Raw genomic sequence first — 72,089 nt, 5'->3', positions numbered from 1 at the left:
TATACTCGCTGGAGTTTAGAAGAATGAGAGGGGATCTCATCGAAACTTATAAAATTCTAACAGGACTAGACAGACTAGATGCAGGAAGGATGTTCCCGATGGCGGGGGGAGTCCAGAACCAGTGGTCACAGTCTATAGATAAGGGGTAAGCCATTTAGGACAGAGATGAGGAGGAATTTCTTCACCCAGAGAGTGGTGAACCTGTGGAATTCTCTACCACAAAAGGCAGTTGAGGCCAATTCATTAAATATATTCAAGAAGGAGTTAGATATATTTCTTAAGGCTAAAGGGATCAAGGGATATGGGGAGAAGGCAGGGACAGGGTACTGAGTTTGGATGATCAGCCATGATCTCATTGAATGGCGGAGCAGGCTCGAGGGGCCGAATGGCCTGCTCCTGCTCCTATCTTCTATGTTTCTATGTCTTATTGCTATTCTGACAGCAAAATCTGGCCCAATATTTTTTCATTCATTTATAGTTTTGTAGCATGTTTAACTTGCACGGTTTGTGTGAGTGACTTTTACATGATTGAAAAATACATACTTCATATTACTACAGTGATCCGTTATTTAACTAGTGAATTATTTTGTCAGCTCACACAGGATTTTGATGACAGACTGAATTCTATTACTGGATTCTGAGTTTGTTACCAGAAACTCATCAACATGTTTAAGAGTCTCCAAACTAAGCTACTGAGAAATCTACATTCATAGAAATACTGTTTGCATGTTATGGAGTGTGCATTCTACCTCCATAGGGATACACCCAAATTAACTAAATCCAGAGAATTTAAGTGCAGATTGATAAGTACACTCAAGTGTACAGAGGCGAGTTTAACTAACCAAGGCTGTGCAGTTTACCGTACTGGATACTCCACCCATTTGTCCAGCCGCTTACCACCTCATCCATTAGGGATTTGTTTGCAGTTATCTGGAGCTGAGTGGGAACAATCCCAGATGCAGTGATAGGTGTAGTCTTCTAGCTTCCATTAGTGAGTTTGACTGGCTCACTAATTATTAACAGGGCCCTGGAGTACTGTGAATGTGCCTGCCTCAGGTATCAGATTAATGAGTTCAGATTTGGATCGGAAATTCCATATGTCATCTTGGTGCTTACTTAACTCATAATGTCTCCACTTACTTATCTCTCAGCCCCAAAGCAGATTGTCACTAATTGGTCAATAATCTGCTGCTTATTATTTGGTAACCTCGAGTTGACTCCATGTGAAAACCTTTTATATGTGTATACTATATTTGGATATAGGTAGTAACCGTTTTTAGACAGTTTCTCCGGGGATTCCACGGATCTTCTTCCACTGAAGTTACGGCAGATAATCAGGAGAACCGCCACGGAAACTTAAACCTAAAGTTTCCACAGATGTATTAAAATGCAGAAAGGATATAGCACAAAATGTACGTGGCATAGCACAGTTGTTGTGCGGTCATTGTTAAAAGGACATAGCAATGAAGTCAATTAAATGTTTATAATAACACTTAGGACAAGATAGTGCTAAAAGACAGAAGCGTCTGCCTCAAAAGGATCTTCCTCAGCCTTCTTATTTGGTTTATTGTCATGGGATATAAAATACCAGTTCTGTATAATTTTTTTCACCTAAATATGCTCTAACTATATGTGAAAGGATGGCACTAAAATAGATGGCTTGATAAATTGGGTTGCTTTGCGCCTCCCGCTAGCGCTCCGGGAGGCGCAAAGCAACCCAATTTATCAAAGGGGGCGCGACCCAATTTCCCCCCCTAAAATACTGGAGTGGTGTAATCCAATTTGAGACCACGTCAACTTTAAAAATGGGTTAGGTAGATGGTTGAAGGAAAGCGGATAAAGGGACATGGAAACAGGGTGGGCACAGGATTAGGACTACTGCTCACTTGGACGAAAAACACCAACATGGATTGTTTGGGATGAATAGTTTGTTTCTGTGTTGCAATTTCTATGCACGTCTATGTAATGAGCTGCTGAATTCAAGTGCTTTGGTGCAGGGAAGCAGCAAATGGTAGCCATGGAATTTTCCCACATGGAAAGTATCTGAGTTATGAAGAACAGGAAAAATTTAGCTCTTCAACTTGAGAAATGACGACAGAGAGGACCATGTGGAAATATATAACATTTTAAATAGTATAGATAAGATAAATCTGGAATACTACTTCTAGGTAAACTTTAATAGTAGAACAGGGTGGGCTTAAATTCAAAGTGGTGAAAAGCAAATTTAGAACTGATATCTGTCACTTTAATTCACCGCTCCATTCCCACTCAGACCTCACCGTGCTCGGCCTCTTGCATTGTTCTACGGAAGCTCAGCGTAAGCTTGAGGAACAGCGCCTCATCTTTCAATTAGGCACTCTACAGCCCTCTGGACTCAACATAGTTCAACAATTTCAGATCGTAACCTCGGCCCCTATCACATATATATATATTTTCTTCTTTTTTTTTATCCACACTTTTTGTTTGGCCCCTTTTTTTCTTCCCTCCCACATGGCAGCTGTCCTTCATTCTGCCAGCGCAATTCACACCTCATCTAGAGCCATCCTTTGTTCCTTAACCTGTCCCATTACCACCTCCTCTTGCCTTGAATATCTCTTAATGTCTCTCAATGTCTCTTAATCTCTCCTGCTTTCTATCCTAGCACTGACCTTCCCTTTTGTTCTTTCATCCCCTCCCCCCTTTTCCCAGCCCCTAAACTTGCTTTCCATTTCCTGCTTTTTTCCAGTTCTGACGAAAGGTCTTCGACCTGAAACGTTAACTCTGTTTCTCTCTCCACGGATGCTGCCTGGCCTGCTGAGTTTTTCCAGCGTTTTCTGTTGTTATTCAGGAAGGTTTTCTTCACACAACGACAGATCAACACATAGAATGGGTACAGTAGTGAAGGCAAAACCTTAACTTCACAGGCAGCTGGATATGATAGGGAGACTAGGTTTTTCCAGAAGAACGAGCTACAATCTGCCACGTTGCCTTCCTTATCTATATTTATATTATGAAAGACAGAAAATTAAGTGAGTCATTACCATTCATTGCCACGCACCTTGTTGAAACTCATTCAGAGCATCATTGGGAGAGGCCTGAACTCACCCATTCACCATCTCATGTGAGGAAGAATAATGGGTCTCTTGCTCTTGAACAGAAATAAAGAAAATAAATGTATTTATGATGAATTTAGTTTCTGTAGCTATTAAACTTTCAACTAGATGCTTGGGTGTAGGGGTTGATTGGTGTTTAATTTTTAAACTGCTACAGTGGTTTAATGGGAATCCCTGCTGTAGTTACGTTTAATTATTATTTACCTTTAACTACGATGCTGAGAAGTAACTCTAAGGTCTAATTAAGAGATTAACTAGGTTTATTTAAGTATTTGATCTTCAAGTACTGACTTTATCGGAGCACTGGGAGTTCATTTACTATGTAATACACGTATGGGCCCTCCTAATCCTTTAAAATGTAACTGCTTGACACAGCAAGGTTTCTTTCATGTCCTTATTATTCCATGCCTGGAGTAATAAAAATGTTTATTATATTAATGTTAGACTTCAAATTCTTTTTTATCTTTTTATGGTAATGTGTTGGCTTGTGTTATCTTTCAGGCAGATAAGCACTTCTCTGGAGAGATGGGGTTTGTGCTGCACCATTTCTTTTATTTTTTTACTTTTTAACATAAATTGATCAGTACGTCACATGATGGGGAAACACTGTTAATAGAAAAGAGGGACAGTTCTTGCCTCCATGTGAAATTTGTATTACAAGTCATCCATTTTCTTTTATTGCTTCTTTCTTTTTTGCTGTTTGGGAGCACAGGATGAGATTTTTTTGAGGATTAGGTTTCTTTTAGAACCATGGTAATGGGATTGGCCAGTCAGGTGAAAGAATCCCATTTACTAGATGTTTTGGATTTTGATAGTGCTTGCTCACTGAAATTTATTGGCCCGGAATTTGCGGTTGGAATGATGGCGAACTGGCAGCGTTCGCCGTCATTCCACCTTTGAAACTGACCGTAACTTCAGGATTTGGCACATGCGCATACGGAAATCCTGAAGTTGCAGTCTATCAATGGCTGCGACTGTAATCTCCTTCAGCTCCCCCCCGAGATATCTGCACTCCTCTGATTCTGCCCTCTTGAGCATCCCTGATTATAATCGCTCAACCATCAGTGGCCGTGCCTTCAGCTGCCTAGGCCCAAGCTCTGGAATTCCCTCCCTAAACCTCTCCGCATCTTTACCTCTCTTTCCTCCTTGAAGATGCTCCTTAAAACCTACCTCTTTGACTAAGCTTTTGGTCATTTGCCCTAATTTCTTTTATGTGGCTCGGTGTCAAATCTTTGTCTTATAACACTCCTATGAAGTGCCTTGGGACATTTCACTATGTTAAAGGCGCTATATAAATACAAGTCTTGCTTGACCAACCTTATTGCATTTTTTGAAAAGGTAAGAGAGAGAGTAGACAATGGTGATGCAGTAGATGTAATTTATCTGGATTTTCAAAAGGCCTTCGATAAGGTACCCCATAATAGACTGATGAACAAGGTCAGAGAATGCAGAGTCAGGGGATAAGTAGCAGAATGGATTGCTAGCTGATTTCAGGACAGAAAGCAGAGAGTGGGAGTAAAGGGTAGCTATTCTCAGTGGCAGATGGTGGGTAGTGGTGTTCCACAAGGATCAGTGCTGGGACCACTGCTGTTCACAATTTGCATTAATGATTTAGACTTTGGAATCAAAAACATAATTTCTAAATTTGCAGATGACACCAAATTGCGGGGGGGAGGCGATAGTCAATACTGAGGAGAACTGCAACAAATTACAGGAGGACATTAATAAACTTGCAGAATGGGCATATAATTGGCAAATGAAGTTCAACACAGATAAGTGTGAGGTATTACATTTTGGTAGGAAGAATAGAGAGGTCACTTATCACTTGGAGGGTGCGAGTCTAGGTGGGGTAGAGGAACAAAGGGATCTCAAAGTACAAATACATAAATCACTAAAAGTTAGCAGGTTAGCAAGGCCATAAAAAAAAGCAAACCAAGCTCTAGGGTTTATTTCTAGAGGGATAGAATTGGAAAGTAGTGAAGTTATGCTAAACCTGTATCGAACCTTGGTTAGACCACACTTCAAGTACTGCATGCAGTTCTGGTCGCCATATTATAAAAAGGATATAGAGGCACTGGAGAGGGTGCAGAGAAGATTTACAAGAATGATACCAGAAATGCGAGGGTATACATATCAGGAAAGGATGAATAGGCTGGGTCTCTTTTCTCTTGAAAAAAGGCTGAGGGGTGACCTAATAGAGGTCTTTAAAATTATAAAAAATGTTGATAGAGTGGATACAGAGAGAATGTTTCCACTTGTGGGGAAGAGCATAACTAGAGGCCATCAATATAAGATAGTCACCAAGAAATCCAATAGGGAATTCATAAGAAACTTCTTTACCCAAAGAGTGGTGAGAATGTGGAACTCGCTACCACAGGGAGTGGTTGAAGTGAATAGTATAGATGCATTTAAGGGGAGGCTAGACAAGCATATGAGGGAAAAGGGAATAGAGGGTTACACTGATAGATTTAGATGAGGAAAGACGGGAGGAGGCTCGAGTGGAGCATAAACGTTGGACTGGTTGGGCCGAATGGCCTGTTTCTGTGCCGTATATCCTAAGTAATCCTATATAAGTTGTCGTTGTTGTTGACTTTTGTGTATTATTTTGTCTTTCTTATTCTGATTTTACTAAAATGTCCAGTCAATCTCTGGGATCTCAAGTTACTTCTGATTAAGACACTATCCAAAGGAGAGAAAGACCCGATACTCTGGAAATTATAATTTTATATTATTTAGTTTTTTGGATTCTAAATATGCTTTCAACTTCATTATTTATCTTTTAGAGAACCTCCTCTGTAGCATGTTTTTCATTTCCAAATATCTGAGCATGGTTCCATTTGCACTGTCAGTCCTCTGGTGTCTCACCAACTAGGCATTCAGCTGGGTCTCAGCCTAGCAATAACCATAAACAGACACTTTTTAAGGTAAGAAGTCACACAACACCAGGTTATAGTCCAACAGCTTTATTTGAAATCACAAGCTTTCGGAGCGCTGCTCCTTCGTCACTTCACCTGACGAAGGAGCAGCGCTCCAAAAGCTTGTGATTTCAAATAAAGCTGTTGGACTATAACCTGGTGTTGTGTGACTTCTTACATTTGTCCACCCCAGTCCAACTCCGGCATCTCCACTTTTTAAGGTAATTGAGCAATAATCAGGACTAAACTGTATTGTCTCCACCACCACCCCTGCTGAGCTGAGCTAACTCAACACAGGCCAGTGATCAAACCTGAAAGTACAGGATGTCCTTGATGGTGTCATTAAATACATATTTAAGGTGGAGATAGACAGATTTTTGCAAGATAAGGGAGTGAAGGAAGGGTTATGGGGAGCGGACAGGGAAGTGGCTTTGAGCCCAAGATCAGCCATGATCTTACTAAATGGCAAGTGGCCTATTCCTGTTCCTATTTCATATGTTATGTTCTTATGGTGACCAGGAGGTTCTCTCTCCTCCTCTGGCACCACTATTTGCTCCAACTCACCTGTGCTATGACTCAGCTGGTGCTACTTTATCCACTGATTTCACCACTGTCTCTTTTCAGTCTGGCACAGCAGCCATCACCCGCAGTACACAGCTGCAGGAGAGAGCGCGGGGATTGCAGCAGTGGCTGGCTTCCCCCACGTGTGCTGGGCATCATTGACTGCACATACATTGCCATTAGGGCACCACATCACCAGCGAGCAATAGAGCAACAGAAAAGGATACCGCTCCATTAGTGCAGTTACAGAAACAGGGTCATGCAAGTTTCTGTAAAATACCCAGGCAACTGTCACAACAAATTTATCCTGAGACATTCTACCATCCCCCCATTATTTGACCCTCCCAGGAACATGGCAGGATGACTTGTAGGAAAATCCGCATCGGAGCAATGGGAGGCTTTCAGAAGGGAGATTGAGATCATACAATGGCAACATGTTCCCGTAAAGGTCAAGAGTGGTTCCAAAAACCACAGGGAACCTTGGATGTCAGGGGATATACGAGAATGGATTAGGAAAAAAAGGAGGGCTTTTGGTAGATACAAAAGGCTAACGACGGAGGAAGCCCTAGAGGAGTACAAAAAGTGCAGGGGGATACTTAAAAAAGAAATTAGGAGATCAAGGAGGGGCCATGAAATAACACTGGCGAGCAAAATAAAGGAAAATCCTAAGATGTTTTATAAGTATATTAAGGGTAAGAGGATAACTAGGGAAAAAATAGGGCCCATTAGGGACAAAAGTGGCAATCTGTGTGTGGAGCCGGAAGATGTAGGAGGGGTTCTAAATGAATTTTTTGCATCTGTTTTCACTATGGAGAAGGACGATGTAGACATAGAAATAGGGCGGGGGGACTGTGATATGCTCGAACATATTAACATCGAGAGGGAGGAGGTATTGGCGGTTTTAGCTGGCCTAAAAATGGATAAATCCCCAGGCCCGGATGAAATGTATCCCAGGCTGCTGTGTGAGGCAAAGGAAGAGATTGCGGGGGCTCTAACACATATATTCAGGGCCTCTCTGGCCACAGGGGATGTGCCAGAGGACTGGAGAACCGCTAATGTAGTACCATTATTCAAGAAGGGTAGTAAGGAAAAACCGGGGAACTACAGGCCAGTGAGCCTAACATCAGTGGTAGGAAAATTATTGGAAAAAATTCTGAGGGACAAAATTTGTCTCCACTTGGAGAGGCAAGGATTAATCAGGGATAGTCAACATGGCTTTGTCAAGGGAAGATCATGTCTGACTAATTTGATTGAATTTTTTGAGGGGGTGACTAGGTGTGTGGATGAGGGTAACGCAGTGGATGTGGTATACATGGATTTCAGTAAGGCCTTCGATAAAGTCCCGCACAGGAGACTGGTCAAGAAGGTAAGAGCCCATGGAATCCAGGGTGCCTTGGCACATTGGATACAAAACTGGCTTAGTGGCAGAAGGCAGAGGGTGATGGTCGAAGGTTGTTTTTGTGACTGGAAGCCTGTGGCCAGTGGGGTACCACAGGGATCGGTGCTGGGTCCCTTGCTGTTTGTGGTCTACATTAATGACTTGGATATGAATGTAAAAGGTATGATCAGTAAGTTCGCGGATGATACAAAAATTGGTAGGGTGGTAAATAGCGAGGAGGGTAGCCTCAGTCTGCAGGACGATATAGATGGGTTGGTCAGATGGGCGGAACAGTGGCAAATGGAATTTAACCCGGAAAAGTGCGAGGTGATGCACTTTGGGGGGACTAACAAGGCAAGGGAATACACAATGAATGGAAAGACCCTAGGCAAGACGGAGGGTCAGAGGGGTCTGGGTGTGCAAGTACACAGATCCCTGAAGGCGGCGGAACAGGTGGATAAGGTGGTAAAAAAGGCATATGGGATACTTGCCTTCATTAGCCGAGGCATTGAATATAAGAGCAAGGAGGTTATGATGGAGCTGTATAAAACACTGGTTAGGCCACAGCTGGAATACTGTGTGCAGTTCTGGTCACCACACTACAGGAAGGATGTGATCGCGTTAGAGAGGGTGCAGAGGAGGTTCACCAGGATGTTACCAGGGCTGGAGCGCTTCAGCTATGAAGAGAGACTGGGCAGATTGGGTTTGTTTTCCTTGGAGCAGAGGAGGCTGAGGGGGGACATGATTGAGGTGTACAAAATTATGAGGGGCATAGATAGGATGGATGCTGAGGAGCTTTTCCCCTTAGTAGAGGGGTCAATAACTAGGGGGCATAGATTCAAGGTAAAGGGCGGGAGGTTTAGAGGGGATTTGAGAAAGAACTTTTTCACCCAGAGGGTGGTTGGAGTCTGGAACTCACTGCCTGAAAGGGTTGTGGAGGCAGAAACCCTCACAACATTTAAGAAGCATTTGGATGAGCACTTGAAATGTCATAGCATACAAGGCTACGGACCAAATGCTGGAATATGGGATTAGATTAGACAGGGCTTGATGGCCGGCGCGGACACGATGGGCCGAAGGGCCTCTATCCGTGCTGTATTACTCTATGACTCTATGACTCTATGACTGCTAGGGGACAAGGGATACCTGCTACAGGCGTGGCTCATAACCCCACCACTCCCGCGCAATACCGATATAATAGAAGCCGTGGACCACCAGAATCAAAATTGAGCACACTAAAGGGATGCTGAAGGTGAGGTTCAGGTGTCTCGACAGGTCTGAGGGAGGGTCCCTATAATATGCTTCACGAAGAGTCTCCTGCATAGTTATTGTGTGCTGCATTCTTTACAACTTTGCCGTACAAGAAGGCCTGTCTTTGGAGGAGCCAGAGGAGCATCAGCAGGCCCCACCGAACAAGAAAGATGAGGGGGAAGTGTGGGAAGCAACAGAAGAATGAGCACTACCTCAATGCCTTGCAGCAAGAGATGTGAGGGATCAGCCTATTGCTTAATGAATCTGGTGACCTGCTCACACAACTCCTAAATCAATGAAATACTGAGAATGCAAGTTTCTTGCACATGAGGCTCTTGCAGCTAAGAAGTACATTGAGGAAAGAGAAAATGGACAAGAGTTAGGATAGGAAATAGAAGCCGCACATTTGCAGGTGATAGTCTTGAAAAAAACAGCTCGACATTGTGCAGCTTGTTGCATCTTTGCTGAGGTGAAGGAAGGGTTGTAAATGATATGCAGACACCCTGCTCTGGTATGCTGCCAGCTTTGTCTTCCCTGATGGTGCTGTCTTTGCCTGGGACACTGATCTCCAGGATGTTCTGTTCTGCTTCAGTGAGGGCAATGATGTTAGTTCCTCCTCCCCAGGCTTGACTCTCTCCTTCGCACTGTTTGCTGTCTTGTCCTGCAGAAAGAGATGGTGACAGTTAGTGAGTGGCTGCTGAAAAGGTACATGGAGTTGTGTGGGGCTTCTGCATATAGTGGGCATGTTGAGAGGTGGAAAGACACAAGATGAACATGCTTAATGTAAAGAAAAGTGTGTGGAATGTGGAGTAAAGAATGAATGTGGAGTACAGAGGAGATTTACAAGGATGTTGCCGGGAGTAGAGAATCTTAGCTATGAGGAAAGACTTGATAGGCTGGGTCTGTTTTCCTTGGAACAGAGGAGGCTGAGGGGAGACCTTATTGAGGCGTATAAAATTATGAGGGGCATAGATAAAGTGGATAGAAAGGACCTATTTCCCTTAGCAGGGGGGTCAAAAACCAGGGGGCACAGATATAAAGTAATTGGTGGAAGGTTTAGAAGGGATTTGAGGGGAAATTTCTTCACTCAGAGGGTTGTGGGGGTCTGGAACTCACTGCCGAAAGGGTGGTAGAGGCAGGAACCCTAACCACATTAAAAAAGTACTTGGCTGTGCACTTGGGATGCTCTAACCTGCAGGGCTATGGACCAAGAGCTGGGAAGTGGGATTAGGCTGGATAGCTCTTTGTTGGCTGGCGCGGACACGATGGGCCGAAATGGCCTCCTTCCGTGCTGTAACTTTCTATGATTCTAGGAGTTTGTGGCGGTGCAACTGGTAGTATGAAAAGAAAATGGTGTCAGTATGTGGTATGACGAGGGGAAAGGAAGAGGAGAGTGTGCTTGTAATGAGAAAGAGATGTATTGCAGTTTTCCCTTGTGATTGAAGGGAGGGAATTGTTAAGAGTGGTGAGGGTGGGGGGGGGGGGGAAGAGTCTTGTGAGTTCCTATTGAGAGAAATGAATAAATTAAGAGTTGTTCTTACACTTGCTGTCATTGTGAGGACGTGGAACCTCATCCTACACTGATGCCAGGTCCTGGCAATGACGCAGGAGGCACTGGCCCTTTCAGCCAGCTCTGTCCATTCCTGTTTTATCCTCAGTTAAAACTTCCAGGGAGAAATTGTGGAACAGCCTTTCTGTTCATCCTTGCTGCCAGAACATGTTTTCCAAGCATTTGCTGCACTTTAAAAGCAGTTTGAACACAGCAAATGGAAGCAGCGAATGCAACCTCGCTTTAAGAGGTGCATCCCCACTTTAAGTATATTCGGGAGTCACGCTGGAAATTGTATGCAGTGGGGTGGGGGTGGGGTGGGTGGGGTGTGGTGGTGAGCTGTCTGATTCTGCAGGCAATCAGGGGGGGGGTAGCCTGCCCATGAGACCCTGTAGATCTCATGCTCAGCAGCCCGTGGGGACTTCCTCCCCACCTGCACCCCGCCCCCACCCAGTTAAAATTGGGCTCCCCTAGTTGTTGACTCCACTAATGGTTTAACGCAGAAGAGCACCATGTTGTGTAATACTAAGCCATACAGAGCAGCAGCTCCAAAGTTTGTTTCCTAATCGGTGGTAAATTTCCTGATCAGAGCCAAGACAATATTTGGGGTGCTACAGCTTTCCTCAGCAATCCTGGACAAAGAAGAAAATCAATTATGGTTGTTGAATCCGTGATTCTTAAAGTATGATGTTTTCCAATAACTAGACGGAGGCTGTAAATTAACAATCAGCAGGTGTTTACTGTAGGAGGGTAGTCTAAAGACAAACAGTACAGAGGCATGCTCAAGGCTTATATACAGGTGTGGTCACTGCCGGTACTACAGTATACAGGAGCTGTAAAAGTAGTTCTCTCTTAAAGGTACATACACTACAAATCCTCCCCTTTTAGATTAACAGTACCCATAACATTCAAATAACAGTTAACACTTTAACATGCACATTAAACTGAAATAGTCCATTTATAGATTCAGTCTTTGGGGCGGCTTCCTGATCCTTTCTGGATAGCGCCTTTCCTGAGGTTCTTGTTCTTGGTGCAGAGGCGATTCTGGCCCCCTTTCGTCGGTTAGTTCATCAGTTTCCGCTGCTACTGTTTCTGAGGTAGATGCTACCGGTATGTCGGGTTCATCCCCAGGTACGCGAGACATGGGGTTGACTCGTTCCTGTGACGCTAGGATCTTGTCGATGTGGCGTCTCACAATGTTCTCCCCGACATCCACTGTGTACATTAGGGGCCCCTGCCGTGTGCATATCATTCCGGGTTGCCATTTCTCTGTTCGGTAGTCGCGGGCCAAGACTGGTTGTCCTACATTGAAGCTCCTTGTCGGCTTCTCATTGATGTGCTGGAATTGCTTATCCTCAACATTCCTTCGCACATTTGGTCTGAGCAAATCCAGACGAGATCTCAACCTTCGGTTAAAGAACATCATGGCCGGGGTCTGGTTGGTAACTGCATGTGTCGCATTTCTGTAGGCTAACAGGAAATTGTCCACCTTATGCTGTAGTGGAATGTCATCACCGCACATGGCCCTTACTGCCTTTTTAAAAGTTTGTACGAACCTCTCAGCCAATCCATTTGTGGCTGGATGATACGGGGCGGATATGTAATGCCTTACCCCATTCCTTCTCATAAATTTCCGAAAAACTTCGGACACAAACTGTGGTCCGTTATCAGAGCAAATCTGCTCTGGCAAGCCGTTCCTGGCAAATATGGTCCGTAGGACTGCAATCATTTTCTCTGTAGTGGTGGAGGACATTTTGATCACCTCAGGCCATTTCGAGTGCGCATCCACTGCTATTAAGAACCATCGGCTGAAAATTCAGTAGCCTTAGCGCCTCATTTGAGGCGCTAGAGGGCCTTGCGCCGGAGTTATGGCCAGTAGTGAAATTCCCTGGGGCCCTAAATCGGCGTTGCTCCGGTAGCGTTGCGCCGGCACCGATGACGTCATCGGTGTGCGCAGCGTCCCGGTTGCCGTGGTAACCCGCCCGAACTCCGAAATTGAGTTGCGGCCGCCTCGCCCGTGGCAGCCCCAACCAGCGTTTTGTCAGAGGTGCCTTACTGCAGTTAGGGCCGGCGCATTAAAGGCCCCGCGGCGGCCGGCCGCTTTCCCGCCGGCCGCCTGCCCGCAGCTCCCTCCCCGGACTTCTCTCCCCCACCCCCCCGGAACAGATGCAAGCCCGGCACTTGTCCGAGGTGCCGGGCTCATTTTTAAGCAGATTTGCGCGGGCCGCGGCCGGGTGCAGGCAGCTCCTCCTTAACGGAAGGAGGAGGCCTGCACTTCCCCAGCCTGCCGCACCGCATCGGGTGCCGCAGCGCCGGAATTGCGGCGCGAAACGGCAGTTAGCGCCCTTTTCCAGGCGCTAAGACCCTTCAGTAGCGCCAGCAGCCGTTTGGGCGCGGCGCCACTGAATTTTTGGCGTGCGCAGGGGACTTAGCGCCGGCACTAACTTCCGGCGCTAAAGCCCTGGCTAAGCCAAAACCCAATTTCTAGGCCATTGAGTCCATGAATGGACCAGCAAAATCAATATGCACCCGTTGCCATGGAGAGGAGGGCCACTCCCATGGGTGTAGAGGGGCATGTGGTGGTGCATTTTGGACCTTCTGGCATCCTGAGCAGCTCTTTGTTAGGTCCTCGAATTGTTGATCGATCCCCGGCCACCACACATAAGCCCTAGCAAGGCTTTTCATTTTCACCCCTCCCAGATGGCCTTCGTGAAGCTCATTGAGCACTCTCTCTCTTAACTTGGGTGGAATTACCGCTTGGGATCCACACATCACTGTCCCCTGGCATACTGACAGCTGTTCTCTTCTGGATGAGAATGCTGGCAACAGTGAGTCGCCATGTGTTGGCCATCCCTTCACCGTCAAATCATATACCCGAGACAGTGTCGGATCATTTCGGGTCTCCTTCTCTATATCCGCGTTAGTTACTGGCAAGCATTCAATTATCGATGAATAAAATACTTCAATAGGGTCCACTGCTGGTGCTTCCTCCACAGTAGGCAGTGGCAGGCGTGATAGCCCATCAGCGTTTCCATGCTGTTTCGTGCCCTTATACTGTATTTCATATTGGTTCGCCCCTAGGAAAAGGGACCATCTTTGTAGCCGTTGTGCAGTCATCACCGGAACGCCCTTCTTTGGATTAAAGATGGAGACAAGTGGTTGGTGGTCAGTCAGCAAGGTGAACTTCTGCCCATGCAGATAGTGGTTAAATTTTTTGACTCCCCATACTAGGCTGAGGGCCTCCCTGTCAATCTGGGCGTAGTTGCGCTCGGCTGAGGTTAGTGACCGAGACGCAAAGGCTACTGGCCTCTCCAACCCGTCTGGGAATTTGTGCGAAAGCACCGCTCCAATACCATAGGGTGATGCATCACACGCCAACCGAATTGGTAGTGCTGGGTTGAAATGGGCCAACACCTCTTTTGATGTAATCAATTCTTTGCACTTCTGGAAAGCTCGTTTACATTCATCATTCCACTTCCATGGTACCCCCGTTTGCAGTAGGGTGTTCAGTGGGTGTAATACTGTAGACAAATTTGGTAAGAACTTGTGGTAGTAGTTCACCAGCCCGAGGAACGAGCTCAGTTGTGACACATTTTCCGGTGCTGGAGCCTTGACTACTGCCTCAATCTTTTCAGGGGACTTATGTAACCCCTCTTCATCAATAACGTGGCCACAATACGAGATCTGCTTCTGGAAAAACTCACACTTGTGGCGATTAGCTCGTAGCCCATATTCCTTTAATCTAGTGAGCACCTTCTCCAGGTTGGCGAGGTGATCACTGTCATTTTCGCCCGTGACCAGGATGTCGTCCAAATAACACTGGGTCCCTGGAATCCCTTGCAGGACTTGATCCATTGCCCTTTGCCAAATAGCCGGAGCCGATGCTACCCCGAACACCAGCTGGTTGTATTGGTAGAGACCTTTATGAGTGTTGATCGTGAGGTATTGTTTCGAGGCAGGTACGCCTGGGCCAGATCAATCTTAGTGAAGCGTTTACCTCCAGATAGTGAGGCGAAAATATCCTCAATCCGTGGAAGTGGATATTGTACCATGTGAAGGACTGGGTTCACTGTCACCTTAAAATCCCCACAGATGCGGACCTTCTTTGGTTCCCCAGGCGTATTACTCAACGACCTCTTCATTACAGGAATGATGGGTGTAGCCCACTCACTCCAGTCCACTTTGGACAGTACTCCTGAACGTTCCAACCCTTCCAGCTCTGCTTCGACGGCTGGTCGGATCGCATAAGGCACCGGTCTGGCCTTAAAAAACTTTGGGCTTGCATTTTCCTCTATTTTAATTGTCGCTGTTATGCCTTTTAGTGTTCCGAGTCCCTCCTGGAACACTTCTTGTGCGTCAGTTAGCATTTTTGACAGTCGTCCAGGTGTGACGTTGTCATCCTTTTTGGCCTCAACCTTCAGTGCCTATATGGAATGCCAATCTAATTGTATCTTCCGGATCCATTCACGTCCTAGTAGTGGTGGTCCTCCATCTGGCAATACATATAGGTCCATTTTGGGTATTTCCTGGCCTTTGTATGTCACGTTCACCCTTATTTTTCCTTTGGGGTAGACTTTTTGCCCCGTGTACGTCTTCAAGACAATCTCTGTAGCTTTCAAGGGTATATGTGAAAATAGCCGCTTGTAGTCCCTTCGGTTTATGACTGTTAGGGCTGATCCTGTGTCCAATTCCATTTTCAGTTGGACTCCGTCTATCTTGAGCGTGACCCAGATAGTCTGGTGATCCTCCATTTTGATTACCTTATGTCGTTTCAGACAACCCAGCTCCTTGCTTCCGGAGTCTGTATCACTTTTCTGTTCGTCTGAACTACTGTCCATCACCTTATGTACCTTTTTGTACTTCTCCTGTGGAGATTTCTTGCTGCTGGTTTTCTTCCCTGACCTGCAGACTCTTGCTATGTGTCCTGCTTTTCCACATTGTCTGCACACTTGGTCCTTGAACCAACAATCCTTCTGGTCGTGTGTTGTTCTGCCGCAGCGATAACACTTCCCTGCTCCATATGACATTTCATTGGTGCCATATTCTTGCGGTCTCCGTTGTATCTCTGCAGTGCCCCGTGCGGCTGCTTCGTGTGATACTGCCATGCTGAAAGCCTTGTCCAGCGTAAGATCCTTTTCTGATAGAAGCCGTTTCTGGGTTCCTTCACTTTGAAGCCCACACACAAACTTGTCCCTTAACGTATCTGCTAGTCCCAATCCAAACTGGCAGTGTTTCGATAGCTTGCGCAGTTCCGTTAAGTACTCAGCATTACTTTCGTCTTTATGCTGGTTCTTTTTGTGGAACTTAAATCTTTCTGCTATCAGCAGCGGTGTGGGGTTTAAGTGGTCCTGTAGGATTTCCACTATGTTTTCGAAATTCTTATCCACTGGCTTCTCTGGGGTTATTAGGTTTCGCAGTTAGCCATAAGTTTTTGCACCCATGGAATTCAACAAAACCAGTGCTTTCCTAGCATCTGGCACTTCATTCGCCTTGCAGTACACCTCAATGCGTTCCACATATGTCGCCCAATCTTCGACTTCATTGTCGAACGCAGTGACACTGCCACTCTTCGGCATCCCTGGGTGTGGTTAAACTGTCTAAAATGGCGTCTCCCGCGCTCTCCCTTCTTCTCCGCTGCGGCTTCTAAAATGGCGTCTCCCGCGCTCTCCCTTCTTCTCCGCGGTTCAATGGCGTCTCCCGCGCTTCCTTTCTTTCCCCGCCGACGCTGTTCAGCCCTTGAGCCCTGGCTACGCTCTGCGCATTCTCCTGTGCGCCTCTCTCGTTGCCGCCGCTCGGTCCTGAACCCCGGCTGTGCTTTACCCTCTCTCTCTTTTTGTTTTCCGTCGACGCCGCTCGGTCTTCAACCCCCGGCTGCGCCCTATGCGCTTCACCCTCTCTCTTACCCCGTCGACGCTGCTCGGCCTTTTCTGTGCCGTCGGTTGGCTCCAGCCGCCGCTGTCCGAGAAGTGTCTGCGCTGTACCTGTTGCCAGTCTGTTGCTGGATCGTCGTGGCTGGAGAACCAAGCCCAGCTCTCAACAGCCTCCCCTGCGATGTTCACTCTCTGCCGGATGACTGGGCGGTTGCTCGTGGTCGACGCCCGTGCTTCTGGCCTCGACTTTCTTCCACTGTCCTCCCGGAGCGAATCCTTGAAAGGAAATGCAGAGTTGCAGGTAGATTCGAATCGACCTCGTCGCCACTGTTGAATCCGTGATTCTTAAAGTAAGATGTTTTCCAATAACTAGACGGAGGCTGTAAATTAACAATCAACAGGTGTTTACTGTAGGAGGGTAGTCTAAAGACTAACAGTACAGAGGCATGCTCAAGGCTTATATACAGGTGTGGTCACTGCCGGTACTACAGTATACAGGAGCTGTAAAAGTAGTTCTCTCTTAAAGGTACATACACTACAATGGTTCTCATTCCTGATCACTGTACTGTGAACCTTGCTAGAAAGTGTATGCATTTTCTTAACAAAAGTCTGTCAACACCAATTGAGCTCAAATATGAAAAATGATGGAGATGCCAGAGCATTGTTAGCATCTGTGGAGCTGTATTTGAGGATCTATTGTTTGAAGTGAAGCATATGGTTTTTCTTGTAAACCCACAAATTGATAGCACTTTCACTCCTCAATATTCCAGGTTAGAGCAATATAGCTTTTAAAACAGATGTCACCCCAGTATTTTGGAATAATGAAGAAATAAAATACGTCCTAAATTTATACCCAGGTACTGTAATATATTCCTCCTTTTGATAAACTGAAGGAAAGGCTTGGAATGACAAGTTTGAGATTTCTGCAAAGTATTTTTGGGAAACAACTTACCACAACCTTCCACTCCAAATCAGACTGAGCCTTTGAACTGAATAAACAAGCAGTAAATTTACATTGAATTACTACCACTTGGATGATAACATAAGAACATAAGAAATAGAAGCAGGAGTAGGCCAATTGGGCCCCTCGAGACTGCTCCGCCATTCAATAAGATCATGGCTGATCTTCTACCTCATCTCCACTTTTCTGCACTATCCCAATATCCCTTGATTCCCTTAATATCCAAAAATCTATCGCTCTCTGTCTTGAATATACTCAACAACTGAGCCTCCACAGCCCTCTGGGGTAGAGAATTCCAAAGATTCACCACCCTCTGAGTGAAGAAATTTCTCCTAATTTCAGTCCTAAATGGCCGACCCCTTATTCAGAGACTGTGACCCCTGTTTCTAGACTCCCCAGCCAGGGGTAACATCCTCCCTGCATCTACCCTGTGTAAGAAATAGCTGTTAAATTCAAAGATGGGTTTTAATTCTTAGAATAGAGACTGACAACATGCAGCCGTGAGCAGATAGCAGAAATGCCAGCAAGGTCAAATATCAAGCATCAAAGGACATAGGGCTGGATTTTGTCAATGGGGAGCTTTTGGAGGCGGGACTCCCAATTGTTGGGTTTTAGTCCCGCCTCCATCGACTTGTGGCCAACCCACGCTATTTTCCCTTGATTGACCTTGTTAAGCCCGCCTAGCGGGCTTAGCAGGCCAATTAAGGGAAAGCCAGTTACAGGTGACGTCAGCGAGTGCCGTTTCATCTGTCAAAAGCTTTTGACAGATGAACTGTCATTGTTTGACAGCTCTGTGAAGCTGTCAAACACTGACAATCTGTCTTCTAAGTTGTGTCTTTACTCAAGACTCAATTAGAAAGCCTTCCTGACCAGAAAGCAGAAGGTTGCAGCTTTTGACAGTTCAGTGGCCATTCTGCTTTCTGTGCTGGTGAGCTGAGGGACTCCCGAGACCTGAAGGGAGGAAGCCTGCAGGAAGAAGTAAAGGTAAGTAAAACTTATTAAAACACTTTACACACACCTCACACACTTACCTCTGCACACATGCACCCATTACTCACCTGCACACTGGACATCTCGGCCCCTCCGACCCCTGCAGCCCGACGGCCCGCCTCGCTGACCCTGGCGATGTTCGGAGCCGTCGGGAAGCCCACACTTCAGGGCTCAAAACAGGGATTAGCCAAAAAACTGCCTGTTAACTACCTGTTAACAGGCAGTTAATTGCCATTAATCCCCTTCCCGCCTCGAGGAGGCGGGTTGGGGGCGGGTTGGGCACCTGCCCCCAAATTCTGCCAATTTCCCGGCAGTCCCGCCTCCAAACCCGCCTCCCCAGGGCTGGCAAAATCCAAGCCCATAGAAGTGATAAGGGAATCGTAAAATGCAAAACACAGGGTGGTGGGATAATAGACAAAAATGGAGTCGAAAAGTCATAAAGTGTCCTTAAAGAAACATAACAAAACATTCCTCAGAAAGATGAGGGAGGCCTCGTCAGTCATACAGAAAGGAATGGTGAGGGATGCCTTCCCACTTCACAATTGGACAATAGGATGGGGGATCAAATGATTGACACCAGGTGATTACCAGTCCAACAAAATAACTATAAATATAGACGACCGAGAGAGGAAATCAGGCAGTATGGGGCAAAGGCTTCCCCGAGGTGGCTACGGCCTAACACCTTGGTCAAGTTTAGCCTCTGAGGTGGCTGACAGCCTAATACCTCCAACAGCTTGAGAGATGACCCAACGGAAGTGACCACTGCAGCAGACTGCAGGAATCCATCCAATCCGAGACCACTGTACTGCCTCCCCGTCCATCCGGTCGTGGCATTCCGATTCGGGAGTCATAGATCGCTCTCTACTGTCAAGGGTTGTATGTCTATTATACTCAGATTAAACCATATGTTATATCTGATTATGCTTTAAAACTGTAGCTCTTTAATAAAAGCCTTGCAACTGCTAAAACCCTTTGGGTAATGTGTGTGTGGCCTGTGATCCTAATCTTACAGTGGTGTCAGAAGTGGAATCACAGAGTTAGGAGTTGTAAGGTTCCGGTCGGGGGGACTGGAGGGACTCGGTCAAACGCATGTGATCATTACTTAGACCGAGTATAGTTTATTTTCTCTCTGAAAGAAGGGAGCGGTAAAGAGCGTGTTGAAAGGTAAAACCAGAAATACAATGGCGTTGGCATATCACCGGGAATAGTTGATAGATAGCCTGAAGGAGGTGAAGCATAAAGTGTAGGGGGGAGAGGGGGGAGATAGAGAGGAGAAAATTCTTATTTGCCAGCTAACCAATCTGAAAACTCAGCAAAGGAAGGGAAACAAAAAGGATTTGGAAAGCCAGGAAAAGCTGCTGAGATGCCAATTTTAAAAAGGGAAAAAAAAGAGAAATTTAAAGCTTTACCGACATGGAAGTTATTAACGTCTGTGCCGAGACAAATAAAATGCAAGTTTTGCTGAGTGAAAGGAAAGTTATGGAATGCTGGAATTTCAGTTTGTGTTAAAGTGTGAAAGTTTTCCTGACTGAATGTTTAAGAAATTACAGTATTTCTTTTGTCTGAAAAGTCTGTCTTTAAAAGATTCTGTTATGTGTGTTTTAGCTCCACCCACTTCTGTGTTAAAAGCGTTTAAAACTTTTGTCTTGTCTTGGATTTTGGAAGCTTTAAGAATGTGCGAATAAGATTGTGCCCCAAGAATTGGAAAAAAAACTTTGAACTACAATTTAAGTTAAGCTGATGTGGAAAAACAGAAGAACAACAAAAAGTTTGTTTAACAAAAGATTAAGTTTCAGTCTAAGATTTAACCTTGGAGTTGCGGTTGCTATGGTGAAATTTTCCAAAGCAGTTTGATTTGATTTGTTTAAATGTGAAAAACTCATTTTTCTCCAGTTATATTCAATGGCCCAGAAATTCGGGTTGGGGGCTTCCCGTGGGTGCAAGCCCCCGACCTGCACTTACATTGCGCGCCGGCAGTTGAGCTGTAGGGCCCCGTGGAATTCCGCTCCGGGGCCTAGCCCAGCTGCCGGCGCACTGTGCTTGCGTGTCCCAGGGACGTAGTTAGTGCGATGCGTCCCCTGGGATCACGTGAGCCATGGGCAGCCAATTGGAGGAGGGAAAAGCCCATTCATAAGATTGACAGGTAGACCTGTCAAAACTTATAAATACTACGGGCCCAAAATAGCAGTAAACCTTCAAATAATTTTTTTTTTAAATCACACTTTTTAAATAAACTATAAATTACATTAAATAACTATTTTAAACAATAATTTAAATTTTTGAAAAAAATAATTTTATATTATAACAGGGCTAAAAATAAACTTACCTTGCTTTAAAGTATTTAAAAATAATAAACCTGTGGAAAAAATGATTTAATTTTAATTAATTGACCACTTACCTTGCAAAAAGCAGGCCTTATGCCTGCTTTTTAAATGTGTAAATCCTGCAGGCTTACCCTCCCGGGAAAACCTGTAAAAAAAAACTAAATTCAAAGCGCACGCGCAGCCTCCCCTGCGCGCGCGTTCGATCTCTGAACCTCTTCGTTCAGAGGATCGGAAGTGCCGGTTTCCCGCACATGCGCATTGCATGCAGGAAACCGGCAATTCCATTCGGCCTACGGGTGAGTACCCTGTGCGTACTCACCCGGGGAGAGCCGAATTCCTGGGCCATTGTTTTTACAGTATTTTGGAAAGGCATCTGAAGAAAGGACAATAAGAAATATGACGTAATTTACTGTTTTCTGCAAGCATGTGCTATTTTGTTTTGTTTTATCTGTTCTGTTCATGTTTAGTTGAAGTGTAAAAACATAACTGTCTTTTTCGATCGGGAAAGTTATTTTTTTAAGTTACGTGAAGTAACGCAATTGCGTGCGCCTGACAATGTTTCGCTCCACCTTCTTAAAAACCTGAAAAGGAGTTAACCCTTTCCACTGACAGCTGTTTAAGTTCACCAAGCAACAACTTCAGTATGAAATTTAAAGATATTGGACATTATTAAATTTAAGTTTCTTAATTTTAAGTTAATATTTCCTCAGAGTGACAGAAGGAAAATTATGATTTGATAAATTAACCCCTTGGGCTCTAAGCAGAGTCACAATGGATTATCTTCTTTCTTTTGTGTTATGAAAGTTACCTTGTAAACTAATCGCAGGCTAATTGTCTCTAATGTTAAAACACTGTGTAAGCCACCTAGCTTGAGAATCACTTGTTTCTGAAATTGGAATTGGAAGATAAATTGATAGAAATGAAATTGAACATTGACAAAACCTGTTAGTTCAACGGTACTGCTTTTTGGACTTTGGGATAATTTTGTAATAACTAAAATGGCAGGGGGTTGGGAACCTGAGCGGGGAAACAGAGGAAAGGGAAACAAGGATAAAAGCAAAAGACAGGAAGGAGAAAAACAAAAGTGACTGGCAGAGACATCAAGGGTTTAAATCAAACATGGCCACAGTAAATAATAATTTTAAAAGATCTAAGAGCGTTAAAAAAACAAGCCTGAAGGCTTGGTGTCTTAATGCAAGGAGCATTCGTAATAAGGTGGATGAATTAGCTGTGCAAATAGAGGTAAACTAATATGATTTGATTGGGATTATGGAAACATGGCTCCAGGGTGGCCAAGGCTGGGAACTCAATATCCAGGGGTATTCAATATTCAGGAAAGATAGGCAGAAAGGAAAAGGAGGTGGGGTAGCATTGCTGGTTAAAGAGGGGATTAACACAATTGAAAGGAAGGATATTAGCTCTGATGATGTGGAATGTGTATGGGTAGAACTGAGAAATACCAAGGGGCAGAAAACGTTAGTGGGAGTGGTATATAGACCTCCAAACAGTAATGCGGAGGTCGGGGATGGCATTAAACGGGAAATTAGAGAAGCGTGCAATAAGGGCACAGCAGTTATCATGGGTGACTTTAATCTACATATAGATTGGGCCAACCAAATTAGTAACAATACTGTGGAGGAGCAATTGCTGGAGTGTATACGGGATGGTTTCCTGGACCAATATGTCGAGGAACCAACGAGAGATCAGGCCATCTTAGACTGGGTATTATGTAATGAGAAAGGATTAATTAGCAATCTTGTTGTGCGAGGCCCCTTGGTCGGAGCGATCATAATATGATAGAATTCTTCATTAAGATGGAGAGTGAAATAGTTGACTCAGAGACTAGGGTCCTGAATTTAAATAAAGGAGACTACAATGGTATGAGGTGCGAGTTGGGTAGGATTGATTGGGGAATGTCACTCAAAGGGTTGACGGTGGATGGGCAATGGCAAACATTCAAAGATCGCATGGATGAACTACAGAATTTGTTCATCCCAGTTTGGCATAAAAATAAAACAAAAAAGGTGACTCAACCGTGGCTAACAAGGGAAATTAGGGGTAGCATAAGATCCAAGGAGAGGACATATAAATTGGCCAGAAAAAGCAGTAAACCTGAGGATTGGGAGCAGTTTAGGATCCAACAAAGGAGGACAAAGGGATTTATTTAGAGGGGGGAAATAGAGTATGAGAGTAAGCTTTCAGAGAACTTAAAAACTGACTGTAAAAGCTTTTATAGATATGTGAAGAGAAAAAGACTGGTGAAGTCAAGTGTAGGTCCCTTGCAGTCAGAATCAGGGGAATTTATAATGGGGAACAAAGAAATGGCAGACCAATTAAATACATATTTTGGTTCTGTCTTCACAAAGTAGGACACAAATAACCTCCCAAAGATGTCGGGGAACATAGGGTCTAATGAAAGGGAGGAACTGACTGAAATCAGTATTTGTAGGGAAATGGTGTTAGGGAAATTGATGGGATTAAGGGCCGATAAATCCCCAGGGCCTGATAATCTACATCCTAGGGTGCTTAAGGAAGTGGCCCTAGAAATAATAGATGCATTGCTGGTCATCTTCCAAAATTTGATAGACTCTGGTACAGTACCCATGGATTGGCGGGTAGCTAATGTTATCCCACTGTTCGAAAAGGCTGGTAGAGAGAAAACGGGGAATTACAGACCGGTAAGCCTGACATCGGTAGTGGGGAAAATGCTAGAGTCCATTATAAAGGATATAATAGCAGAGCACTTGGAAAAAAGTGACCGGATTGGACAAAGTCAACATGGATTTACAAAAGGTAAATCGTGCTTGACTAATCTACTGGAATTCTGAGAGGATGTAACTGGTAAAATAGATAAGGGAGAACCAGTGGATGTGGTGTATTTGGATTTTCAAAAGGCTTTCAATAAGGTCCCGCATAAGAGGTTAGCGTGTAAAATTAAGGCACATGGGATTGGGGGCAAGGTATTGACTTGGATAGAGAACTGGTTGGCAGACAGAAAGCAAAGAGTTGGAATAAACGGCTCTTTTTCCGAGTGGCAGGCAGTGACTAGTGGGGTACCGCAGGGATCGGTCCTTGGACCCCAGCTATTCACAATATATATTAATGATCTGGACAAGGGGACTAGATGTAATATCTCCAAGTTTGCAGATGACACAAAGCTGCGTGGGCGTGTGTGCTGTGAGGAGGATGCCGAGAAACTCCAGTATGATTTGGACAGGTTGGGTGATTGGGCAGAAGCATGGCAGATGCAATATAACGTGGATAAATGCGAGGTTATCCACTTTGGTGTCAAAAACAGGAAGGCAGATTATTATCTAAATGGCAATACATTGGGAGAAGGGGAAGTGCAACGAGACCTGGGCGTCCTTGTGCACCAGTCGCTGAAGGTAAGCATGCAGGTGCAGCAGGCGGTTAAGAAGGCAAATGGTATGTTGGCCTTCGTAGCGAGAGGGTTTGATTACAGGAACAAGGATGTCTTGCTGCAGTTGTACAGGGCCTTGGTGAGGCCACATCTTGAGTATTGTGTGCAGTTTTGGTCGCCTTATCTGAGGAAGGATGATCTTGCCATGGAAGGAGTGCAGCGAAGATTGGGAGATACCTGGGATGGCAGGAATGACGTATGAGGAGAGATTGGGTCGATTAGGCTTTTACTCGCTGGAGTTTTGAAGAATGAGAGGGGATCTCATCGAAACATAAAATTCTAACAGGACTAGACAGACTAGATGCTGGAAGGATGTTCCCGATGGTCGGGGAGTCCAGAACCAGGGGTCACAGTCTAAGGGTAAGGGGTAAGCCATTTAGGACCGAGATGAGGAGGAATTTCTTCACCCAGAGAGTGGTGAACTTGTGGAAAACTCTGCCAAAGAAGGCAGTAGAGGCCAATTCATTAAATATATTCAAGAAGAAGTTGGATATATTTCTTAAAGCTAAAGGGATCAAGGGATATGGAGTGAAGGCAGGAACAGAGTACTGAATTTGGATGATCAGCCATGATCTCATTGAATGGCGGAGCAGGCTCGAGGGGCCAAATGGCCTACTCCTATCTTCTATGTTTCTGTGTTTAATAGTAAATCGTTAGCTTTCTGTTGGACACATTTGTCTCCCTGCCTATAATGAACTTTTTAAGAAAACTGAATTTGATAGTCTGGCCACTATCCAAGACATCGGGACCATGCGATGGAAGATGAACAAAGACCTCCAGATAATCTTTTGATAAGATTACCTGAAAGCCCAAGAAAGGCTTGTATTGGATGGCACATGTGGCACGGTACTGAGATACCGGTATGAGTGTGCAAATGTGATTCATTACGTATGAGGCAATTACCATCTGGGAATGTATGGTGAATCTGCACCGAAGAACGGGTCTCAGACATGCTCAGTTACTTGACAACAGCAAGACATGAAATGGTTAATGTGGCTCAGGAGAGCGAGACAAGCTTTAAAGCACTGACACATACTCCATAGAGAAGCTATCTAATTAATGAAATAATCAGAATAGAGTTAAACACACTGGTACCTGTTAGAGGGATTGAAATTGAAGTTGAAGTGGAGAGTTATATGGAATCTGGATTGGGACAATTGAGGGCTAAGGAGAAATCATGTTTAGTAAGAATTATCCACAAGATGAATATGAGTAAATGAGATCTGGAGAATCTTAAGTCCATGATTTGTTGATTAGATGTTAAACTGTAATGTCGCTTGAAATGATTGTAAGACTGAATTTAACTGTGACTGTAATAATTGTGTTTTGTAGGTAACAGAGTGTGGGAAAAACCAGTACGAATCCAGTATGAGGTGGTTTTGGTCGTGCCTCCTGTGTCACTACTGTGTCACTACCGCAACTACCATGCTTTACGGGTCTAACAGGACCTGTCCAATCAACCAACATGTTTTACTCACTATCAAAACCTATGCTCAAGTGAAACCGACAGGAAATGAGATACTTAAGTATGAGCTGCACAATTATGTGGCACAATTTGGGCAATACATTCCCCTGTTGTCTGAGGGCTTCAGTGAGCTCGTGATGCGACTGAACTCCTCCCTAAAGCATTTTTATGTTTTGGAGCAAGACAACTCGAGAATGGATATTGAAATTGACAGCATAGGGGACAACTCACACTGGTGGGATATTGGGCTTAATACATCAGCACACCCTTACGTTCATATTATTTCACACGCTCTGGTAGTTCTCGAACTTGTAATGATAGTGTATATCTATATATATAAAAGGATATGTCTATCTGTCTGTCTCTCTGTCTGTCGCTCTGTCTGTCTCTCTGTCTGTCTCTCTGTCTGTCTCTCTGGCCGGCTATACAATCAAAAGTTATAGAGCGTACCTACACATATGTTATATCAAAAGAAAGCTCATCATTAGGGTACTCTTGTAGGCGTATTTACTTTTTGCTCGGACAAAAATTGTGCCGACGGTATCCAAAAAACGTTCAAAATTCCTCTCATTATCCGCTCATTTGCATCGAGTGGGGGCGGGTTGATTGTGTGTGCGGGCGGGCCATCCTACAGTTGAGTGACGTAATGATTGACCAATCCTACAGTTCAGTGACCTGACGGTTGACCAATCGGTGCGTGTGTGGGCGGGCCTTATCATTCTGAACCGAGGTGAGTCGCTGCCATCTTGATTCCAAACTTTTCATTTCTTTTTCCCACTTTCCGCGTGTTTCTTTTCAAATCTACATTTTCAGCAAAAAAAGTTGCTTTTAAAACACAAATTGTTTTTTAAAAAAGTTAATTAATTTGTAAATCTTTTCTCTACCATCTAGAATTTTCCTACCTTTCACCGTTTTTCCAGGCCTGTAAGCCTGGGCCTCTGTTGTCCAGCCACGCCCGAGCTAGGCACCACCTGTCGCGCTCAACAAGCAGCTCGCGATCGCCGCCATCTTTGTGAAGGCTGGAGGGGGTGGGCTTGAGCCGAGCGTCGCCACCGCCGCCATCTTAGTAAAGGCGGGTGGGGCAGGAGTCAGCGCACGCGACTTGAGTCCGGCCGGGCCTCACGCGGTAGGTTGCGCTGCGGCGTCTCTCTCTCTGCTATTCAAGCCGGCTCGGGTGGGGGGCGGGCCTCGGGAGATCGGGGGGGGGGGCGAGCCTCGGGAGATCGGGGGGGGGCGGGACTCGGGAGATCGGAGATCGGCGCTCGGGAGATCGGGTGGCGGGGCTCGGGAGATTGGGCCTCGTGAGATCGGGCCTCGGGCGGGCGGGGGGCGGGCCTCGGGACATCGGGGGGCGGGGCTTGCGACATCGGGGGGCGGGACATCGGGGGGAGGGACATCGGGAGATCGGGGCTCGCGACATCGGGAGATCGGGGGGGCGGGACATCGGGAGATCGGGGGGAGGGACATCGGGAGATCGGGGGCGGGACATCGGGAGATCGGGGGGTGGGGCTCGGGGACTTCCCCCCTCCCCCCTCTCCCCCTCCTTCCCCCTTCCCCCCCATCGCCGGCAGAGGGGAGAGGGTCTGCTGGCTCCCCCCTCCCTTTCTCCCCCCCTCCTTCCCCCCTCCCCTCCCCCCTCTCCTCTCCCCCTCCCCTCCCCTCCTCTCCCCCTCCCCTCCTCTCCCCTCTCCTCTCCCCTCCCCTCCCTCCCCCTCTCCCCCTCCTCCCTCCTCCCCCTCCTCCCCCCTCCACCACCCCTTCCCCCTCCCCTTCCGCCCTCCCCTTCCCCCCCTTCCTTCCCCCCTCACCCCCTTTCCCCCCTCCTCCCCCCCTTTCCCCCCTCCTCCCCCCCTTTCCCCCCTCCTCCCCCCCTTTCCCCCCTCCTTCCCCCCTCCTTCCCCCCCTCCCCCCCAGTCGCGCTCTCTCTTCCCCAGTCGCGCTCTCTCTTCCCCCGTCGCACTCTCTTCCCCCGTCGCTCTCTCTCTTCCCCCGTCGCTCTCTCTCTTCCCCCAGTCGCGCTCTCTCTTCCCCCCAGTCGCGCTCTCTCTTCCCCCCAGTCGCTCTCTCTCTCTCTTCCAACAACAACATCCCCTCAAAAATCCCTCGGCACCGCCGGGCACTTTAGCTAGTTTGATATATGTATACACTATGTAGTAAGACTTTGATACATAAGCCAATTGTATACTCATGCCTATGACTAACCAGCACTAACAAATTAATTGAGCACACCGAAAGAGTAGATCCAAAGCAATGTAGAGGAGACCTCAGGCGGGGTAACATCAGGAAAGATAGAAGAAACAGAGGATATCCCAGGCGGGGCAGAATTGGAACACCGGAACAGTGAATTGAATTTCAGTAAGGGATCAGAGGTTGCTCCTCCCCCTCAAAGGAATGGACTGTAAGGAAGGGGGAAATCTTCATTTTTGAGACTCCCTACTAATGCTCAAGTTGAGAGAGCAATAAGAACTAGCTAGATTAGTCAAGAGCTGATTTTGAGAAGTCAATAAGAATATTTCCTTCTCAAAGAAGGGAATTGTAAGAAATAGCTGTTAGATTCAAAGATGGGTTTTAATTGTTAGAACAGAGACTGACAACATGCAGCCGGGAACAGGTAGCAGAAATGCCAGCGAGGTTGAATGTCAAGCATCAAAAGACAAATAGAAGTGATAAGGGAATCGTAAAATGCAAAACATAGGGTGGTGGGATAATAGACAAAAATGGAGCCGAAAAGACATAAAATGTCCTTAAAGAAACATTCCTCAGAAAGATAAGAGGGAGGCCTCATCAGTCATGCAGAAAGGGACAGTGAGGGATGCCTTCCCGCTTCACAATTGGACAATAGGATGGGGATCAAATGATTGACACCAGGTGATTACCAGCCCACCGAAATAACTATAAATATAGACGACCGAGAGAGGAAATCAGGCAGTCAGGGGCGAAGGCTTCCCCGAGGTGGCTACGGCCTAACACCTTGGTCACTTTTAGCCTCTGAGATGGCTGACGGCCTAACACTTCCAACAGCTTGAGAGATGACCCAACGGACGTGACTGCTGCAGCAGACTGCAGGAATCCATCCAATCCGAGACCACAGTACTGCCTCCCCGTCCATCCGGTAGTGGCATTCCGAGTCGGGAATCGTAGATCGCTCTCTACTGTCACGGGTTGTATGTCTATTATACTCAGCTTAAACTGATTATGCTTTAAAACTGTAATCTTTAATAAAAGCCTTGCAACTGCTAAAACCCTTTGGGTAATGTGTGTGTGGCCTGTGATCCTAATCTTACAGTGGTGTCAGAAGTGGAATCACAGAGTTAGGAGTTGTAAGGGGGGACTGGAGGGACTCGGTCAAACGCATGTGATCGTTGCTTAGACTGAGTATAGTTTATTTTTCTCCCTGAAAGAAGGGAGTGGTAAAGAGCGTGTTGAAAGGTAAAACCAGAAATACAATGGCGTTGGCATATCATTGGGAACAGTCGATAGCCTGAAGGAGGTGAAGCATAAAGTGCAGGGGGAAAGGGGGGAGATAGAGAGGAGAAAGATCTAATTTGCCAGCTAACCAATCTGAAAACTCAGCAAAGGAAGGGAAACAACAGGGATTTGGAAAGCCAGGAAAAGCTGCTCTGATGCCGATTTAAAAAGAGAAATTTAAAGCTTTACCGACATGGAAGTTATTAACATCTGTGCTGAGACAAATAAAACGCAAGTTTTGCTGAGTGAAAGGAAAGTTATGGAATGCTGGAATTTCAGTTTGTGTGTTAAAGTGTGAAAGTTTTCCTGACTGAATGTTTAAGAAGTTACAGTATTTCTTTTGTCTGAAAAGTCTGTCTTTAAAAGATTCTGTTATGTGTGTTTTAGCTCCACCCACTTCTGTGTTAAAAGCGTTTAAAACTTTTGTCTTGCCTTGGATTTTGGAAGTTTTAAGAATGTGCGAATAAGATTGTGCCCCAAGAATTGGAAAAAAAACTTTGAACTACAATTTAAGTTAAGCTGATGTGGAAAAATTGAGGAACAACAAAAAGTTTATTTAAAAAAAGATTAAGTTTCAGTCTAAGATTTAACCTTGGAGTCGTGGTTGCTATGGTGAAATTTTCCAAAGCAGTTTGATTTGGTTTGTTTAAATGTGAAAAACTCATTTTTCTCCAGTTATATTCAATGCTTTTACAGTATTTTGGAAAGGCATCTGAAGAAAGGACAGTAGGAAATGACATAATTTACTGTTTTCTGCAACCATGACACTGACTCCCACAGCTACCTGGACTACATTTCCTCCCACCCCGCCTCCTATAAGGACTCTATTCCATTCTCCCAGTTTCTCCGTCTCCGCCGCATCTGCTCCGACGATGCCACCTTCCACACCACTGCTTCCGACATGTCTTCCTTTTCCCTCAACCGAGGATTCCCCTCTACCGTGGTTGACACGGCCCTCGACTGTGTCCGTTCTATCTCCCGCACTTCTGCCCTCACCCCTGCCCCTCCCTCCTGGAACCACGATAGGGTTCCCCTTGTCCTCACCTTTCACCCCACCAGCCTCCACATTCAACGGATCATTCTCCGCCATTTCCGCTACCTCCAAAGTGACCCACCACCAAATGCATCTTCCCCTCCCCTCCCCTTTCAGCATTCCGTAGGGACCGCTCCCTCTGAGACACCCTAGTCCACTTCTCTATCACCCCCAGCACCCCTTCCCCTGGCACCTTCCTGTGCAAGCGCAGGAGATGTAACACCTACTCCTATACCTCCCCCCTTCCCACTTTCCAGGGCCCCAAACACCCCTTCCAGGTGAAACAGCGATTTACTTGTACTTCTTGCAATCTAGTATACTGTATTCGCTGCTCACGATGCGGTCTCCTCTACATTGGGGAGACCAAACGCAGATTGGGTGACCGCTTTGCGGAACACCTCCGTTCAGTCCGTAAGGGTGACCCCGAGCTTCCGGTCGCCTGTCATTTTAATTCACCGCTCCATTCCCACTTGGACCTCACCGTCCTTGGCCTCTTGCATTGTTCCACGGAAGCTCAACGTAAACTCGAGGAACAGCAGCTCATCTTCCGATTAGGCACTTTGTAGCCTTCCAGACTCAATATCGAGTTCAACAATTTCAGATCATAACCTCGGCCCCTATTACATTTTTACTTATATCTTTTATCCACCCTTGTTTTGGTTTCCCCCCCTTTCCTTTTTTTTCTCTCTCCCACATGGCAGCTGTCTCTCATTCTGCCAGAACATTTCACACCTAATCTGAGTCATCTTTTGTCTCCACTAGTCCTATCACCATCTCGTCTCGTTTTGAATACCTCTTAATGTTTCTTCACTTCTTTTGTTGTCTCCCAGCCCTGCCTTTCGATGTATTTCATTTCCTTTCCAGTTTTGAAAAGGGTTAGACCCGAAACGTCGACTCTAATTTCTCTCCACGGATGTTACCTGGCCTGCTGCGTTTTTCCAGCATTTTCTGTTGTTATTTCAGATTTCCAGCATCTGCAGTATTTTGCTATCGTGCTATTTTGTTTTGTTTTATCTGTTCTGTTCATGTTTAGTTGAAGTGTGAAAACACAACTGTCTTTTTCGATCGGGAAAGTTATTTTTTTAATTTACGTGAAGTGACGCAATTGCGTGCGCCTGACAATGTTTTGCTCTACCTTCTTAAAAACACGCAAAGGAGTTAACCCTTTCCACTGACAGCTGTTTAAGTTCACCAAGCAACAAATTTAGCGTGACATTTAAAGATATTAGACATTATTAAATTTAAGTTTCTTAATTTTAAGTTAATATTTTCCCAGTGACAAAAGGAAAATTATTTGATAAATTAACCCCTTGGGCTCTAAGCAGTCACAATGGACTAGCTTCTTTCTTTTGTGTTATGTAAGTTACCTTGTAAACTAATTGCAGCACTTCTGTCTCTAATGTTAAAACACTGTGTAAGCCACCTAGCCTGAGAATCACTTGTTTCTGAAATTGGAAATGGAAGATAAATTGATAGAAATGAAATTGAACATTGACAAAACCTGTCAGTTCAACAGTACTGCTGTTTGGATTTTGGGCTAATTTTGTAATAACAAAATGGACCCAGGCACTATATATATCCTCTTGTAATAAAGGCCAACATACCATTTGCTTTCCTAATTGCTTGCTCTACCTGCATGTTAACTTTCAGTGATTTGTGTACATGGACACCCAGGTCCCTCTGAACGCTAACATTTCCTGATCTCTCACCATTTAAAAAATACTTTGCTTTTCTATTTTTCCTATCAAATGGGTAACTTCAGATTTCTCCACATTATATTCAATTTGCCATGTTCTTGCCCACTCACTTAGCCTGTCTATATCCCCTTGAAGCCTCTGCATCTTCCTCACAACTTACATTCCCACCTAGCTTTGTATCATCAGCAAACTTGGATATATTACATTTGGTACCCTCATCTAAATCATTGATATAGATTGTGAATAGCTGAGGCCTAAGCACTGATCCTTGCAGTACCCCACTAGTTACAGCCTGCCAACCTGAAAATGACCTATTTATTCCTACTCTGTTTTCTGTCTGTTAACCAATCCTCAATCCATGCTAGTATATTACCCTCAATCCTATGAGCCCTAATTTTGTTTAATAACCTCTTGTGTGGCACCTTATCAAATGCCTTCTGAAAATCCAAATACACCACATCCACTGGCTCCCCCTTATCTATTCTGTAGTTACAACCTCAAAACTTTTTAGCATTTCCCCTACTACTGATGACAGGCTAACTGGTCTGTAGTTCCCAGTTTTCTCTCTCCCACCTTTCTTAAATAGTGGGGTTACATTTGCTACCTTCCAATCCGTGGGAACTGTTCTAGAATCAATGAAATTTTGGGAGATGACAACCAATGCATCCACTATATAGCTACCTCTTTCAAAACCCTGGGATGTAGGCCATCAGGTCCAGGAGATTTATCGGCTTTCAGCCCCATTAATTTTTCCAGTACTATTTCTTTACTAATACTAATTTCTTTCAGTTCCTCATTCTTGCTAGATCGTTGGTTCTCCACTATAAATACATTTATCAGCCATAAATGTATGGATTGAGGGGAGGAAATTGTTAAGAGTGGTGTGGGTGAAGAGAGTGTTGTGAGGTGCTATTGAGAGAAGTGAAAAAATTAAGAAGTGTTCTCAGCCTTGCGGTCCTCGTGAGGATATTAAAGATCATGACCCTTCCCCTACGACTTACCTTCCTGGAAGCAACTCTGGTCCATTATCCTTTACTGAATCTGGTGAGCTGCGTTGGGACGCCTGTTTAGCATCCAGCAGCTCACCTGCCGAATTTAAATGAGGCCTGAGCCTCAAAAGTATTGAGGCCACTTCACCGCCGAAAAGTAAAAATCTACCCCCAGGCCTAAATACTGTACTACAATGCAAATACTGCACTGCCTTGGATGTGAGCATACTAGAAGACAGATTAAGAAATAAATCTTGGCTTTCAGAACTTTAATGCCTTGAAATTACACTGTAATATTAGTAACAATTTTGTATGAAATTTCTCTGTCTGCTATTTTAACAACAACGCTTATCTCATTTACTAAAATAGTGGATAGGAGAATTTCATATCCAGATTCAGATTCAATTTATCTGCCATATGTAACAAGTAATGCGTTATCAATTACTCAAAGACTGAGGTTAAGCGAGTAACTAACAGGCTTTTATTAACAAGAGAATGAAGGTGTGCCTCGAGTGATCGACCAGTCCAGAATACAGAGGGACTGTGGAGCAGTCACCTTTATACCTGGACTCGTGGGAGGAGTCAGCCGAGGCATGTACAGACATGTACACAGTGGAATACAAACAGTGGTTTACCACATTCACCCCTTGTTTAAAAATGAGTCCGGCGGGGTGAAGTGTATTAAAAGTTTGTGTATTGGAGTCTCTCCGGAGGTCTTGTCTGCCGCTGTGATTGGCGTGGCGATGGCAGGGGTAGTGAAGCTTCCGGCGTCAAGTCCCGCGTAGGCTGGGGCACTGGTGTGTAGTCCTCGTGGGTGTCGAGCGGGTCGCGGGGCCCAGGCGTGCCATCTGCTGGGGTTGGATATTGGATCGTGGGGGGGGGGTGGTAGTGGGTAGTGGGTTACTGGGGCCCCCGAGGGTGCGAGGTCTCGTATGGAGACTGTGTCCTCCCGCCCGTCCGGGTACGCAATGTAAGCGTACTGGGGGTTGGCATGGAGGAGGTCGACCCTCTCGACCAGGGGGTCCATTTTATGGGTCCTCACGTGTCTTCTCAGTAGGACCGGCCCTGGGGACGTCAGCCATGGCGGTAGCGATGTCCCCCGGGATGTGGACTTCCTTGGGAAGACAAACATTTTCTCATGAGGGGTGGCGTTAGTGGCAGTGCAGAGCAGTGACCGAATAGAGTGGAGCGCATTGGGTAGCACATCCTGCCAGCGGGAGGTTGGAAGGCCCCTAGACTTTAAGGCTAGCAGGGCGGCCTTCCAAACTGTCGCATTCTCTCTTTCCACCTGTCCGTTCCCCCGGGGGTTGTAACTGGTGGTCCTGCTTGTGGCAATACCCCTAGCGAGCAGGTACTGGCAGAGTTCGTCGCTCATAAACGATGAGCCCCGGTCGCTATGGATATAGCTGGGGAAACCGAACAGGGTGAAGAGGTCATTCAGACATTTAATGACCGTGGCACTGGTCATGTCCGGGCAGGGGATGGCGAACGGGAAATGGGAGTACTCATCAATAATGTTGAGGAAGTACACATTACGGTCGGAGGAGGGGAGAGGCCCTTTAAAATCAACGCTCAGGCGCTCGAAGGGGCGAGTGGCTTTTATCAGGTGAGCCCTGTCTGGTCTATAAAAGTGCGGTTTGCACTCAGCGCAGACTTGGCAGTTCCTGGTCATGGTCCTGACCTCCTCAATGGAGTAAGGCAGGTTGCGGGCCTTGATGAAGTGGAAGAACCTGGTGACCCCCGGGTGGCAGAGGTCATTGTGGAGGGCCCGCAGTCTATCGATCGCGCTGGCGCAGGTGCCACGCGATAGAGCATCCGGGGCTTCATTGAGCTTCCCGGGCCGGTACAAGATCTCGTAATTGTAGGTGGAAAGTTCGATTCTCCACCTCAAGATCTTGTCGTTTTTGATTTTGCCCCTCTGCTTGTTGTTAAACATAAAAGCAACTGAACGCTGGTCAGTGAGCAGGGTAAATCGTTTTCCGGCCAGGTAGTGCCTCCAATGACGCACAGCCTCCACAATAGCCTGGGCCCCCTTCTCAACAGCGGAGTGTCTGGTCTCCGGGCCCTGGAGGGTTTGTGAAAAGAAGGCCACGGGTCTCCCCGCCTGATTAAGGGTAGCGGCCAGGGCAAAGTCGGACGCGTCGCTTTCCACCTGGAAGGGGATGGATTCGTCCACTGCGTGCATGGTGGCTTTGGCAATGTCTTCCTTGATACGGTGGAAGGCTAAGCTGGCCTCTGCCGTCAAGGGAAAAGAGGTGGACTTGATCAGCGGACGGGCCTTGTCTGCATAGTAGGGGACCCACTGGGCGTAATAGGAGAAAAACCCTAGGCACCTCTTCAGGGCCTTGAGGCAGTGGGGCAGTGGGAGTTCCATAAGGGGACGCATCCGGTCGGGGTCGGGACCGATGACTCCGTGTTCCACAACACAGCCAAGGATGGCGAGGCGGGTTGTGCGGAATATGCACTTCTCCTTGTTATACGTCAGGTTCAGGAGTTGGGCGGTGCAGAGGAATTTTTCAAGGTTTGCGTCATGGTCCTGCAAGTCATGGCCGCAGATGGTCACATTGTCCAGATATGGGAAAGTGGCCTGCAACGCATTTTGATCGACCATCCGGTCCATCTCCCTTTGGAAGACGGAGACCCCGTTGGTGACGCCAAAGGGAACCCTAAGGAAGTGATAGAGGCGGCCGTTTGCCTCAAAGGCAGTATACTGGCGGTCCTCAGGGCGGATAGGGAGCTGGTGGTACGCTGATTTCAGGTCAATGGTCGAGAAGACGCGGTACTGCGCGATCTGGTTGACCATATCAGCTATGCAGGGGAGCGGGTAAGCGTCCAGCAGGGTGTAGCGATTTATTGTCAGGCTGTAGTCAATGACCAGGCGCTGCTTCTCGCCGGTCTTAATGACCACAACCTGGGCTCGCCAGGGGCTGGTGCTGCCCTCAATAATCCCCTCCTTCAGGAGCCGCTCCACTTCGGTTTTAATGAAAACCCTGTCCCCGGCACTGTATCGCCTGCTCTTTGTGGCGATGGGCTTACAGTCGGGGGTGAGGTTAGCAAACAGTGCGGGGGGGGGTGACTCTGAGTGTGGAGAGGTTGCACCTGGTGCGCGGCGGGCAATTTGGAAGCTGCTGGCTGCGGACTGTGAGTGGGGGGAGGGGTCCACCGTACGCCATCGTAACACTTTTAAGGTGGCACTGAAAATCTAACCCCAGTAGAATGGCAGCGCAGAGGTGGGGCAGGACCAGAAGTTTAAAATTATCGTACACAGTCCCGTCTACTAAGAGTGTCACCACGCAGTAGCCGCCAATGTCCGCCGACTGGGACTCAGAGGCCATAGAAATCCGCTGGTGCGCAGGCAGGACTGGGAGAGAGCAACGCTGCTCCGTGTCGGGTTGGATGAAGCTCTCCGTGCTCCCAGAGTCAAAAAGGCAGATTGTTTCGTGACCATTTACCTTAATGTCCACTGTGGACCGGGCCAGTTGGTGCGGTCTCGCTTGGTCCAGCGTAACGGAGGCCAGCGTAGGGGTCGGTGTGTCGTTGCGGGTATCAGATGAGGCGGTGTTGAGGGCCAAGATGGCGGCTGGCGTCCAAGATGGCGGCGTCCATGACCCCCATGTGGCTGGAGGCGTCCAAAATGGCTGCTGTTCCGGTGGTTCGCACATGGCTGGGGAGGCCCAAGATGGCGGCCCGCATGCGGCGTTGCTGGGGTTCGGGGTGGCTTTGGCCTTGCAGATGCTGGCGTAGTGTCCCTTCTTCCCGCAGCCCGAGCAGATCGTATTTTTCGCCGGGCAGCGCGCTCTGGGGTGTTTGGCCTGGCCACAGAAGTAGCATTTCTGGCCTTGGGACACTGCTGCGGTAGTTGGGCCATTGCTGGGATGTGGCTGGGGTGGCACGGCGCTATGAGACGGTCCTACCGTGTCCCAGGCTGTCGTTCCCCGCGGCGTCCACGGTGCAGAGGAGTAGGCATCCATGCCCCGGTAGGCTGCGTCCAATGATAGTGCGAGTTCAGAGGCCTTGTTGAGGTCGAGGTCACTCTGCTCCAACAGTCGCTGTCGGGTGTAATTGGACCTGTGGCCCGCCACAAAAGCGTCCCGGATAAGTTCCTCTGTGTACACAGCGGCCTTTACATCCTTACAACCACAGGCCCGGCCAAGCACAGACAGTGCCTGAAGGTATTCCTCGGTCGATTCCCCAGGTTGTTGTTTACGACTCCCCAGGAGGTGCCTGGCGTACACCTCGTTCACTGGGCACATGTACTGGTCCTTGAGGAGCTTGAGAGCAGCTGTGTACGAGGTCGCGTCCTGGATGACCGAGTACGCTCGGTGGTTCACTTTGGAGATCAGGACATCCAGTTTGTCCTCATCCGATTTGACCGTTGCAGCGGAGGCGATCAGGAATTTTTCAAAGCACTTAAGCCAGTGAGCAAACTTGGTGGACGCGTCCGCCTCCCGATGGTCTAAGTCCAGGCATGCTGGTGTGAGGATCTTCTCCATTATAAAAAATCTTGTTAATAAAATTGATGCGCTATCAATTACTCAAAGACTGAGGTTAAGCGAGTAACTAACAGGCTTTTATTAACAAGAGAATGAAGGTGTGCCTCGAGTGGTCGACCAGTCCAGAATACAGAGGGACTGTGGAGCAGTCACCTTTATACCTGGACTCGTGGGAGGAGTCAGCCGAGGCATGTACAGACATGTACACAGTGGAATACAAACAGTGGTTTACCACAAGTACAATGGAATGCTTGTTCCCCGTAGGGACGCGTCAGCTATACATACAGCGCCGCGTTCAGAGTCAATACAATGGCTTCCCGTGGCAGTGGGAGCACGATGTCCCTCAGCCGCTCTGTCCTCCTCTTCACCGCGGCCTCCTCCTCGCTGTTGCCGGCTCCACGTGTGGTGGCCTGCTTCTCCCGCTCTGGCCGCCATGCCCGGCTCCCCTCCTCCCATCCGGACTGCGAGTTACCTGAAATGGAGCTGCCGGCCAACGTGCTGCAACGTGTCGTGAGTCTGCTGCTGCTGTTATGAATACTTGTACAATTTCAATTACAAATGTTTTTTCCATTAGATGTATTTTGATACTAATAAAGTCAGATTTTTAAATCAATCATTAGAGGGTCTAAAAATTTTGATTAGAATGAAAAATTAAAACAAGGTTTCCAACTTTTTGAATTCTTTGAATTGGGACCTAAAACATGAGAATTTTAAAATAAATCTTATGCAAACTTTATTCTAGATTGAGAATAGAAAGAGATGGCGTGAAACTGTAAACAAATTAACTGTTTGCTCACAAAGATAATTTCACCAGATCTTCAAAAAGTCTTATTAATTTTTAGTTGTATGAGGCATACTAGATAATGTACAAAGGTGAATTTTTTAAAAGATGAAATCTAAATCCAATTAAAGCTTCATAATACTGAGTTTCTACTGATTTTGAACTCTGTTGATACTTAATTACATTTTATTAATGTATTTGTGCACTGCATTGTTCCTTATATAAATGTTTCACTAAGTTGCCATCAAGGTGTACTGAGGTTTATTAAAGGTAACAATGTTACAAGTGATGCTCCTAAAAGTGATGGCTCCATCAATTGGTACAGATGTTATGACACATTGCCTATTACATGGTTCGATTTATGGTCAGTCCTGCTTCATCACTCATGATTTCTTCCACTCTTCTTCTCTGTAAAACAATTATATACATAGAAAAAATTGTCACAAGCATTGTGAAAAAGGATTACTTAATTCTAATGGTGAATCTTGGATGAGGTGACTCATACAGATAAGTGGTAATACACACACACATATATAATGAGAGAGACAGAGAGAGGACTAGGATGCACTCTCCTTTCACCAATGATATCCAGACATATGAGATAAAACTCTTCTCTCAGTCGAAATGAGATTAGATAGTCTTAACCCAGTTCCTCATAGTAGTATACCCATGGCCTAAAATGCTCATAATATAGCACTCCTGGCCGGCCTCCCTAGTTCTACCCTCCATAAACCTGAGGTCATCCAAAACTCTGCTGCCCGTGTGCTAACTCGCACAAGTCCCGCTCACCCATCTCCCCTGTGCTTGCTGAGCTACACTGGCTCCCAGTTAAGCAACGCCTTGATTTTAAAATTCTCATCCTTGTTTTCAAATCCCTCCATGGCTTTACCCCTCATCTCTGTAATCTCCTCCATCCCGATAATCCCCCTAGACCTCTGCACGCCACCTATTCTGGCTTTTTGAACATCACTGATTTTACATGCTCCACCATTGTCGGTTGTGCCTTCAGCTGTCTAGGTCCTAAGCTCTGGAATTCCCTCCCTAAATGTCTCCGCGTCTCCACTTCTCTTTCTTCCTTTAAAATGTTCCTTAAAACCTCCCTCTTTGACTAAGCTTTTGGTCATCTGTCCTAATATTTTCTTATGTGGCTTGGTGTCAAACTTTGTTTTCTTGATAACACTTCTGTGAAGCACCTTGGGAAGTTTTATTACGATAATTGCTCATAACATAGCACTCCTGGCCGGCCTCCCTTGTTCCACCCTCCATAAACTTGAAGTCATACAAACCTCTGCCGCCCGTGTGCTAACTCGCACCAAGTCCCGCTCACCCATCTCCCCTGTGCTTGCTGACCTACATTGGCTCCCAGTTAAGGCACTATATAAATATAAGTTGTTTTTGTTGTTGTTGTTAAACGAGAATTTTCACATGCAGAGGGAGTAATTTATATGATATATAAGGCACAGTGCCTTCTCACTGATGTAGTTGGGATACAATTTTTGTGGTTGAGATTGATGCCTAGTTACACTGTACCAAGTGGTGATTGGGTCTATTTTTAACAATGACATAAAAGAATAGCTTGCTTGCATTGTTGTTCAGTGAGACAAAGCCATAGCCCGATGTGTGTGTCAAACATATGTACAGAACTATGCTCAGAGGACTTGTGCCACTATGCAAAAAAGAATGAGTTTGTGTGACACAAGATCTACAATATAACTAGGGCAGGAGACACACAAGAGAAAGATTTCTTATTGCAAAATTATAATCACATTCTTTGTAATTGTATTTACAATTTTAGTACAAATAACAAGCATGCAAAATCTTACCCTTTTTACCACATATCCAACCCATGCCATTTCCTGGTCTGGAAATGCTTGTTGCTGATACATTCAGATTACAAAAAGTGCAAAAATGTTTGATTTCCCAGGACTTAAAAATTGTACTTGATACAGGTGCCAAATTGCACAAAACATTGGTAGAGCAGAGATTTTTGGTATCTATTCTCTTGTCCCCACCTATCAATATTCCTGCAGGATCCAGACCCAAATATCAGAGTCTATATAGCTCCAGCACCCACCCTCATCTGCCAACATGAAGTCCTCCACACAGGTGATGAAACCAAAGATGAATGAGTTAAAGGGGAAAGTACTGACCAATGTTCAGCAGATGAACTGAATGTTGCCTTTCAGTGCCATGACATATTGCTGGAACTGCCAGCAGGAATCCACTTGTACAGATTTGCAGCCTGTTAAATCAGCTGATTCAGATTTACTACCCTGTCAATTAACATGGCTTCCTGGAGGACAGGAAATTTGGCAAATTTAACTGCAATAAATGTGATAACCAGGCCACTGGCTGGCAAGTTCTGGGAAATAATAAGCAAGCTTCATCTCTGAGCAAAGCAGGGGCAGACTAGCCAAATGTCAGCCAGATGGTAGCACAGTCACCTCTGAGTCAGAAGATTGTGGTTTCAAGTCCCACTCCAGAGACTTGAGCACAAAAATCTAGGTTGACACTCCAATGCAGTACTGAGGGAGTGCTGCACTGTTGCAGGTGCTGTCTTTCAGATGAGACATTAAACCGAGGCCCGTCTGCTCTCTCAGATGGACATAAAAGATCCCATGGCACTATTTCAAAGAGCAGGGGAGTTATCCCCGCTATCTTGGCCAATATTTATCCCTCAATCAACATCACATTGCTGTTTGTGGGATCTTGCTGTGTGCAAATTGGCTGCTGCGTTTCCTACATTTCAAAATGTACTTCATTGGCTGTAATGCGCTTTGACGTCTGGTGGTCGTGAAAAGCGCTATATAAATGCAAGTCTTTATTTTTTTTAATTGGGAGATTTCTTGTGCCCCTGTGAAAGGTTCCATAGTGCTGTATTATCAATGCACCTCTTTTTCTGTGAGAGTCCTGCACAGTTTTGGGGGAGGCAGTCCACATATGGACAAAGGTAATCATCTTGGAGAGAGGGGGATACATTGCAGTTCCTTCCTCTAGGTCGATGAGAATAAAATACTTCCTCTCCCAAAGAATAATGGCACTGAAATTCTTCGAGGGTTCTCCTGGTCTCCTGCCTTAACTCCAGGTTACACCATGTTTCCATCGTTTCTTAGGTGGTTCTACCAGACTCTCATCAGCAGAATGGAGAACCCCTGCAGAATTTCAAGGACAATATGCAAACACCACTGAATTTACTTATGCAGGAACTTACCTGCAGTTTATCCAAAGTATCTTTGAGGTTAATATGTTCTTGCTGTGGTGGAAGAAGAGCCTCTAATCGGATAGCCTTTCTGGCTGTTGGCTGAGATGTTATTAAATGATTTATTTCTTCAGCCTAACATGAGAAAACCCAGTGTTACTTTTTTATCAAAGTATATCAAATTAACTTCATAGGCTGTTTTTGTAAAATAAGAGGCAAGGGTTGATTTTACAAATGTGAAGTACCGACTTCATGGAGTGCAATTTTGTAAAATCAGCACTGTCAAGATAAACTGCAAGTTGTTGCAAGTGTGTTGGAAAAGTTAACATGTATTCTGATGATATCTACAGAACACTGTGGCTGGAATTTTGGGGAGGTTGGGGGCTTTAATGGCAGGGCCTGATCTGCATGCGAGATGCCTCAGTTTCCTGCCCGCAGCCAGCCAGATTGAGAGGCTGGCTGGCTGCAGGCGGGTAAGCCTTCGGCAGCACAGAGAAGCGAGGGCGAGTTCGCGTGGGGACCATTAAATGGATCGAGGTGCGTGGGGTGGGGGGGATTAGGATTTGGGGGGGGTTGAGGATTTTGGGGGGGGGGGGGAAAAGAGAGGATCGGGGCCAGGTGATGGGAGGGGAGAAGGGAAAATCGTGGTCGGCAACTCGAGGATCATGGCTGGCCTGAGCATCATCGCTGGGGGGGGGGGGGGGCAGTGGTCCCCGTCTTGCTGCTGTTAAAACTGGAAGTGGGTGGGTTGGCGGCAGGATCAGGTCGGGAATCCCATTTTGAACAATTTAACTACACCCTCGCTCCAAATCCACTCGCTTTTTACAGTTAAAGTTCCCCCCTGAATGCTTTTTGCAGTTAACAATGTGTAGAAAAATTAAATTGATATAGTAATACATATTTGATATTAACTGAAGATATAGCCACAAAAATGAAGTGAAATGTATCATTATTGTTCATGCTATTTTCTGTTCATACAGCAAATGCACTTTTCAAGTTTACAGTTTTTGGTGAAATTCTGTGCCCTCTATGATGACAATTGTTTGCCAAGGAGAATGGAAGACCCTTTCGGAGTGAAAAATAAAATCGAGAGAAGTGTAAAATGGGTGGCCGATTTGCTATTGCCCATTTTGCACTCCAGTCCAAGATGAATTTCAACCCCTTTGATTCTAGTCATTCGGCGTCAGGAAGAAGAACTCTTGGATCAAGTATTTCAGAGCGAGATGCACAATAAAGATCCATTCGCTCTGCCCAACAACATATCTGAATTTCAACCTCAGAAGGGCATCTTCTATGGCATTAATAATGAACTTTTTCAGTTTTCCTGTTTCCAGGTTTTGCACAAGTCAGCACCTACGACACTGAGGATATTTAAGTCCTGGGAAATGAAACATTTTTCAGTTTTCATAAGTGTGATATTTCCATTTTCCATGCCAGCCAGCTATCTTTTGGAGTAATTCTACCAATTCAGTGCCAGATTACAGGCAGTAGTTTGTTATGCCCACAGGGACCACATTAAGATTGGCCAAATTTATTTCACACAAGATACTTACAGACAATAGAAAAAAAAAGGATATTTCAACCTATCAGCCAGAACTGGATTTGAACCCAAGATAAAAAGCCAACAATCTAATCCACTGTACCACTCATGTCTAATGTAGTTCATGTGAACTTGATGGTAGAAATGAGTCAGACACCGGGAATTTCCTCGGGGCTTCTCCCACTTTGCCACTGTAATTTTGGCAGATGTTTGGTAACTTTGATGGAAATCCCGATGATAGAAACATAGGGGTACATTTTCCTGATACTGTGTTTGGGTGTATTGGATCATGCAGGGACAGTGAATACAAGAAAATTGGGTGGGGAGAGCAACCAATATAGATATCAAAAGGCGGAATTTTAACTAGGAGCAGGATTCAGGTGGGCAGAGGGGGCGAGGCGAACGCACCAGACGTTGGCGATTGGGCCACATCTGCCTGCTACCAGTCAACTGCCCGCCAATGGGTGGAAAATGGCAGTTGGCCAGTGAGTGGGAGCGGAAGTTTGGGTGGCAGGAGGCTGTCGGCTGGCAATAAAGGGAGGCTCACTAGCAAGAAGGTACATCATGGGGAAGGGGAGGGTCTCGTGATAGGGAAGTGGGGGGGGGGGTCTAAATCTTCCTTGTGTGACACAGAGGAGCACTTTATGCTCTTCCTGGCTCCACAAGGAAAGTAAAAAAAAACTTATGTTAAATGGCCTGTTCTGGTCCTGGATCCTCTTCCCACTGTCTTCAACTAGCAGGAAAGCACAGTGGCTTCCCTGATCGAGCCAAGTTAAAATTGCAGTCATGTCACAATGAGTCCCCGATCTGCATATTTCAAAATAAACCCCACCGGCTTCAGGCAGGTGCCTTTGCAGGTTACAATCAGGTTCAGCGCAAAGCTGGCAGGAAATCGTCAGATAAATCACCTGAGGCATTTTAACTGCTCATCTGCCCAGTTTCTGATGGGTGGGTACAGTTAAAATCCCCCCCCTTAAGGATGAGAATTCGTAGCTTGGGTCCTATGGCCTGGATTATAATTTGCAGATGTGCTGGCAACGAAGAGGGGTGGGTGGCGATGACGCATGAGAAACCCGGAAATATGTGAAGTGTGTCTGTTAGTGGCATTTTGACAGTGCCAGTGCATTAACAGATCATTTCCAGGTTTCCCAACCAATTAGCGTCAGTGGGCACGATGACAACCCACATGGCGCGATTTAAATTCCACTATTTAAAGGGACACTCCAAACATACAAGTTGAAGCAGTTGGAGGTGGGAAGGAGAGAGAAAGAAGTGTTGCCATGAAAGGTAGAAGGTCAAAGGTGTCTCCCTGGATGTGCTGTTGGAGGCTGTAAGGGCCCGGAAGGAGGTACTGATGGGAGGACGAGGCCTGCAGATGACACAAAGATGGCGTGGTTGGAGGTTGCCCAGGAGGTCAGCAGCAGGAGCATGTTGCCACGCTCCTGGATTCAAGTGGTTCAATGGCCTGAGCAGGGCAGGAAAGGTGAATACAGTGCCACATTCATCTACATCCTGATGTGTGTATCACCTTAACCCCCTCACTCTGCCTTCTCAAGCCCACTCCAGTACATCACTCCTCACAACTTACCTTGCAGGTGAACCCATCCATCTCTGTCTATGCACTTACTCACATCTCCATCTATCCATCCACTACTGAGCGCACACTCATCCTTATGCAATATCATTTCTATCCCTCTTAGTCACCCTCAACTTTCCATCCATCGGGTGAACACATACCATTACTCTCACTCAGAGGTCTCTTTCCCTCCTTTCAGAAGAGAGCAGGGAACACCAGGGTGAGGCAGAGAGCCGGAGGTGGCCCTCCTGTTATCTCACAATTGACAACTGCAGAGGAGGAGACGCTGGAGATCAGTGGAGTCTCGGCGTGCCTGGCCATTGGAGAAGGGGAGGTGGATCCTGCCAGCTACCTGATAACAGAATTAAATATCAGCCAGCCACGTGGCATACAACACTCAATCATATTGACTTGATGTCAACAGGCACTGAAATATGATCATGTGCATGATAACTTCAAACAGTCTTACCTTCACAGTACTCATTCATGTCTTTTATCTCCCACGGGGCCTTCACACATCCAGCAGGTGGTGGTCCAGGTCACCCATGACAATGGCGACGCCTCAGAGGAGCTCACTCCCTCGGAGGGTGCACCATCACAGGACTTATGCAGACTATGCACCAGATACTCACACTTCGGTGGGAGAATATACAGAAATAGTTGGGGGTTTCACATGGTGACGCGCACTTCACAAGTGAGCAAGAGCAGATGGTGGAGTCAAGGACAGCAGTGGCGAGTCTGCATCAGAGGGTGCAGGATGCTCCAATCTCTGCTCAGCTGGGCGAAGATGCTGTACCTTGGGGGCTGTTGATGACCAGGATATTTCTGGTGCTGCAGCAGAGAACGTGCAGTGTACTGGCAGGCGTTCAGCCACACAGTGCACAATTGCAGAGAGATTGGAGAAGTCCACCTCATGCATGAGTGACATGATGTCGCAGGCCTTAAAGAGTGGCCAACTGCATGGAGCATCAAACGCGGCAATCACACGAGTGCATGCAAGCCCTCACCAATGGCTTACACACTATGAATGCCACCTTAAATAGGTGCCTTGATCATTCATTGCCTCACTGATCTGCAGCAAAGTGTTCTCTACATATTGCTAGCAGTGAAGTGCGGCTGGGCCACGAGAGGGATGATGGTGAAAGTGGCCATGGAAGTAGGGGCCTTGGCTCAAAAGTGGCTTTTGCATTTGATTGTTTTTTGGGTGTACTGGTGGAACTTTGCAATAATGAGGGCATCCCGGGCAACAATGTGCACTGTTAGGGGTACATTGCCCGCATTACCTTCCGCCGCCTTTTCCTCCTCCTCGGAATCATCTGAAGAGGCTCTATGCTCTGCGCCTTGTTTCTCCTGCAGGTCCAAATCTCGCTGCTGCGCAATATTGTGCAGAGCGCAGCACATCACAATCATTCTGGAGACCCTGGCTGGTGCATAGTGAAGGGCATCTCCAGATCTGTCCAGATACCTGAAGCGCATCTTCAGCATGCTGACGGCTTATTCGATGACACATCTGGTGGTCATATGGTATTCATTGTATCGCTCCTGGGCCTCATTCAAGTTTCTGAGAGGTGTCATCAGCCATGTTTTAAGTGGGTATCCATTGTCTCCGAGCAGCCAGCCGGTAGTTTTGCTTCGAGGTGCGAACAGATCAGGGAGGGTGGAGTGTCGCAGGATGGAATCATCATGGCAGCTACCCGGGAATCTGGAAAAGATTTTTTGTGGATCACTGCACATTGATGGAGTGGAAGCCCTTGCAGTTGGTGAATACTCCTGGGTGATCTATGGGTACCTTAATTGTCACATGTGTGCAGTTGATGACGCCTGTGGTAAACCAGCCAGAGCTGCAAACCCGAGTGCCTGTTCATTCTGACTGGTGTCATCACAGGAAAAGTTGACAAAATTGTCGACCCTAGCAAAGAAGCAATCAGTCACCTGTCTTATGCATTTGTGTGCCGCTGACTGCGAGATCCTGCAAATGTCTCCGGCAGAGCCCTGGAAGGATTCAGAGGCAAAAAGGTTGAGGGCGGTGGTGACTTTGGCAGCCACTGATAAAAAGTGTGGCTACCAGGTCCCGTTGGCAGCGGGTCTTGTTCCAGCAGGCTGCAAATGTCTGCCACCACCTGACGTGACACCCTGAGCCTCCTCAGACACTGGTGTTCCGAAATGTCGAGAAAGCTTATCCTCTGCCTGTAGACCCTGTGTGCCGGGTTTGGCCTCCTACTAGCTGCACCTCTCTGCTGATCTCCTCTCTCCTGTAGAGCTGCAGATTTGTGAGCAGTAGGCTGTTGCTGGCGCTGCTCCTGCTGCTTCTGGCACTGTTGGTGCTGCTCCTGCTGGTTCAGCTCTTGCTGCTGCTAGTGGTCATCTTGGTCCTCATCTGAGGTCCAAAGTAACAGTGTAAGCAGCACACAGATCAGACCTCCAAAGTGCACACCAGACCTCCGAACCTCCAAAGTGTGTAAAGTAACCTCTCAGCATAGGTACTGTGAACAAACCCTTTCGCACAAGCAGCTGTGAGTACTGAGTACTTATTAGCATATGTCCCTGTCATGTCTTCATCCCCCTCATTTGCCACTGTGTTCTTGCCTTGCTTTCACTGGCCAGTTCCAGGAAGTCCGGGAAACCCGTGGACCCAAAGTTAAATTGCAAAACCCACATCAATATCGCGCTAATTGAGCGATTAACAAATTGAAATGGACAACTCTGCGTCTCCTAAGAGGGTTGCGCGCACGCACCCTAATGCGCTGGTGTGAAATGCAAGTCGGCAGGTTGGAGCGGCTTCCATAAGTGCTTGCATTTTTCCAGGATTTCACCTTGCACCCAAACCCATGCGCTCACCCACATTAAAACTCCCCCTATGTGTTTAAGTTAGAACTTTTAACAACACATAGTTTTTCATCAATTAAATCGTGTCGGTTTTCATCTTGATATCCTCTGCAATTGACCATGCGTGCTGCACAATGAAATAATTGAAAATAATGAGATAATGCTGCTGTTCTTCAGTACTTGTAAACTTCATTTATGAACACAAGATCAAAAAATATTTAATTGCATGATTACTACAAGAAATGTTTAAAATCTAACTTACTCTCATCGTCTGGTAACGTAATCTCATGCTACGTATCTTGTTGTGTGATTCAGCAGCCTTTAGTTGCCCAAAAAGATTTTCTTGTTTTTTCTTTTCAAATTTTTGATAGCAATCAAGAGGTACACCTTGTCCTGGTAAAAGAAAAATTGTGTTCTTTGGGTATTTCTGTTCTTTTTGGGGTTTCTTAGCAGTTAGCACACTTGCATTGGATTTAGAATCCATTTTTGAAGCTAAGTCTTTCATTTTGATTTCCTTCTCAGACATTTTGTTTGGTCAAATCTTTCTACATTCTGTAATAAAGTGGAGATAGAAATGTTAAGCAATAGAGTTTGGACAGAAAAAAGAACATAGAATTAGCCCCAGGACAACCGTGGTAATTCAGTGTCCTCCACAAAGCTTGCAATTTAGTGGACTCTTTGTAAGAAATGTGCTCTGAAGAAGATATCTTTAAATTTGTGTGAACTACTTCACCCTGTTGCTTCATAAGTACTGGTGCTATCGGGATCTTACTGTATTCTTTTGCTTCTGTACAATTATAGATCTTAGGATGGCTGTTCCTCTTCTCTGCACTTAGAAAATTGGCATTACCGAGGCTCAGTGAAAAGGACAGAAGAACAGATATGTGTTACAACGGGTCTCCAACCCCATTTGCATCCGGCACGGATTTTCCGGGGCTTCCCTAGGATATGTCACCGGGCCTGCCCCTATAGTAGTCGCAGGTCAAGCGGTAACATTGCAAATAAGGTGGGAAAGGTGTTCCTGTCCCAAAGTAGGGGCACCTGATGAAGGACGTGGTCCTGGCTCCCCACGGACTGAAGAGCCTGCCAGGATCCCAGGGTCGGCTGAAGACTTTGCAGGTAAGTGGCAGATGTTCCTTTACCCCCTACTGGGCTGCTTCTCCTGGCTACGTGTCTAAACATTAGTTGAACTATTCTGGCACGGTAATTGCAAGGAACATAAACTCATTGAAATTCGGGTCCCCACAGGTGAGTACGTGTTGTGTACTCACCCGTAGGGCCAACGAAAGTGCCGGTTTCGTGCATGCACTGCGCATGCGCTGGAAACCGGAACTTCCGTTCCCTTAAAGGAAGGAGTTCACAGGTCAAAGGCGTGCGCCGGAGAGGCAGCGCGTGCGCCTGGAACTTCCGTGTTTTTTTTAACAGGTTTCTCCGGGAGACCCGCTTTTAATAAGGTATAAGTGGTGAATTAAGTTAAAACATTTTTTCCACAAGTTTATTATTTTTAAATCCTTTAAAGAAAGGTAAGTTTATTTTTAGCCCTGTTAAAAACTGTAATTATTTTTTTCAAAAATTTAAATTATTGTTTAAAATAGTTATGAATTACATTTTCTGTACATAAAGTGTTTAATGAAGAGAATATGCTAATACAGACATTAACACTAGATATCTACACCTGCAATGGTATTTCACATGCTGCTTCAAGGCTGCCTTTGATGTAACAGTGTTGGTCCGCCAAGGTGTTCCTACAATGCCTGGCCCTAACTCTTGGTCAGTCAGCCAACCAACAAGGGTACAAAGATGTTGTCCTGTAGTTCGCACCTAAACCCACATCTAAAAGTATGAAAAAGGTACTGGGATTGCTAACACATCAATTTTCATTTAAAAAAGTCTCTCCACCTCCCCTCTGACTCTCTTACCAATTACTGTACCTTAAATCTGTGTCCTCTGGAAACAGTTTCTCTTTATTTACTCTATCAAAACCATTCAAATCTCCTCTTAACCTTCTGTGCGCTAAGGAGAACAACCCCAGCTTCTCCAATCTCCTCACATCCCTAGTACCATTCTAGTAAATCCTTCTGTACTTTCTCTTAAGACCTTGACATCCATCTTCAACTGTGGAGCCCAGAATTGAACACAATACCCCAACTGAGGCCTAAGCAATGTTTTATAACCACAACAACTTGTTTTATATAGCGCCTTTAACTTAGTAAAACGTCCCAAGGCGCTTCACAGGAGTGTTAAAAGACAGAAAATTGACACCGAGCCACATAAGCAATTAGGGCAGATGACCATAAGCTTGGTCAAAGAGGTAGGTTTTAAGGAGCGTCTTAAAGGAGGAAAGAGAGGTGGAGAGGTTTAGGGAGGGAGTTCCAGAGCTTAGGGCCTAGGCAGCTGAAGGCACGGCCACCGATGGTTGAGCGATTATAATCAGGGATGCTCGAGGGCAGAATTTGAGGAGCGCAGATATCTTGGGTGGTGGTGGTCGTGGGGGGGTTGTGGGGCTGAAGGAGATTACAGAGATAGGGAGGGGTGAGGCCATGGAGGGATTTGAAAACAAGGATGAGAGTTTTGAAATTGAGGCGTTGCTTAACCAGGAGCCAATGTAGGTCAGCGAGCAGGGTGAACAGGACTTGGTGTGAGTTAGGACACGGGCAGCTGAGTTTTGGAGGACCTCAAGTTTACATAGGGTAGAATGTGGGAGGCCAGCCAGAAGTGCATTGGAATAGTCAAGTCTAGAGGTAACAAAGGCATGGATTTATATAAAGGTTTAGCATAACTTCCTTGCTTTTGTACTCTATGCCTTTATTAATATAGCCAAGGCTATTTTTAACAGCCTTCTCAACTTGTCCTGCCACCTTCAAAGATTTGTGTACATACACCCCCAGGTCTCTGTTCCTACACCCCCTTTAATATTGTACCATTTAGTTTATATTGCCTCTCCTCATTCTTCCTACCAAAATGTATCACTTTACACTTCTCTGTGTTAAATTTCATCTGCCATGTGTCTGCCCATTTCACCAGTTTGTCTATGTCCTCCTGAAGTCTGTTCCTATCCTCTTAATTGTTTATTACATTTCCAAGTTTTGTGTCCTCTACAAACTTTGAAATTATGCCCTTTTATACCCAAGTCCAGGTCATTAATATATACCAAAAGAGCAGTGGTCCTAATACCAACCCCTGGGGAAACACCACTGTAGACTTCCCTCCAGTCTGAGAAACAACCGTTCGCCACTACTCTGCTTTCTGTCCCTTAGCCAATTTTGTATCCATGCTGCTACTGTCCCTTTAATCCCATGGGCTTTAATTTTGCTTACAAGTCTATTATGTGGTACTTTGTCAAATGCCTTTTGAAAGTCCATATACACAACATCAACCGCACTACTCTCCTCAACGCTCTCCATTACTTCATGATCCATGGGCTCGACTCCATCGTGCTCCACATCCCTACACCCTTCTTCCTGGAAGCTTTCCACCACTGTAACATAAGAATTGTTTACAAACACAAACTCAGTGGCCCTGAAAGTCCTTGAGAGGGTGTCCTATGCTGGGATTGTGCCTGCCAGTGCACTCCAGTACTGACCCTGTTGGACTTTGCTAATTGGCATGAGGCAAGCGGGTGCTAATGCTACCGCAGGCACATCTCTAGTGCCCACCTGCTCCATGCAGCTAGAAAATTTGCTGCCCACCTGCCATTGGAAGGGTGGGATGGCCCACACCCCCCCCCAGACCCCAGCCCACCCCCCCCCCCCCACACCCCAGCCATATCCCCCTTGGCTCCCCGTGCTAAGAGTGCCAATCAAGATATTTCTTTTAAAAATTGTAGCTTTTCTTCAAGGATCCAGGCTACTTACTAGCCTAGACACCCTGATGAGGCCCACTCCACCTACTGGGAGGCCAGTATCCCTCATCTCAATTGGAAGACCAGCCATCAATGTTATGCTGGGTCCCGAATGAGACAGGGAAGCAGGAACTCCTGACATACGGACACTGAGCACTGGCTTCACCCCCGATGACTTTTGCCTTGTTTGGGGGGTGTAACAGTTTGCGAGGCAGACCAGAAAATCCCAGAAATAGCAAAGACCTAGTGTAACCCAGCCCCTGCTGCTTTCCCCTAGTTTTCACCTGTGTCCCAGTGAAGTTCTGGCAGGAGACAGGTGGAACTGCCATGGAATTTCAGGGCAATATCTTTATATATAAGGCCGTATTTTCCGATCTGGAAAAAATCTACGCACTTACCTGAGGGCTCCCGAGGTGCGTATAGTTCCGATCCTGGGCCTCTCCAACTCCAAGTGCGCAGGGCCCACGTATCCCAGAGGCGCAGGTAGTTCGCAAGCGTTCCTGGGATCACGTGGGCCATGGGATCACGTGGGCCATGGGGAGCCAATCAAAGAAGGGAATCTCCCTTCATACACTTGACAGATAGACCTGTCAAATATATGAATGGAGATCACCCCAAAAACATAGTAACATTTTAAATACATTAAAAAAAAAAATCACCTTTTTAAAATTACAATAAATTAAATATTTTAAACAAAAATGTAACTTTTTGAAAAAAATAATTAAAGCTTTTTACAGGGCTAAAAATAAACTTACCTTTTTAAAAGTATTTTTAAATGATAAATGAGTGAAATTGTAAGGGTTTTCTGCGGGCAGAGGGTCTCCAGAAAGCGGAACTATCCGCCCGCAGAGGCCCTTCTCCAGGTCAGGTGTCTGATCTGTCAAGACCATTCTTGACAGATCGGAAATGCCGGTTTGCAGTGCATGCTTGAAACCAGCATTTCCGATGTCCCTACGGGTGCGTACACAGTGCGTACCCACCCGTAGGGATCGGAATATCTGGCCGATACTATTGTTTAAGTGCATTACCAAACAGCTCTATTTCTTGCTCAAATATTAAAGTGGCTTGAAGTCTTTTCAATTTACTTTTCACATCAGTATATGTAGTGCAACGCATTTATGAAATCATACAAACAACAAAACAGCATCCTCTGACTCATTGGCCCAGATTTTGTGGTAAAAATAATGGTGAGACACTCAGCACTCACCGTTATTAAAGTGTAAATTAGACAGCAACTTCCATGTGCAGTTAAACGTGGAAATCAGGAAGTTGCTGTCCGAGTTGCTCTGCTCCTCCAGGAGCTTTGCTATAGTGATATCTTGCCGAGAGACTCGGCATTGAAATACATGGAAGGGCATGAAGTTGCAGTATTTATGTGAAAGATACCCACTAAAAGCGCCAGAAAAAGTTAGGGCTTGTACATTCCAGTGTAAGTACATTTTTAATGGCGTGATAAGCAATGTTCCCCCTAAGGTGCGCGGCTGTGCATCAATCGGGAGGTCCCACGCAGGCTGCTGGAAGAGACTGCAAATTTAAAGGGACCGCGCATGAAAAAAAATTAGAGGGAACATTGGTATTAAGTTTTAATTACTGGCAAACAACCTTTCTGGCACTGGGAACTAGTGCTTACAAATGTGGAGTCTCATTCCTTCAGATTTGAATTATTGTTGGAGATTTAATAAAATTAAAATACATTTTAAAAACTTTCTTTTTTTTATCTCTTTCTCTTAATCCCATCTTTCTTTCCTCTCTTTATTTTGCTTTCTGTCGATGATTTGGCATTGAATTAACTATTGTAACTTACACTTCCTGGTTCAGACTCTGTGTGCCTCAGTAAGGATTCTTCAATCTGATTGGTTAAGGAGATAAAGAGTTGCTTGCCCTGTTAACACAGATCCCCTGTAGAGGCTGCTACACCGAAATGGCTCTCGAATCACCACAAGTTCCAGTGCAAAAGCTCATAGAAAGTCTGTGGGCAAGTGTAAGTGTAATCATAGAAACATAGAAGATAGGAGCAGGCGTAGGCCATTCGGCCCCTCGAGCCTGCTCCACCATTCAATGCGATCATGGCTGATCATCCAAATTCAGTACCCTGTCCCTGCTTTCTCCCCATATCCCTTTAGCCTTAAGAAATATATCCAACTCCTTCTTGAATATATTTAATGAATTGGCCTTTACTGCCTTCTGTGGAAGAGAATTCCATAGGTTCACCACTCTCTGGGTGAAGAAATTCCTCCTCATCTCTGTCCTAAATGGCTTACCCCTTATCCTTAGACTGTGATCCCTGGTTCTGGACTCCCCGACCATCGGGAACATCCTTCCTGCATCTAGTCTGTCTAGTCCTGTTAGAATTTTATAAGTTTCAATGAGATCCCCTCTCATTCTTCTAAACTCCAGCGAGTACAAGCCCAATCAACCCAATCTGTCCTCGTACGTCATTCCTGCCATCCCAGGTATCAGCCTGGTGAATCTTCGCTGCACTCCTTCCATGGCAAGTATATCCTTCCTCAGATAAGACGACCAAAACTGCACACAATACTCAAGATGTGGTCTCACCAGGGCCCTGTACAACTGCAGCAAGACATCCTTGTTCCTGTACTCAAACCCTCTCGCTATGAAGGCCAACATACCATTTGCCTTCTTAACCGCCTGCTGCACCTGCATGCTTACCTTCAGCGACTGGTGCACAAGGACGCCCAGGTCTCGTTGTACTTCCCCTTCTCCCAATCTATTGCCATTCAGATAATAATTTGCCGCCTTGTTTTTGACACCAAAGTGGATAACCTTACATTTATCCACATTATATTGCATCTGCCATGCTTCTGCCCAATTACCCAACCTGTCCAAATCATACTGGAGTTTCTCGGCATCCTCCTCACAGCACACACGCCCACCCAGCTTTGTGTCGTCTGCAAACTTGGAGATATTACATCTAGTTCCCTCGTCCAGATCATTAATATATATTGTGAATAGCTGGGGTCCAAGGACCGATCCCACCCCACTAGTCACTGCCTGCCACTCGGAAAAAGAGCCGTTTATTCCAACTCTTTACTTTCTGTCTGCCAACCAGTTCTCTATCCAAGTCAATACCTTGCCCCCAATCCCATGTGCCTTAATTTTACACGCTAATCTCTTATGTGGGACCTTATCGAAAGCCTTTTGAAAGTCCAAATACACCACATCCACTGGTTCTCCCTTATCTATTTCACCAGTTACATCCTCAAAAAATTCCAGTAGATTAGCCAAGCACGATTTACCTTTTGTAAATCCATGTTGACTTTGTCCGATCCGGTCACTGTTTTCCAAGTGCTCTGCTATTACATCTTTTATAATGGACGGCTGGCGCCTTTCGTTCAGTGCTGACCGCAAAATCCGGGTCATTATGAACACCACAGGAGAAATACTAGTAATATGTTAGAAGCCTTGTGGCTGTGTGAACTTCCTGTTTTCACAGATATTTAGTACATCATGATTTGGTCTACTTGGTGTCATGACTGGTATAACAATTTTGTCACATGGGATAATGTCTTGGGTATAGCAACCTAAAACCTGGTTATCTTAATTTTCAAAGTTAAGTATTAGCTTGGCTCAGTCATTAGCACTCAGTCCTCTTAAATCAGAAGTTTCTGGATTCAAGTCCCACTATAGACTTCAACACAAAATCAAGCTAGATGCTTCAGTGTAGTACTGAGGGAGTGCCGCATTATCAGAGATGTTGTCCGTCAGAGGAGATGTTAAGCTGAAGCCCCTTCTGCTATATCAGGTGGACATAGGACGTTCTCCCAATGTCCTGGCCAATATGTTTCCTTCAACCAACAACACCAAAAATAGATTATCTGGTCATTCATTTATTTGATGCTTGTGAGCTATTGCTGTGTGCAAATTGGCTGCTGCATTTGCTGACATAAAAACAGTGACTGTACTTCAAAAGTAACTAATTACCTGTAAAACACTTTGGTATCTCCTGAGATCTGATAAGATGCTATATAAACACAAGTTCTTTCTTCTTAAAATGCTTTAATATTTATCATTACTAAACTGCAATGTGGAGCTCCCAACAGTAGGTGGTGGTGTTGCATCTCCGCTCTCCATCTCCTAGTTGACCTGACACCTGATGCAGGCCTCGACGTGCACCTTTTTTCAGAGCCTTGCTGTTTGGCCTCGACCCCTACCCTACCACTCTTCCTCACTCCACCTTTAAATGTTTCCCTCTCCAGATTCACTGAGCGAGGTCTGTTTGACCTAGGTCTCCTGTTCTCCCTGGCACCACCTGCCTACCTCCTCAGTGCTGTAGGGCCTTCTGCTCTCTTTCATAGGCCCTCTCTTTCATAGGCCCTATCAGCTATCCAATACCTTCTTACTGCCTGACCAGGTTAGCCCTGGTCTCTGCTTCTACCTTCCATCTGAACCAATCCTGCACTTGCTGATCTTCTTTGGCTGCACCGGCCTTCTTTTCGGGCATTTAATTTCCCTTTTAGGCATCCCAGCCTGCTCATCCCAGCCACTTCAGAAGAGACACAAAGAGAGATGGGCATAGAACAGACAGGTTGATTGAGGGAAAGAGGGACGCAGACATGGAGAGAGAGAAAGAGAGGTGAAAGTAATGGGGAGAAAGAGATTTCTAGCAAGAGATAGGGAGGGGAGCGATTGTTAAAGAAATGGTGTAAGAGTTTGCTGGAGAAAGTTAAAAGGAAGAGATTGCTAGAGAGATGAGAGTTCTAGAGAAAGATTGCTGACGAGAGACGAGTAGAGGGAAATTGGGGAGAGATCAGAGGGAGAAAGATAGATAATCTGGGGGGGAGAGAGAGAGAGCAAGAGAGATCACAATGAGTATTGGGGACTGGGATAGAAATTAAGGGAAAGAGAGTGGGGTAAAGAGAGAGATTGGGAAGGGGGAGGGAGAAATATTGGTAGAGAGATCAGGGCACGAGAAATCAGGGGCAAAGGGAGAAAGAGAAATTGGATGAGAGAAATCCCAAAACCCATTTCTCAATATTCCCACCTCCCTAAAGTAATGCCACAGCTTTCAGATCCCATAAACCCACAGTTCTTCTTTCATGCCATCCAATACACCCTCTTACCATCATCCCATCTTATACAGGAAAAAATGTTGTCTTTAGTGTGCCTGGAGCAATGGATTGCACTCTAGGAACGCACATTGGAATTTTGGCGCTCAATTTTCTGTCCAATAATTTTAATCGATGGAAAATCAGAACCTGTGAATCTGGCTTATGTCAATATGCACTTTCAGCTGCCAGGAGCACTAAAGACACAAATTTAAACTATAGATTTAAGTAGTGTGCTATTCAGGGTATTTGCAATATTATACAGTGTAACAAAAGTAAAAATCTAACTGAAGGAAAAAAGAAAGGGTTAAGTGTAAGATTTTAAAAATCTAAGAAATTATGCTTTTTAATCTTGGCTGTTATATTTTAAAAGTAACTTAAAAGTAGAAAATGACGTTGATGAATTCAGCTCCTTTCTTTAGCTTGAGAATAAAATAAATGTGTCACAAACCCATCCATTTTCTTGTAGTATATTGCAAAACATTTTATCTGCTGCTTATCAACTTGAATTAGATAGTTAATAAGGCTTATGCATGCTGACTTTTGCAATCAGCACCCTCTGCTAAATTTGCAAAAAAACCACTCGGGCAGGGTTTCCACTTTGGACACAATCAGGAAATTATGCCTAAATCGCTCTTGAAATTGCACTGGTTAGGTTACAGGTCACAGAAAGCACGAACTTAAGTGGTTTTGACTGTACTTCACTCTGTGGGACACCAGCATACAAGTATGTTCGTCTGAATTTCATCCTCTGCTACTTTAGTGGAGGTGTTAATTCATTTATTTTAAATTAGTTAATGTTGCTAATATCCTATAGTGAAATTCAAAGCTACTTGCCTAGAAATTGACCCGCGATCATTATTGGGCACCTGGGAGTGGGGAAGGGCTGGTGGCAGGGAGGTTGTAGCTCAGACTCCCCGTGCCTGAAGTGTTGTCGGGGATCGAGTTGTGGGCTGGGTCGGGGATTGGGAGTGGCAGGGATTGGGGGTGGGGGTGGCAATTGGGTCCTTTTAATGTGAGGTGGGGAGGAGCACTCCTCTTCAGTTACTTACCTTCTTTGGTGCAGGCGATCGCTAGGGCTGGTTTCCCTATTTGCAGCCCACCCTGGCAGTGGCTGGCTCAGGGCAAACCAATCTTACAGAAGGGGCCCTCAAACCTCTTGATGGCATTACCATCGTCGAAACCCCTACCATCAACATGCAGGCGATCACCATTGACCAAAAACTTAACGGGACCAGCCACATAAATACAGTGGCTACAAGAGCAGGTCAGAGTCTGGGTATTCTGCGGCGAGTGACTTGCCTCCTGACTCCCCAAAAAGACTTTCCACCACTGACAAGGCACAAATCAAGAGTGTGATAGAATACCCTCCACTTGTCTAGAGGAGTGCAGCTCCGACAAGGCTCAAGAAGCTCGACACCATCCAGGACAAAGCAGCCCGCTTGATCGGCAGCCCATCCACCAATTTAAACATTCACGCCTTCCACTACGGACGCAACATGGCTGCAGCGTGTATCATCTACAAGATGCACTGCAGCAACTCGGCAAGGCTTCTTCGACATCACCTCTTATACCCGTGCCTTCTACCACCTAGAAGGGCCAGGGCAGCAGGCGCATGGGAACACCACCACCTCTGTTAAATCCGTGAATGTTGATGTATGGTGTCCTTCAATAAATCGACAGAGACTGCAGAGGAACAATCAACAGGTGTTTACTGGTTGCAGGTTACTCTAAAACTAAAGTACAGATCCCTACTCAGGGTTTATATACAGGTGTCACTGCCGGTACTACAGTATACAGGAGCTGTAAAAAGTAGTTCTCCCCTTAAAGGTACATACACTACAATTCCTCCCCTTTTAGATTAACAGTACCATAACATTCGTTTAACAATTAACACTTTTAACATGCAACATTAACTGCAAATAGTCCATTTATAAATTCAGTCTTTGGGGCGGCTTCCTGATCCTTTCTGGATAGCGCCTTTCCTGAGTGTCTTGCTCTTGGTGCGGAGGCGATTCTGGCCCCCTGTCGTCGGTTGGTTCATCAGCTTCCGATGCTACTGTTTCTGGGGTAGATGCTACTTGTATGTCGGGTTCATCACCAGGTACACGAGACCTGGGGTTGACTCATTCCTGTGACTCTAGGATCTGGTCGACATGGCGTCTCACAATGTTCTCCCCAACATCTACTGTGTACATTAGTGGCCCCTGCCGTGTGCATATCGTTCCTGGTTGCCATTTCTCTGTTCGGTAGTCACGGGCCAAGACTGGTTGCCCTACATTGAAGCTCCTTGTTGGCTTCTCATTGATGTGCAATCTTGTTGTACGAGGCCCCTTGGATCAGAGCGATCATAATATGATCGAATTCTTCATTAAGATGGAGAATGAAGTAGTTGACTCGGAGACTAGGGTCCTCAATTTAAATAAAGGAAACTACGATGGTCTGAGGAGCGAGTTGGGTAGGATTGATTGGGGAATGGCACTCAAAGGGTTGACGGTGGATAGGCAATGGCAAACATTCAAAGATCGAATGGATGAACTACAGAATTTGTTCATCCCAGTTTGGCATAAAAATAAAACAAAAAAGGTGACCCAACCGTGGCTAACAAGGGAAATTAGGGATAGCATAAGGTCCAAGGAGAGGGCATATAAATTGGCCAGAAAAAGCAATAATCCTGAGGATTGGGAGCAGTTTAGGATTCAACAAAGGAGGACAAAGGGATTAATTAAGAAAGGGAAAATAGACTATGAGAGTAAGCTTGCAGGGAACATAACAACTGACTGTAAAAGCTTTTATAGATATGTGAAGAGAAAAAGATTGGTGAAGTCAAGCGTAGGTCCCTTGCAGTCAGAATCAGGGGAATTTATAATGGGGAACAAAGAAATGGCAGACCAACTAAATACATATTTTGGTTCTGTCTTCACAAAGGAGGACAAATAACCTCCCAGAGATGCCGGGGAACATAGGGTCTGATGAAAGTGTGGAACTGAAAGAAATCAGTATTTGTAGGGAAATGGTGTTAGGAAAATTGATGGGACTGAAGGCCGATAAATCCCCAGGGCCTGATAATCTACATCCCAGGGTACTTAAGGAAGTGGCCCTAGAAATAGTAGATGCATTGCTGGTCATCTTCCAGAACTCGATAGACTCTGGAACGGTACCCAAGGATTGGCGGGTAGCTAATGTTACCCCACTATTCAAAAAAGGTGGTAGAGAAAAGGCGGGGAATTATAGATCGGTAAGCTTGACATCAGTAGTGGGGAAAATGCTAGAGTCCATTATAAAAGATATAATAGCAGAGCACTTGGAAAGCAGTGACTGGATCGGACAAAGTCAACATGGATTTACAAAAGGTAAATCATGCTTGACTAATCTACTGGAATTTTTTGAGGATGTAACTGGTAAAATAGATAAGGGAGAACCAGTGGATGTGGTGTATTTGGACTTTCAGAAGGCTTTCGATAAGGTCCCACATAAGAGATTAGCGTGCAAAATTAAGGCACATGGGATTGGGGGCAAGGTATTGACTTGGATAGAGAACTGGTTGGCAGACAGAAAGCAAAGATTTGGAATAAACGGGTCATTTTCCGAGTGGCAGGCAGTGACTAGTGGGGTACCGCAAGGATTGGTCCTAGGACCCCAGCTGTTCACAATATATATTAATGATCTGGACGAAGGAATTGGATGTAATATCTCCAAATTTGCAGACGACACAAAGCTGGGTGGGAGGGTATGCTGTGAGGAGGATGTCGTGATACTCCAGCATGATTTGGACAGGTTGGGTGATTGGGCAGAAATATGGCAAATGCACTATAATGTGGATAAATGTGAGGTTATACACTTTGGTGGCAAAAACAGGAAGGCAGATTATTATTTGAATGGCAATAGATTGGGAGAAGGGGAAGTGCAGAGAGACCTGGGTGTTCTTGTACACCAGTCGCTGAAGGTAAGCATGCAGGTGCAGCAGGCAGTTAAGAAGGCAAATGGTATGTTGGCCTTCGTAGCAAGAGGGTTCGAGTACAAGAACAAGGATGTCTTGCTGCAGTTGTACAGGGCCTTGGTGAGACCACACCTTGAGTATTGTGCGCAGTTTTGGTCGCCTTACCTGAGGAAGGACGTTCTTGCCATGGAAGGAGTGCAGCGAAGATTCACCAGGCTGATACCTGGGATGGCAGGAATGACATATGAGGAGAGATTGTGTTGATTGGGCTCATACTGGAGTTTAGAAGATTGAGAGGGGATCTCATCGAAACCTATAAAATTCTGTCAGGCCTGGACAGACTAGATGCAGGAAGGATGTTTCTGATGGCCGGGGAGTCCAGAACCAGGGGTCATAGTCTAAGGATAAGGGGTAAGCCATTTAGGACTGAAATGAGGAGGAATTTCTTCACCCAGAGAGTGGTGAACCTGTGGAATTCTCTGCCACAGAGGGCGGTGGAGGCCAGTTCATTAAGTATATTCAAGAAAGAGTTGGATATATTTCTTAAGGCTGAAGGGATCAAGGGACATGGGGAGAAGGCAGGGACAGGGTACTGAATTTGGATGATCAGCCATGATCTCATTGAATGGCGGAACAGGCTCGAAGGGCCAAATGGCCCACTCCTGCTCCTATCTTCTATGTTTCAATGAGGTGCTGGAATTGCTTATTCTCAACATCTCTTCGTACATTTGGTCTGAGCAAATCCAGGCGAGATCTCAACCTTCGGTTAAAGAACATCATGGCCGGGGTCTGGTTGGTGACTGCATGTGTCGCATTTCTGTAGGCTAACAGGAAATTGTCCACCTTATGCTGCAGTGAAATGTCGTCATCGCACATGGCCCTTACTGCTTTTTAAAAGTTTGTACGAACCTCTCAGCCAATCCATTTGTGGCTGGATGATACGGGGCAGATGTGTAATGCCTTACCCCATTCCTTTTCATAAATCTTCGAAACTCTTTGGACACAAACTGTGGTCCGTTATCAGAGCAAATCTGCTCTGGCAAGCCGTTCCTGGCAAATATGGTCCATAGGACTGCAATAGTTTTCTCCGTGGTGGTGGAGGACATTTTGATCACCTCAGGCCATTTCGAGTGCGCATCCACGGCTATTAAAAACACTGAGTCCATGAATGGACCAGCAAAATCAATATGCACCCGTTGCCATGGAGATGAGGACCACTCCCATGGGTGTAGAGGGGCATGTGGTGGTGCATTTTGGACCTTCTGGCATCCTGAGCAGCTCTTTGTCAGGTCCTCGATTTGCTGATCGATCCCCGGCCACCACACATAAGCCCTAGCAAGGCTTTTCATTTTCACCCCTCCCAGATGGCCTTCGTGAAGCTCATTGAGCACTCTCTCCCTTAACTTGGGTGGAATTATCACTCAGGATCCACACATCAAGGTCCCCTGGCATACTGACAGCTGTTCTCTTCTGGATGAGAATGCTGGCAACAGTGAGTCGCCATGTGCTGGCCATCCCTTCACCGTCAAATCATATACCTGAGACAGTGTCGGGTCATTTCGAGTCTCCTTCTCTATACCAGCGTTAGCCACTGGCAAGCATTCCATTATAGTTGAATGGAATATTTCGACAGCATCCACTGCTGGTGCTTCCTCCGCAGTAGGCAGTGGCAGGCGTGATAGCCCATCAGCGTTTCCATGCTGTTTCATGCCCTTATACTCGATATCATATTGGTGCGCCCCTAGAAAAAGGGACCATCTTTGTAGCTGTTGCGCAGTCATCACCGGAACGCCCTTCTTTGGATTAAAGATGGAGACAAGTGGTTGGTGGTCAGTCAGCAAGGTGAACTTCTGCCCGTGCAGATAGTGGTTGAACTTTTTCACTCCCCACACTAGGCTGAGGGCCTCCCTGTCAATCTGGGCGTAGTTACGCTCGGATGAGATTAGTGACCGAGACGCAAAGGCTACTAGCCTCTCCGAGCCATCCGGGAATTTGTGCGACAGCACCGCTCCAATGCCAGAGGGTGATGCATCACACGCCAGCTGAATTGGTAGTGCTGGGTTGAAATGAGCCAACACCTCTTCTGATGTGATCAATTCTTTGCACTTCTGGAAAGCTTGTTTACATTCGTCATTCCACTTCCATGGTACCCCCGTTTGCAGGAGGGTGTTCAGTGGGTGTAGTACTGTAGACAAATTCGGCAAGAACTTATGGTAGTAGTTCACCAACCCGAGGAACGACCTCAGTTGTGACACATTTTCCGGTGCTGGAGCCTTGACTACTGCCTCAATCTTTTCAGGGGACTTATGTATCCCCTCTTCATCAATAACGTGGCCACAATACGAGATCTGCTTCTGGAAAAACTCGCAATTGTGGCGATTAGCTCGGAGCCCATAATCCTTCAATCTAGTGAGCACCTGCTCCAGGTTGGCGAGGTGATCACTGTCATTTTCGCCCGTGACCAGGATGTCGTCCAAATAACACTGGGTCCCTGGAATCCCTTGCAGGACTTGATCCATTGCCCTTTGCCAAATAGCCGGAGCTGATGCTACCCTGAACACCAGCCGATTGTATTGGTAGAGACCTTTATGAGTGTTGATCGTGAAGTACTGTTTCGAGGCTTCTTCTACCTCCATTTGCAGGTATGCCTGGGCCAGATCAATCTTAGTGAAGCATTTCCCTCCAGATAGAGGCGACAATATCTTCAATCCGCGGAAGCTGATATTGTACAGTGTGTCACCTTAAAGTCCCCACAGATGCGAACCTTTTTTGGTTCCCCAGGCGTATTACTCAATGACCTCTTCATTATAGGAACGATGGGTGTAGCCCACTCACTCCAGTCCACTTTGGACAGTACTCCTGAACGTTCCAAACCTTCCAGCTCTGCTTCGACGGCTGGGCGGATCGCATAAGGTACCGGTCTGGCCTTAAAAAACTTTGGGCTTGCATTTTCCTCTATTTTTATCGTTGCTGTTATGCCTTTTAGTGTTCCGAGTCCTTCCTGGAACACTTCTTGTGCGTCAGTTAGCATTTTTGACAGTCGTCCAGGTGTGACGTCGTCATCCTTTTTGGCATCTACAGTCCGTGCTTGTATGGAATGCCAATCTAGCTGTATCTTCCGGATCTATTCACGCCCTAGTAGTGGTGGTCCTCCATCTGGCAATACATATATGTCCATTTTTGGTGTTTCCTTGCCGTTGTATATCACGTTCACCCTTATTTTTCCTTTGGGGTCGACTTTTTGCCCCGTGTACGTCTTCAAGACAATCTCTGTATCTCTCAAGGGTATATGTGAGAATAGCTGCTTCTAGTTCCTTCCGTTTATGACTGTTAGGGCTGATCCTGTGTCCAATTCCATTTTCACTTGGACTCCTGCTATCTTGAGCGTGACCCAGATAGTTTGGTGATCCTCCATTTTGATTACATGATGTAGTTTCAGACAACCCAGCTCCTTGCTTCCGGAGTCTGTATCACTTTTCTGTTCGTCTGAACTACTCTCCGTCACCTTATGTACCTTTTTGTACTTCTGCTGTGGAGATTTCTTGCTGGTTTTCTTTCCCGACCTGCAGACACTTGCTATGTGTCCTACTTTTCCACACTGTCTGCACATTTGGTCCTTGAACCGACAATCCTTATGGTCATGTGTTGTTCTGCCGCAGCGATAACACTTCACTGCTCCATATGACATTTCATTTGTGCCATATTCTTGCGATCTCCGTTGTATCTCTGCAGCGCCCCGTGCAGCTGCTTCGTGTGATACTGCCATGCTGAAAGCCTTGTCCAGTGTAAGATCCTTTTCTGATAGAAGCCGTTTCTGGGTTCCTTCACTTTGAAGCCCACACGCAAACTTGTCCCTTAAAGTATCTGCTAGTCCCGTTCCAAACTGGCAGTGTTTCGATAGTTTGCACAGTTCCGTTAAATACTCAGCATTACTTTCGTCTTTATGCTGGTTCCTTTCGTGAAACTTAAATCTTTCTGCTATCAGCAGCGGTGTGGGGTTTAAGTGATCCTGTAGGATTGCCACTATGCTTTCAAAGTCCTTTTCCACTGGCTTCTCTGGGGTTACTAGGTTTCGCAGTAAGCCGTACGTTTTTGCACCCATGGAATTCAACAATACCAGTGCTTTCCTGGCATTTGGCACTTCATTCGCCTTGCAGTACACTTCTACACGTTCTATATATGTTGCCCAATCTTCGACTTCATTGTCGAACGCTGTGACACTGCCGCTCTTCTGCATCCCTGGGTGTGGTTAGACTGGCTAAAAATGGCGTCTCCCGCGCTCTCCCTTCTTCTCCGCTGGCTCAAAATGGCGTCTCCCGCGCTTCCTTTCTTCCCCCGCGGACGCTGCTCAGCCCTTGAAACCCCGGCCGCGCTCTGCGTGTTTTCCCTTCTCTCGTTGACGCCGCTCGGTCTTCCACCGCGGCTGCGCCCTGTGCGCTTTACCCTCTCTCTTACCCCGTCGACGCTGCTCGGCCTTTTTCTGTGCCGTCGGTCGGCTCCAGCCGCCGCCGTCCGGGAAGGGTCTGCGCCGTACCTGCTGCCAGCCCGCTGCGCTGGATCGTCTCAACTGGGGAACCAAGCCCAGCTCTCCACAGCCTCCTCTGCGATGTTCAAGTCCTCTCCGAATGGTCGACGCCCGCACTGGTGGAATCGGCCTTCCTCTACAGAGTTGCAGGTAGGTTCGAATCGACTCGTCACCACTGTTAAATCCGTGAATGTTGATGTATGGTGTCCTTCAATAAATCGACAGAGACTGCAGAGGAACAATCAACAGGTGTTTACTGGTTGCAGGTTACTCTAAAACTAAAGTACAGATCCCTACTCAGGGTTTATATACAGGTGTGGTCACTGCCGGTACTACAGTATACAGGAGCTGTAAAAAGTAGTTCTCCCCTTAAAGGTACATACACTACAACCTCCAAGTTCCCCTCCAAGGCACACACCTTCCTGACTTGGAAATATATCGCCGTTTCTTCATCCTCGCTGGGTTACAATTCTGGAACTCCTTACTTATCAGCACTTCACCACACGGATTGCAGCAGTTCAAGGTGGCTTACCACCACCTTCTCAAGGGCAATGAGCGATGGGCAATAAATGCTGGCCTTGCCAGTGATGCCCACATCCCGTGAAGGAATAAATTAAAGTGTTAGGCTCATTTGCATATGCAAATAAGGGGCCTAATGCCTGCTTTAGTCATGGGTAAAGTACGCCTGTCATTTGTCCTTGCCCAACTTGGCAGGCAGCCCACTTCTGGCTGGAAATGTGTGTGTGCTTCCTGCCTGCCATATTAGGGCCTTAGTAGTCAGAGCAGTGGCATGGACCAATTTCTAGGCCACTCTGTCTTTTGAACTGGTGACGCAGTATAAATTTCTTTAAGAAATTAGCTAAGAAACTTCATGTTTTATTGAAGAAAATAAAGGTTGGTACTTTCATAAAACCAGTTTAAAAATATAGGTCATGGCGGAAATTGGAAATTTGGATTATATATAATTATTTTATCAAATAGGAGATGATTAAGACTGTTGATTTAATAGATAGGTGTATAGTTCACAGTAGTGCCATACTACAGTGTTGCTAGAGTTCAAGTTGCATGATTCTAAAGCAATATTTAAAATATAACTGCAGCATCTACAAAAAGCAATTGGATGCTGCAGTTACATTTTAAATACTAATTGGAATCAGGGCCTAACTTGATACTGAAGCGAAGTGAAGAAAAGTAAAGCGGAATGAGAAGTCTGAGTCATGTTGCGCCTTAAATCTACTGCTTCACCTCAATATGAAACTTATAGCATAAATGCTTGCTAAGGCTAACAAACAATTCCCTCAACTACTCCAGCAACAAACAAATTTTACCAGTACCATCCTGTTCATAATCTTTCAGTATGTTCAATACATCAACCTTCTTTACATTCCAACCCGAGTAGCCTTTTGCGTGCCAACAATTACAATGGCCCAGAAATTCGGGTCGGGGGCTTCCCGCGGGTGCAAGCCCCCGACCTGCACTTAGCTTGCGCGCCGGCAGTTGAGCTGTAGGGCCCCGTGGAATTCCGATCCGGGGCCTGCTCCAACTGCCGGCACGCAGTGCTTGTGTGTCCCAGGGGCGCAGTTAGTTCGATGCGTCCCCTGGGATCACGTGAGCCATGGGCAGCCAATCGGAGGAGGGAAAAACCCATTCATTAGTCTTGACAGGAAGACCTGTCAAGACTTATAAATACTACGGCCCCAAAATAGCAGTAAACCTTCAAATAATTTTTTTTTAAATCACACTTTTTAAATAAACTATAAATTACATTAAATAACTATTTTAAACAATAATTTAAATTTTTGAAAAAATAATTTTATATTCTAACAGGGCTAAAAATAAACTTACCTTGCTTTAAATATTAAAAAATAATAAACCTGTGGAAAAAATGTTTTAATTTTAATTAATTGACCCCTTACCTTGTAAAAAGTAGGCCTTACGCCTGCTTTTTACATTTCTAAATTCTAAAGACTTACCCTCCCGGAGAAACCTGTATATAAAAAAAAAAACGTAAGTTCAAAGTGCACGCACAGACTCCCCCGCGCACGCGTTCGACCTCTGAACCTCTTCGTTCAGAGGAACGAAGTGCCGGTTTCCTGCGCATGCGCAGTGCATGCAGGAAACCGGCACTTCCATCGGGCCCGTGCGTACTCACCCGTGGAGACCCGAATTTCTGGGCCAATATATTTACTTCCACCATTCTGCAATACTGCAATCTATAAACTGGTTGATCGTTTTATATTTTTTGCTTCATTCACGGGATGTGGGCGGCGCTGGCAAGGCCAGCATTTTTTGCCCATCCCTAATTGCCCTTGAGAAGGTGGTGGTGATCATCAGAGAATGTAGTCATTGTGCCATGACAGTACTTCCCCATTTTCACTTCTCTCTTTACTACTTGCTCATATCCAGGAGGTACAATTATTTATTTTTTAAAGCGTTAAAAGTAATTTAAAATTGTCTCTTTTTGTAAAATTAAAAGTTAGAAATCTTCTCCACAGATATAAATCTTATGATTATTGTACGCACTTGAATTGTTTTCTCAATTTAATAGAGAACAAAGCACTGGACACTAATTAGAATAGCCAGAGATTTGAATCTTAGTGTTAATTAGCATTTGAACTTAACATAGAATAATATTGGTAGTTCTCAGCTAGTTTGCCAGATGTAATGTCCTGCTGTGGCAGAATGCTCCATAACAGGGAGGTGGGGGCTGGAATGGCAAAATTATATATTCAGAGACCAATCTGTTTCCTCAAAGAAAGCCTCCTATGAACTGAAGATGAAGACTATAACACTGGCTATAATGGCTGACAAAATGCACTGTGAAATTATGAAGGTAGAACAGGAATAAAATAATATAAAAATTTGCAATCACATTTTAAAGTTTGCATCAAAGCAGATATAACATCTGCTGCAGTGCAAGTGTGTTGTGGGAGGCAACATGGCAGCATTTCAGCAGAAGCTTTGAAGCAAGCTGAAACCTCACCACAGAGTGTGCTATTAAACCCACATACATATAATTTCGATTCATGTGTATGGCATTTTTCTGTGACACAATAGAACTCTTAAAAGTTGAAATAACCACATTTCACTAAATTTCAGTAAAATACTAGGAGCCAGACCTTATTGTCCAGCCATTGAAATAAGAACATAAGAAATAAGAGCAGGAGTAGGCCATACGGTCCCTCGAGCTTGTTCCGCCATTCAATAAGATCATGGCTGATCATCGACCTCAACTCCACTTTCCTGCCCGATCTCCATATCCCTTGATTCCCCTAGAGTCCAAAAATCTATATCCGAGGGACTGCCTAAGAAGAAGAATAATAATAGATCTCCTGGACTAGTTTCAATCGCCTAGATGGGTTGGAGAGGAATTTCCCAGATATTTTCCCTCCAAATTGGCCTGGGTTTTTGTCTTTTTTCACCTCTCCCAAGAGATCACACTTGGTTTTGGGTGAGGTGAGAGTGTATAGAATGTGATACACAAGGTATCACAATTGTGTGGGACAAGCTGGATGGAGCAGAGGGTCTTTACCTGTCTGTCATGGTTCGTATGGCCATTATGGAAGTTGCATAGTTAAAGATTAGGTTACAAAGTCACCACTGTATGCTGTGCTGCTTGTACAATGATGCCATCATTTGCCAGCTGTTGACTAAAAAGCCAGGAGCACTGCATCTCATTGAAATCCCAAATTCAGAAACACAACCACAGAAGGAAACACTGTTACCCACTCTTTACAGGAAATGTTCTTTTCTAGTCAGGCATTAGAAATGACCACCGACAGCAGCAGTAAGTAACTTCTGTTCATGGTATGAATTTAGAATGAGCAGAATTCGGTTTGCAGTGGAATTTATACTAGACAGCAAAATGGTTATTCATAAATACATGAAATGTGAAATATTATGGGGTAGAATCATGGAAATGTATAGAAATTTACCGCACGGCAGGAGGCATTTCGGCCCATCGTGTCCGCACCAGTAAAGATTCCTCTTTGGGTGCAATCGGGAATTTGTGCCCAAAATGCGCTGGTTAGGTTACAGTTCAAATTTCCACTAAAATTAATTGGCATAATCACAAATGTAAAATCTTTCCTGAACCAGCATAATTGGGCAGCATAATAGAACATAATCATTTCTTTTTCCCTTTCATTAAAAGGTATTCTTTGCTGTATTTAAGAGTGATAGCCTGGAGCAGTTTTATGAATACAGCTGAAAATGGGTATATCAGCAAAAATAAGCATTTTTACAGTCCTCTACCTGTTGTGTATGTACCTTTTTAAGAGAAGAACTGATTTTATATTGCAGTACCGGCAGTGACCACACCTGTATAAAAAGCCCTAGCAGACTTCTGTACTTCAGTCTGACGTTTACCCTCTGTTCAGTAAATACCTGTTTTATTGTTCTCCTGCAGTCCGTGTATTATTGATACTCAGACACTACACTGGCAACGGGCAGGTTCGAACTCACCTGCAGTACTGCATCACCTCACTGGGATCTTTCCCTGAGAAGAAGCTTCTTGGAGGTCGAAGTCAGGCCAACGGGCGTCGACCGCGGGCAACCGCCCAAGGATCCATCGGTGTTCGGAGAATTGTGGGAGAGGCTGTGGAGAGCTGGGCTTGGCTCCCCAGTCAAGGTGTTCCAGCAAATCGTGCTGGTAGCAGGTAGTGCGCTGACCCTTCCGGACTGCGGCGGGCTCGAGCTCGATCGAGCGGCTCTGCAAAGGGGCCGCGCAGCGTCGTCGGGAGGAAAGAGAGAGAGAGAGAGAGAGAGGGTGGAGCGCACAGGGCGCGGTCGGTGCTCAAGAACCGGGCAGCGTAGAGAAAATAAAACGAGGGGAAGGAAAAGTGAGACGCGCCAAAGCCGCGGGTCGCCGCCATTACCCTGTAGAATGCTAGGAGCAGTGTGGCAGCAAGGGGAAGAAGGAAAAGCGCGGGAGGCGCCATTTTATTCCATTGGGGAAGAAGGAAAAGCGCGGGAGGCGCCATTTAAAATCACCCAAGAGGCCGAAGAGTGGCAGTATCACTGCTTTCGACAACGAGGTAGAAGACTGGACCACGTATGTGGAAAGAATTGAAGTGTACTGCAATGCCAATGAGGTGGCCAATGGAAAGAAGGCATCGGTATTATTAAATTTGATGGGCGCGAGAACGTACGGCCTATTGCGGATTTAATTACCCCAGCTAAACCAATGGAGAAAAGTTTTGAAGAGATTGTTAATATCTTACAGGAAAACCTAAACCCTACACCGCTGCTGATAGCAGAAAAATTCAAGTTCCATAAAAGAAACCAGCACAAAGATGAGAACAATGCTGACTATCTTACGGAACTATGCAAGTTATCGAAGCACTGCCAGTTCGGAGCAGGACTGGCAGACACCTTATGGGATAAGTTTGTCTGTGTGCTCCAGAGTGAAGGAACCCAGAAACGACTACTTTCGGAAAAGGACCTGACGCTAGAACAGGCTTTCAGCGTGGCAGTATCCTACGAAGCAGCAGCACGGGGAGCTGCGGAAGTACAACAGAAGCCACAAGAATACAGCGCTAACGAAATGGCGTATGGAGCAGAAAAGTGCTATCGCTGTGGCAGAACAACCCATGATCAGAAGGACTGCTGGTTTAAGGACAAAGTATGCAGGCAATGTGGGAAAATGGGACAAAAAGCAAGAGTCTGCAGGTCGGGAAAGAAAAACAACACTACAAGAACTACTAAGGAAAAGTACAAGAAAGTAAAAAAAATGACAGACAGTAGTTCGGAAGATCAGGAGAATAATAATGACTCCGGGAGCAGGAGACGAAGTTGTCTAAAGTTACACAACGTGATCGCAAAGGAGGATCACCGAACCATTTGGGTCACCCTCATGATAGCAGGGTCCCAAGTAAAGATGGAATTGGATACAGGATCAGCCCTAACTGTCATGAATCGATGAGACTATGAGCGGCTATTCTCACACATACCCTTAAAGGACACGTCCATTGTATTGAAGACATACACGGGGCAAAAAGTCTACCCCAGAGGAAAAATAAGGGTGCCAGTTAAATACAACGGCAAGGAAACACAGAAACTGTATCTATATATACTACAAGATGGAGGACCACCATTATTGGGACGTGAATGGATCCGAAAAATACAATTGGATTGGCATTCCATTTAGGCGCTAACTGTGACTGACAAAAAGGATGATGACGTCACACCTGGACGACTGTCAAAAATTCTAACAGATGCGAAAGAGATGTTCCAACAAGGACTTGGGACTCTAAAAGGAGCAAAGGCAACGATAAAAATCAAAGATAACGCAAACCCAAAATTTTTAAAGGCCAGACCGGTACCGTACGCGATCCGCCCAGCCGTTGAAGCAGAACTGGAGAGTCTGGAGCGTTCGGGTCTGCTGTCCAAGGTGGACTGGAGTGAGTGGGCCACACCCATCATTCCTGTAATGAAGAAATCATTGAGCAGCACGCCTGGGGAGCCGAAAAAGGTTCGCATCTGTGGGGACTTCAAGGTAACTGTGAACCCAGTCCTGCACACAGTACAATATCCACTTCCACGGATAGAAGATATTTTCGCCTCACTATCTGGAGGGAAACGCTTTACGAAGATTGATCTGGCCCAAGCGTATCTACAAATGGAGGTGGAAGAAGCATCTAGGAAATACCTCACGATAAACACTCACAAAGGCCTTTACCAGTACAATCGACTGGTATTTGGGGTAGCATCAGACCCGGCTATTTGGCAGAGGGCGATGGAACAAGTCCTGCAAGGGATCCCGGGGACCCAGTGTTATTGGACGACATCCTGGTTACGGGCGAAAATGACAGTGAACAGCTTGCCAACCTGGAGCAGGTGCTCACTAGATTGCAGGAATATGGGCTACGAGCCAACCGCCCCAAATGCGAGTTCTTCAGGAGACAAATCGCGTATTGTGGCCACATGATTGATGAGGAAGGGTTGCATAAGTCGCCAGACAAGATTGAGGCTGTAGTCAAGGCTCCAGCACCGGAAAATGTGTCGCAGCTGAGGTCGTTTCTCAGGTTGGTGAACTACTACCATAAGTTCTTGCCGAATTTATCTACAATTCTGCACCCACTGAACGCCCTGCTGCAAACTGGAGTAGCATGGAAATGGAGTGATGAGTGTAAGCGTGCCTTTCAGAAATGTAAATGCCGAATCACTTCAAAAGAAGTATTGGCCCACTACAACCCAACACTACCGATTCGGTTGGCATGTGATGCGTCTCCCTACGGCATTGGAGCGGTGCTGTCACACAAAATCCTTGACGGTTCAGAGAGGCCAATAGCCTTTGCGTTGCGCTCGTTAACCTCAGCCGAGCGTAACTACGCCCAG

General features: G+C 45.9%; 1 protein-coding gene across 3 annotated transcripts; it reads right to left on the bottom strand.

The window, feature by feature from the left end:
- Positions 1-38,482: 38,482 nt before the first annotated feature.
- On the bottom strand, positions 38,483-48,700 carry LOC147108736 (protein LKAAEAR1-like). 3 transcript variants are annotated; one of them, XM_086005496.1, is made up of 4 exons: positions 48,651-48,700; positions 47,642-47,931; positions 41,450-41,572; positions 38,483-38,646 (listed from the first exon to the last, which is right to left on the bottom strand). In XM_086005496.1, the coding sequence occupies exons 2-4, from the start codon at positions 47,903-47,905 to the stop codon at positions 38,584-38,586; spliced, it is 450 nt and encodes a 149-aa protein (XP_085861622.1). In that variant the 5' UTR covers positions 47,906-47,931; positions 48,651-48,700; the 3' UTR covers positions 38,483-38,583. The 3 variants fall into 3 exon arrangements, with proteins under 3 accessions (XP_085861622.1, XP_085861624.1, XP_085861623.1); XM_086005498.1 differs by lacking the exon at positions 48,651-48,700 and adding an exon at positions 48,421-48,644; XM_086005497.1 differs by lacking the exon at positions 48,651-48,700 and having other exon boundaries at positions 47,642-48,414.
- Positions 48,701-72,089: the final 23,389 nt, after the last annotated feature.

This window comes from Somniosus microcephalus, chromosome 13, assembly GCF_052327205.1.
Source record: "Somniosus microcephalus isolate GS21.2 chromosome 13, FLI_Smic_1.0, whole genome shotgun sequence".
Lineage (NCBI taxonomy): Eukaryota > Metazoa > Chordata > Chondrichthyes > Squaliformes > Somniosidae > Somniosus > Somniosus microcephalus.
The sequence above is the reverse complement of the archived record's forward strand: the minus strand, read 5'-3'. Positions and strand labels throughout refer to the sequence as shown.

Coding starts and splice junctions, on each gene's coding strand:
- LOC147108736 (XM_086005496.1), bottom strand. CDS start 47,905: ATGTCTGAGAAGGAAATCAAAATGAAAGACTTAGCTTCAAAAATGGAT. Junction 41,573..47,641: donor TACGTTACCAGACGATGAGA/GTAAGTTAGATT, acceptor TTCTCATGTTAG/GCTGAAGAAATAAATCATTT. Junction 38,647..41,449: donor ATACTTTGGATAAACTGCAG/GTAAGTTCCTGC, acceptor ATTGTTTTACAG/AGAAGAAGAGTGGAAGAAAT.